Consider the following 60,948-nt stretch of genomic DNA (forward strand, 5'->3'; position numbering starts at 1 on the left):
TAAAAATTAATAATATATATATATTATATTTTTTTTTTTTTTTTTTTTTTTTTTTTTTTTAATCATTTGGGTTACAGCTTTTGTTTATTTTGCTTCTTTTACATCTTGTTAGTCAATTTCAATCCTCCATATTAAGTTTTTTGGTCAAAATAGAAGCTTAAAGCATGAAAATGTCAACCACTCTCATGAAATTCTATCGTCCAAAGTCACATAATATCACGATTTTTATATATTCCTTTTCAGAGCACCAGTTGGTATATTGAAAATGTAAAGTAAAACTTTATTAACATTTGAATGTAAAAAAACAAAATATGAAATATTACTCTTTATATACAAATGTATATGTTTGTGTGTGTGTATAAAAAAGATGTGGTATGATTGCCAATGAGACAACTCTCCGCAACAGACCAAATGATACAGAAATTAACAACTATAGGTCACCGTATAGCCTTCAACAATGGGCAAAGCCCATACCGCATAGTCAGCTATAAAAGGCCCGAAATGACAAATGTAAAAAAGTTCAAACGAGAAAACTAACGGCCTAATTTATGTACAAAAATGAACGAAAAACAAATATTTAACACATCTACAAACGAAAACCACTGAATTACAGGCTCCTGACTTTGGACAGGCACATACATACAGAATGTGGTGGGGTTAAACATGTTAGCAGGCGCCCAATCCCCCCCTGACCTGTGACAGTACAACATAAGAACAAACTATAAAAATCAGTTGTACCATGAGAGACAAGAAAAGTTTTGAAATATGTCATCTGTCTTTGTATTGTCATGATAGTTTTAGAATGTTCCCTTTTCATTAACATTTAATGAAATATTTGTATTCTTATATAGTATGTATAGTGAATGCTTATAAATAAAGATAAACAACAACCTTTTAACAATTATGGGAAAATACCTGTTGCACTGAAAAACAATGAAAATAATATTGCATTATTCTTATTCCAGAAATTTCAAACATATAATTATGTCAGATCACTGTATTAAAATACTTGTATGTATAAAAGTAAAGTAAATTCATATCTGTATATCAGTTACAATATTTATACAGTGAAATCTGTAAACCAATCTCATTCAGGACTGAAGTTCAAAATGCATTGAATGTGAATAGCATTCGTTGCCATATCTAGATTCATAGATTGTTTTCTTTATGTCCAGTGGCACCTATTTCATGCATATTGAGGACTAAAAAGAATTTATATATACATTTATGTTGAAATTAATATGTGGCTTACTCACCGGTTACTTCGCGCTGCAAGATTTGGATTTGGATTAAGAATAAATAACATGGTAAATGTTTATTAGCGTATTAAGACAGTTAAACAATTAGATATACCAACTCGCACAAAAAGTATAACCATCTACTCAATTTACAAATATAAATATAAAATAATATCCAAGAAAAGATTGGCAATTTACGCAATGATAGAATTCAAATTCAGTTATAACACCTAAGAAAAAGTTCACGACTATTTAAAGCATTTAACAAAGTTAAAATTATTTAAGAAAGAAAAACAAGATTAACAGTTTAAATTGTTGAGCTATTATTTTTTATAAAATGTTGCTTAATTCTAAAACTAAAAAAGAATACTCATCTTTTCTTCTGTGTTTTAAATTCTATAGCTTTGTTCAAGCTCCGTGTAAGGTTTGAATTCAAATGACCAAACCACACGAGGTAAATTGCACGGACTAACATTTCGCGGGCTAAACTAATTAGCATATTAAAGTGACCAGTATAAAATGAATCGAACACACCGTCAATTTAAATCAATAATAGGCATACCAAGTTATATAATTACAATAACTGAATTTAATTATTATTGAATTAAATTCTATTATTGCTTTCATCCACTACTTCATATTATGATAGTTGCGTTATCAGCAATCAGATCACATCTCTTCGTTTTTATATTATATACCCGACTTTTTCTCTCGTGTTTTCCTGAACATGCATGAAATATTTGTCACTGGGCGTTAAAAATTAGCATCAATTTTGTGTTAAATAAGAAAAAAACATCTGATATTTATTTATTTGTTGGGATGGGGGACAGGAGATTTGCGTTTATGAATATGGTTGCCTGGTAAGAGCAAAACAAAAATAGGCATGATTAGCGACAAATTAAAATGAATAATGATGTCCTCTTTCCTTCTTCATTCCTCATCTATTGATTTAAACTGACTACTAGCCCAATCATGAGTATTGAAATTAGCGTTAATCACTAATGAAAATATAATAAAGAAAATGTAAAAAATTAAAAGTTCAATAAAATTGTAAAGTTTAATAAATAAAAGAAAAATTGAAATGAACTAGCAACCTCAATCAGGCATGCGCCGGAAAGTAATCTTCAAAATGTTGATGGTTTTCTGTACCTAAAGAAGAATCAAAATCCCGTCTCTAGAATTTCAAAGAGTTGTCCCTTAACTGTTACTGTCCGTGTAGTTCTTATATTCATCCAGCTTATCGTCCTACAGATATGTCCTACTAAGGCTGTCATACCATAAAAACGTTTATAACAAAGCTCACATTCTAGTATATCTTCATTAATTAATTTATGAATGTCATTTAGACTAAACGACGCCATGTTTGTTTTGTGCCTCTGCTGTCTAAACCACCTATTTAAAAAGAAGAGGTGGAAGAGAGCCAGAAGATCTTCCCAATGCAAAAAAATATAAATGGACCTCTTCTGGCTCACTACCGAAGAACAAAAAAACACGCCCTAATAGATTATGAGGACTCTAGACGATAGTGTGAGAATTATGTCACGATGACAGTGCTTAATTTGCTAAAATATATCAATTTGCGAGAAATTATATCAAGCTGCCTAATTATAGAATATTTTTTTTCTAATTTGGTAACAAAAATGTAGTTAGTTTACCAAAATTATTAAAACCCATGAATATCGGTTAAATTCCCCATAATGGAAACAACACAATCTTTAGAAAATGACTTGTTCTACTTTCTGTACAAACGGAAGGGTATAGTATGTATTATATTATAAAGTGAGTAATGTATAATTATATATGACATGAGTGGACCGTAGGTTTATTTGAATGTTTAAACTGTTTGAAATAGTGCCTCGATCCCATACACACTTAGTAATTATACTACTTTGTTTGTATTCCTGTGATGAATAAGGGTTATTTAATAGTGTAGGTTGAAAATGCTCTCAAAATGCTTTGTACTTATGATCTTTGTATTTGAACTTGTATAGATGACATACGCATTTCATTGACCAAATATTGTTGCTAAAGATAATATTGATCCTACAAGCACGGTAGAATTTTTATATTTTTACTGTGGATTCACTTATTTTCGTGGGAATTAATTTTCATGAATATTTTGATTTCGTGGTTTCCCAAGTCTGCATACTGGAAAATTTGTGATTGGTTAACCATTTAAATTCGTGTTTTAATCCAGGAAATACAATAAATTTGCTATCCTACGATTGCATTTATTAATGAATCCACAGTTGTGTTCAGAGATTGCATTTCCGTATAGTCCATTTAGGATAAGAGGGGGAAAGTAAAATCACAAAAAAACTGAACCCCAAGGAAAATTCAAAAGGAAAGTCCCTAATGAAGTGGCGAAATCAAAAGCTTAAACACATCAATGGATAACAACTGTCATATTCCTGACTTGGTAAAGACATTTTCTCACGTAGAAAATGGTGGGTTAAATCTGGTTTTAAAGCTAGATGAACCTCTCACTTGTATGACAGTCGCAGGTAAAAATGTCAAAAATAGGGGTACAGCAGTCAACATTGTGTTATAATCTTAATCACTATAACAAAATCCAATACATAACAAAGAAGCATATGATGGCATATAGACTAAGCATATTAGCAAAAATTGAAGACAATAATACACAAATTTACTTTGAAGTACAATATCACAATAGCAGGATGTATGAGTACAGAGCCACGTCATAAATGTACAAAGAAACATAAAAAGCCATAGAGACAATTTGAAAGCACATTAACAAAAATGAAAAACAAAAATACAACAACAACAACGGGATGTATAAGTATAGAGCCACGTCATGTGTATCAAAGAAACACCAAAAGGCATACCATGGTATTTTTCGACAACACAGAATATCTCTCCGATGCACCTCAAATGAAATTGATGATGAAAAACACTTTTTTTTATTTTCATGTACATCCTCTTCAACTAGTAGAAACTGTAAGTACTCCATGATCAACTCACTGTGTCCTAACTTTAGGCACTTGATTCCTAGTCAAAAACTAATCTGGCTAACTTTGACATGTCATTTAGCAATGCCCCTTGGTGCCTCTTGCAGTAGGGTCATCTTAAAATATGTATCAACCCCTTCTGCATCAGGCACGAGGATGACATACCAGGTTTGTGTATCTGTTCATAATATCATAACCAATTTATCTATTTTACATTCATGTATACCATGTGAGTCTATCTTCCACCTTGCTATGCAGCACCGTCCCTTGGTAGCTTTTGCAGTTAAACTAAATATCCAATCATTGACTACTTATTTTTGAAAAATGTACATGTCGGGTGTACCTGAGAAGGAGGGAATATATATATGTATGTATTGTGTAGTTTATGACGTTCAAACTGTATACATGTACATATACAGTATGTACTAGACTATAATAATTGTTCTATTGTTGTTTTGTTATTGTCTTATTTATGTCCTATATTGTACTATGCTCCTTGTGATATAAAAAAGATGTGGCCGGTATGATTGCCAATGAGACAACTCTCCACAAGAGACCAAAATGACACAGAAATTAACAACTATAGGTCACAGTACGGCCTTGTGAGCCCATTTAATGGAAACATAACCATCTGTTTCTTCTGCAAAGGAGAAGATTGGCAATTAAAGAGTACTTTGTCGCTTAATGCTAAGTCTCTAAAGACGGACGCTTAATAAGATAAAGGCCACTCATACTTATAATTATTAATCCTTTAAAAAAATGAAATTTGCAAGGGTCCTTGGTATATTAATGTTTTAATTAAAGCGATACAGATTTGTTGTAGCTTCCTGAGCTCTGTTCTAACGACATGCATATGCTACTACAAAATACCAAACTGCATGTTACTGTATTTATTTTAAACGAACACAGTCAAACTACAAATTTATAAATTTTAAAGTATATAATACTAGAACACCACAATTATGTGAACAATAAGAAAAGGCATTTATGAAATATGAGAATATAGCTTTCATCAAAAACTTTGATATAAGATTAATTACTAGGGTCATAGATCTTGTTTAAATACCCTCTTCTCAAGACTAAACCGCCTAGGGTATCCATTACTTAATCACTTTTTTCTGTATAGAAAAGTTTTGAATACATTACAATAATATCTGTATATGTGTTAAAGGCTTGATAATGTAATGAAAATAATATAAATGCTTTCCTAACAAATTCTGTTAATAAATTAAAGTTTGCACGTTACATGCAACCTTCTTATTGGTCATTTTTTTATTTTAGATGACCGTCATTTATGTAGAGCCTGCGACTTTTGTTCCTACATTCGTCGTCGGCGGTGGCGGCGGCGTCATCAAATATTCATTCTGTGGTTAAAGTTTTTGAAACTCTAATAACTTTCTTAAACTATCCTGGATTTCTACAAAACTTGGACAGAGGCTTGTTTATGATCATAAGATAGTATCAAAAAGTGAATTTAAAAAAAAACGTCCTGTTTGTTCGTATTTTACTTCTAAATGGACTTCATTTTTCTACCAGTTCACAATACATTCACTCTGTGGTTAAAGTTCAAAAAATAACTTTCTTAAATTATGCTGGATTTGTACCAACTAAATGGACAGAAGCTACTGATCATAAGCTTTTATCTAGAAGTATATTTTTTTTTAATATGAACGTCAGAGCAAACTTGGACTGGTAATTCAGTTGTAGATGGTTAATGTCTGTTATATCTGTATTTCGTTTATCGTTTTGACACAAATCAGTCTGTTACTTTTTTCGTTTGAATTGTTTCAGATTTTGTCAGGGAAGCTGACTATACCATATGGCGTTTTTCTCATTCTTTAAAGCCATATCGTAAACTGTAAATTCTTTAACCTACGCCTAGCACTTAGATTGATAGCTGAATACCTCGTCTCCGTAGTTTATATTGCTGTGAAATAAATTTCGGGGAACTTGCTCCTACCTCTCAAGTTAGGGCGCCCGAAGTACTACTCGGTACTAAAAAATAGTAACCATTTTTTTTTCTATATGGTCAACTTTCGCAACTTTATCTAATAAGTCAGCTTTGTATCACATATACACAGCTATTAACTGTAAGTTTAAATATTAAACATCATATGCAATGTCACAATTTGGATATTAGTAGCATTACTTTATATTATATATCATGTTAATCATTTACGTCGATATTTGAAATGGTTTATTGTTTCTATGTTCATATTATTTATAATGTTACGTACATCATCAAAAATATACAATTAAGTCTTAAAGCCTCGATCACACCTTACGAATAGCTCGAACGGATGCTTAACGGATTACTATTTTTCAATCCGTTCATGTCCGTTAGACGTCCGTTCTAATCCGTTAGACATCCGTTTTAATCCGTTAGACGTCCGTCCATATCCGTTTAGCGTACGTTTTATCCGTCGACGTCCGTTCTGTCCGGTGGACAATTTTGAGCATGTTCAAAACTTTGAACGGACGGATGAAGTGTCCGTTGAACGTCCTGTAGGCGTCTGTTTTGTACGGTATTCGTCCGTTTCGTTTCCGTTTTGTGTCCGTAACTTGTCTGTTATACATCCGTTGGAGGTCTGGCAGACAAACTAACCAACGGACTTCTACCGGACGTTTAACGGATGAAACGGATATGGAACGAATGTGAAACGGATATGGAACGAATGTGAAACGGATATGGAACGAATGTGAAACGGACTTCTACCGGACGTATAATGGATAAAACGGATGATGAACGGATCTGAAAAGGAGAAATGGCAATTCAAAAATTCGCCTCAGGAATGATATGTCAGATTTCTTGAGGTTCATGAATTCTTATTATTCATAATCGATCTTAGAGTAGGGACACGTCTTCACTATCAAGCAGCTCTTATTTAGGCCAGGCACTGCCCTTTGGAGGCATTTTGAAGAACAAACTAAAACCAGTTACACAGAAACATTTTGAATATTTATGCGATTCACATGTATTATCATTGTCGCCTTTAATTTTTCCGTCTATCTTCCTCATCCGTTTTATCCGGTACGCTTGCGTTAGGTGTCTGTTTTATGCGGTACTCGTCCGTTGGATGTACGTTCGACATCCGTTCTGTCCGGTACGTTTCCGTTTCTCGTAAGTTGCACACCGGATATGCAACGTACGAGAAACGGGAACGTACTGGACAGAACGGATGTCGAACGTACATCCAACGGACGAGTACTGCATAAAACGGACACCTAACAGAAGCCTACCGGATAAAACGGATAAACAAGATATACGGAAAAATTAAAGGCGACAATACTTATACATGTAAATCGCATAAATATTCAAAATGTTTCTGTGTAACTGGTTTTGGTTTGTTCTTCAAAATGCCGCCAAAGAGCAGTGTCTGACCTGAATAAGAGCTGCTTGATTGTGAAGACGTTTCTCTACTCTAAGATCGATTATGAATAATAAGAATTCATGAATCTTAAGAAATCTGACATACCAATAATTGGCATTTCTGACGCGAAATTGTAAATTGGCATTTAAGTTATCCGTTTCAGATCCGTTCATCATCCGTTTTATCCGTTATACGTTCGGTAGAAGTCCGTTTCTCATTCGTTCCACATCCGTTTTATCCGTTAAACGTTCGGTAGAAGACCGTGGGTTAGTTTGTCTGCCAGACCTCCAACGGATGTATAACGCACGTAACGGATACAAAACGGAAACGAAACGGACGTCTACCGGACGTTCAACGGACATTTCATCCGTTGGACGTCCGTTCAAAGTTTTGAACATGCTCAGAAATTTCCACCGGACAAAACGGACGTCGACGGATAAAACGTACGATAAACGGACATGCAACGGATATGGACGGACGTCTAACGCATAAGAACGGACGTCTAACGGACATTAACAGATTGAAAAAAAAATTATCCGTTAGGCATCCGTTCGAGTTATCCGTTAAGGTGTGACCGATGCTTTAGGCTTCCGTTCGTGCTATCCGGTAAGGTGTGACCACAGCTGCATAATTTTTTTTAGTAGTTGTTAGTGGCTTTGACTAAGCTGTCAGTAACTGCGAGTACTCTCAGATCTGTACTTAGTGTTTTTGTTGTTGTTGGGATAGACAAGTACATGGCCACGTCTACTCTATGTAGTATTTCTATGCCCATCTGATGAATTGAGCCTTTTTCAATTGAGTTTTATAGTTATTTCTTATGTTGTGATGTTACACCACTGTCACAGGTTATGGGAGGGTTGGGATCTCGCTTACATGGTTAACCCTGTCACATTCTGTAAGTATGTGCCTGTCCCAAGTCAGAAGCCTGCAATTTCGTGGTTGTGTTTTTTTTATAAGCTAGTTTTCTCGATTGAATTGTCTTACATTTTTCATTTCAGGACCATTAATTTAAATTGATGACTATGCGTTATGGGCTTTGCTCATTGTTGGAGGCCGTACGGTGACCTATAGCTGTTAATGTCTGTGTCAATTGAGCTCTTGCGGAGAGTTGTCTCATTGGCAATTATACCACATATTTTTTTTATACAAACTAAAAATTAGTTGCTATCAAGTTTTATTCAAATTCTTTTTTAATTTCTGAAAGAAAGCAGAGTTGTGCAGTAATTATTATGTAATATCTTCATTTTGTCGTCTTTAGTTTCTATGATAACTTGTGTTGTATGTTCTGTCGTTTGTCGTCTATAGTTTCTATGATAACTTGTGTTGTATGTTCTGTCGTTTGTCGTCTTTAGTTTCTATGATAACTTGTGTTGTATGTTCTGTCGTTTGTCGTCTTTAGTTTCTATGATAACTTGTGTTGTATGTTCTGTCGTTTGTCGTCTATAGTTTCTATGGTAACTTGTGTTGTATGTTCTGTCGTTTGTCGTCTATAGTTTCTATGATAACTTGTGTTGTATGTTCTGTCGTTTGTCGTCTTTAGTTTCTATGATAACTTGTGTTGTATGTTCTGTCGTTTGTCGTCTTTAGTTTCTATGATAACTTGTGTTGTATGTTCTGTCGTTTGTCGTCTATAGTTTCTATGATAACTTGTGTTGTATGTTCTGTCGTGTGTCGTCTATAGTTTCTATGATAACTTGTGTTGTATGTTCTGTCGTGTGTCGTCTTTAGTTTCTATGATAACTTGTGTTGTATGTTCTGTCGTTTGTCGTCTTTAGTTTCTATGATAACTTGTGTTGTATGTTCTGTCGTTTGTCGTCTATAGTTTCTATGATAACTTGTGTTGTATGTTCTGTCGTTTGTCGTCTTTAGTTTCTATGATAACTTGTGTTGTATGTTCTGTCGTTTGTCGTCTTTAGTTTCTATGATAACTTGTGTTGTATGTTCTGTCGTTTGTCGTCTATAGTTTCTATGATAACTTGTGTTGTATGTTCTGTCGTTTGTCGTCTATAGTTTCTATGATAACTTGTGTTGTATGTTCTGTCGTTTGTCGTCTATAGTTTCTATGATATCTTGTGTTGTATGTTCTGTCGTTTGTCGTCTTTAGTTTCTATGATAACTTGTGTTGTATGTTCTGTCGTTTGTCGTCTTTAGTTTCTATGATAACTTGTGTTGTATGTTCTGTCGTTTGTCGTCTATAGTTTCTATGATAACTTGTGTTGTATGTTCTGTCGTGTGTCGTCTATAGTTTCTATGATAACTTGTGTTGTATGTTCTGTCGTGTGTCGTCTTTAGTTTCTATGATAACTTGTGTTGTATGTTCTGTCGTTTGTCGTCTTTAGTTTCTATGATAACTTGTGTTGTATGTTCTGTCGTTTGTCGTCTATAGTTTCTATGATAACTTGTGTTGTATGTTCTGTCGTTTGTCGTCTTTAGTTTCTATGATAACTTGTGTTGTATGTTCTGTCGTTTGTCGTCTTTAGTTTCTATGATAACTTGTGTTGTATGTTCTGTCGTTTGTCGTCTATAGTTTCTATGATAACTTGTGTTGTATGTTCTGTCGTTTGTCGTCTATAGTTTCTATGATAACTTGTGTTGTATGTTCTGTCGTTTGTCGTCTATAGTTTCTATGATAACTTGTGTTGTATGTTCTGTCGTTTGTCGTCTTTAGTTTCTATGATAACTTGTGTTGTATGTTCTGTCGTTTGTCGTCTATAGTTTCTATGATAACTTGTGTTGTATGTTCTGTCGTTTGTCGTCTATAGTTTCTATGATAACTTGTGTTGTATGTTCTGTCGTTTGTCGTCTATAGTTTCTATGATAACTTGTGTTGTATGTTCTGTCGTGTGTCGTCTATAGTTTCTATGATAACTTGTGTTGTATGTTCTGTCGTTTGTCGTCTATAGTTTCTATGATAACTTGTGTTGTATGTTCTGTCGTTTGTCGTCTATAGTTTCTATGATAACTTGTGTTGTATGTTCTGTCGTTTGTCGTCTATAGTTTCTATGATAACTTGTGTTGTATGTTCTGTCGTTTGTCGTCTATAGTTTCTATGATAACTTGTGTTGTATGTTCTGTCGTTTGTCGTCTATAGTTTCTATGATAACTTGTGTTGTATGTTCTGTCGTTTGTCGTCTATAGTTTCTATGATAACTTGTGTTGTATGTTCTGTCGTTTGTCGTCTATAGTTTCTATGATAACTTGTGTTGTATGTTCTGTCGTTTGTCGTCTATAGTTTCTATGATAACTTGTGTTGTATGTTCTGTCGTTTGTCGTCTTTAGTTTCTATGATAACTTGTGTTGTATGTTCTGTCGTTTGTCGTCTTTAGTTTCTATGATAACTTGTGTTGTATGTTCTGTCGTTTGTCGTCTTTAGTTTCTATGATAACTTGTGTTGTATGTTCTGTCGTTTGTCGTCTTTAGTTTCTATGATAACTTGTGTTGTATGTTCTGTCGTTTGTCGTCTTTAGTTTCTATGATAACTTGTGTTGTATGTTCTGTCGTTTGTCGTCTTTAGTTTCTATGATAACTTGTGTTGTATGTTCTGTCGTTTGTCGTCTATAGTTTCTATGATAACTTGTGTTGTATGTTCTGTCGTTTGTCGTCTATAGTTTCTATGATAACTTGTGTTGTATGTTCTGTCGTTTGTCGTCTATAGTTTCTATGATAACTTGTGTTGTATGTTCTGTCGTTTGTCGTCTTTAGTTTCTATGATAACTTGTGTTGTATGTTCTGTCGTTTGTCGTCTATAGTTTCTATGATAACTTGTGTTGTATGTTCTGTCGTTTGTCGTCTATAGTTTCTATGATAACTTGTGTTGTATGTTCTGTCGTTTGTCGTCTATAGTTTCTATGATAACTTGTGTTGTATGTTCTGTCGTTTGTCGTCTATAGTTTCTATGATAACTTGTGTTGTATGTTCTGTCGTTTGTCGTCTTTAGTTTCTATGATAACTTGTGTTGTATGTTCTGTCGTTTGTCGTCTTTAGTTTCCTTTAGTTTCTATGATAACTTGTGCTGTATGTTCTGTCGTTTGTCGTCTTTAGTTTCTATGATAACTTGTGCTGTATGTTCTGTCGTTTGTCGTCTATAGTTTCTATGATTACTTGTGTTGTATGTTCTGTCGTTTGTTTTTTTTGTTTGTGTTTTTCTTTTCTTTTTAAGTCATACCGTTGTCATTTTATTTTGATCGACTGAAGTTTGAATGTCCCTTAATGTTTTTCCACCTCTCTTTTTCGACAAACTGACTATATCTGATCTGAAATGCACATCATCTTCTTACCACTATACATCATCCTAGATAAAGCCGACGAGGAATTAAGGGAAAATACTCAACTGATGAAAGCTTCATTTTGAGCGCATTTGTTTCTAACCTAAACGATGTAAACGACTACGCGCGTAGTCGTTTAATCCATTTGTTTCTTACATTTTTTGGTCAACGTTGACATCGTTCACATATTAAAACGATGTACGCGCAAAATAGTCGCGTAGTCGTTGATCGTTTATCGTTGAGACGTGTAAACGATAAATTTGTGGGCGGGCGGGCTATCGGGCGGCAATCAAATGTTGTCCGTGCATTAACTCATGAACTGTTCAACCAAAGCTTTTAAAAATTGTAATATGTTGTTACTAACAACTAAATGAAGGTCAAGTTCAATAATGGCGATTTTGACTTTTACCGTTCAGGAGTTATGGTTCTTGAAAGATTGAAAATGGAGTTTCCAGTCGTGTCCGTGCATTTACGCATGCACTGTTCTACCTAAGCTTCCCAAATTTTAATATGTTTTTACTGATGACAAAATGGAGGTCAAGTTCAATAATGGCGATTTTGACTTTTACCGTTCAGGAGTTATGGTTCTTGAAAGATTGAAAAATGGAGTTTCCATTCGAGTCCGTGCATTTACGCATGAAATGTTCTACCTAAGCTTCCCAAATTTTAATATGTTGTTACTGATGATAAAATGGAGGTTAAGTTCAATAATGACGATTTTGACTTTTACCGTTCAGGAGTTATGGTTCTTGAAAGATTGTGAAATGGCGTTTCCATTCACGTTGTTGCATTTACTCATGAACCATTCAATCTAAGCTTTTCAAATTTTAAGATGTTGATACTAATGACAAAATGGAGGTCAAATTTGATATTGACGATTTTCACTTTCACCATTCATCAGTAATGGTTCTTGTGATATTGCCAGGACACAAATAAATATTAATAAATCCGGTTTGCTGTCGTTGTGACAGCCTCTTGTTTTGAACTATAATATAATTGGCCATATTTAGGATTTATAACAATGATAGTAAATTGCATATTTCTCGTAAACAATGAAATATTTATTGATATCGACGTTAAAATTTTAACACAAATTGACAGCGATACGACGAAAATTTCAAGAAACATGAATGTGTCCCTAGTACACGGATGCCTCATCTACACTATCATTTTCTATGTTTAGTGGACTATGAAAATGGGATAAAACTGTAATTTGGCTTTATAATTTAAAAGATCATACCATAGGGAAAATGTGTACTAAGTTTCAATTTTATTTAACTTGAAGCTGGACAAACGGACAAACAAACAGACGAACGGACGAACGTACGCACAGACCAGCAAAACATAATGCCAATAAATGGAGCATTAAAAACATTAATAATACATACGAATATTTGGTAATCGAGCCCATGTGTATGGTTCTAAAGGAAGCAGATTAAAATCTTAATTTGTCTTGATATATGCAGGCGGAAACACTTTTGAAATAGAACAAAAGAATCGAAGCTCTGTGTTTATCGAGAAAGCGATAAATGTTAACTGTAATGTTTGATATAGTAACAAAATTTTTAAAAGTTAATAGAAACAAATAAAACGACAATTTTCTTATTTTAAAAACACCATTTGCATAAGTTTTCAATGTATCTATTACATAGTAATGCAAAACAATAAGATATCAAGTCGACGACATGGTTCTTATCGGGGCCTTTTATAGCTGACTATGCGGTATGGGCTTTGCTCATTGTTGAAGGCGTTACGGTTACCTATAGTTGTTAATGTTTGTGTCATTTTGGTCTTTTCTGGATAGTTGTCTCATTGGGAATAATACCACATCTTCTTTTTTATATATAGTATCTAAAGATGGATGTAGAAAATGCATAACCTCCGATTTTTTTTTATCACGGACGGAGAACATATCAATCTTTTAGTCCGAAATTTTCGTGTCTGCCCTTCCATTATGTGAATCAAGAAAAAATTCCCCAAAACAGGTAACGAGTGTATCAAAAAGAGAAAAATTGAGTGCACCTTTTTATGTTAGGGCATGTTTGGGGTGTATATTTTGTCTTTAAAACGTACAAAGCAAGAGTATTTTTTATAGCATCTCGCTTCAGATTCTATCATTATTGTACATCAAAGCTACAGGTTGACTTTATAACGTTAAAAAATGACAGTACGAAAAGATGAAATATATTGGTCAAGTGAGATACCTATCTAATGAATCACAAAAACAGAGTAGGTGTGTTCGAATAGCTATTTTTTCTAAAAGTACTTGACGACAGTCTTTTAATTTGGATGATGAAAATGGATATCTTCGAAAAAATATGATTTTCTTGTGTGTGATAACTAGGGTTTACAATCTTCAACCACTGAAAATGTTTAGTCTGCCCTTCCACGAAATATTTAATGAGAATTTTTTTAAATGCTTAAGAATTTTCAAAAATTCCATCTGACATCCGAACAGAATATATTTTTAAGTTGAATCAATGCAGACAAGATCATTAACTAATGCTCATTAGCTAGTAGATACATTTGTCTTTTAAAATATAACTGACATATAACGATCGATCGTAATGGTGCTATGTGGACAAATTTATCAGTTTTCAAGAGCAAAATTGGCAGAGCGTCATCCCTACAATGGCTTCCATTTCTACGATTGTGAGCATGAACTGGCGTAATGGGGAGATAATTTTGAAGAAGTAGAATCCTGACTGTATGAATAATATTTCTGTATATATACAAATTGACAACGTTCCGCCTTGTGATACGCTTTTCGTACAATACTATTTTAAGGATCTACTTTGCTGGAGCTCACCTTCACTAGTTTATTCGAATGATATTTTCAAAATATTTCTGTTATTTTATTTGCACGACAAAATAAGACGATATAATATCAATGGGTGTACATGCAATTTTTTGGCATTTTTAAAAATGTGTATTTATTATATGTCATTAAAAGGAATCCCAGAAACAAACACAAATCTTTTGTCGAGCAGTTGAAGGCTGTGCACCCCATTTTTTTTATTATGCTTGTAAGGTGTCATTTTATCGCGCTTTTGTGGCATGTTTTCCCTTCCTGTTCATTTGCATGTCTTTTGGCAATCATTTGATACAAAAAGATAGTTATATAATTACGGATATTTCTTAGAATTGAGGGTCATCCTTTAAAAGTTACGGTCATCATTTACAAATTACGGTCATCTTAATAGCAGTTACGGTCAGCCTTGTTTTGAATCGCTGATTCTGTTACGGCCATCTCGATTGTGATTTACGGTCATCTTGGCGATTTTTTCAAATCGAATTTCCCGTTTTATGCACATTTCTCAGAAGTAATTAGTGATTTCCGAGTGATTCTTTTATAAATTTACATCGTTTCAATGTATGATTTGTAAAGAAAATGATATAGAAACACTTTAACAGACAATACAGATACTGACCTAATTTTTCATCCGACATCTTGGGATGACCGTGAATGCAGTTGCGGTCATCAGCTTTACCCCAGTGAAACTATAGGTAGTTGGTTGAGTGGTTTAGGGTGCTGGACATATATGCAGCGTTGCTTAAAAAAAGCAGGGGTTCGAATTCCGCTGAGAGAAGAACATAAATCGGTAAAGCTAATGCAAATTGGAGGATCTAATATTGTTGGGATATATAAATATACAAACAGTCAATTATTTGAACTCCAGTACAAACTTGTATAATTCTACAACCTGCATGCGCACTAATATATATTATACTGTTCATACAATAACAACTCAACTGTCAATTAATAACGCCTACACTTTCGCAACTATGTACTTTGACCCAGTATATAAGTTCAAGTATTGAGTAATACAGTTTTAAGTTTGTTTTTGTTACTACAAATTGATTGTCGTGATTGAATTGTGAAAGACCTGTGAAAGACCAGTTAATAATATAAAATTATTGAATTATGTAATAATTTAGGTTTGTTTACACAAAATAAAGAAAGTATTTTACAACTTATTCAAGGTCACAAATATTATTTTTTAAAGTATTTGCATAGCTTAAAACTCAAAAGAGTACACTAGTATATAATACATCATACCAGAAAACAAAGATAATACAAGCGATTGCTTTTCTTCATTTTTCAAAAGCAAAACTTACTTGAGAAACAATTCTTGCCTCCCCCTCCCTCCATAAAAAAATCTGGTCGAAAAGGTTGCTTCTGTACACTATTGTTTCTAACATTGGTTTCAGTTTAAACTTTTTATTCTATGATTTCTTACATTAATCAAGGATGGATCGAAGAGAAGGAGATGGAAGACTTAGTGTCATTTTTGGTTAATATCTTTTTGTGCAAAAAAAGAATGGTTTTTCTTCTCTCGATCAAATGGGGGGATAACGACCTTTATACCCTCTTGCCTCCGCCACTGATTACAAATTAAGCATCCGGAGCACCTGACATCATCCCCAGTTTTTTGGTGGGTTCTTGTTATTTAGTCTTTATTTTTCTAAGTTGTGTGTTGTTGAGTACTATTGTGTGTCTGTTTGGGTGTTTTCCTATTTTTAGCCATGACGTTGTAACTTTATTTTCGATTAATGAGTTTGAATGTCCTTCTGGTATCATTTGTCTCTCTATTCGAATTTCGAAATGGTTCTGTACCTTTAGTCTAGTGATAAGTGTAGTCTATTATTTCTTCAGCAAAGTTGACATAGTTACAGTAAGCTGACAGCCTTTTTAAATTTGATTTTGCTATAATTCACAACAATTTATAATTTTCGTTAAAAATCTTGCATCAATTTGTATCATGATAATAACAAACATATACCATTCGTATTTATATGCCCTACGGCAGTTTGTATTCATCAGCTTTAGACTAAACACGGAAGTATTTTCAGCCAGTCAGAATATTTTTTTATAGTTATAAAATGGTTTCTAAATAAACTTTTTTTTATCATTATTATAATTCCCGAGGGTAAACTACAGCTATTAGTAGTAACACCAAATCAAAGACTAGCGTGAAAAATATCCCAAGGACCAATGATTTGTGTAGTATAGAAATATAAAAATCCTTGTATGGACCAAGGCCACATCTCCAATCGACATAGTTATAAAAGAGGTGAGAAGTTTAGCTAGCTATAAAACCAGGTTTAATCCACTATTTTCTACATGAAATGCCTGTACCTAGTCAGGAATATGACAGTTGATATCAATTCGTTTGATTAGATTGAGCTTTTTATTTTGCTACTTGATTACGGACTTTCCGTTTGGAATTTTCCTCGGAATTCGGTATTTTTGTTATTTTACTTTTTTCGTAAGACGTGACCTCTTTAGTTATCGTTAACCGAAGATAACGTCAAAAAGTCCCTGTTTAAATAATGATGTTTCCTGCTTTTCAAATATTTTCTTGATGTACCTATCTTTCTTTTCATGCTTGCTTGTTGAGAAGAATTGGAACTTTGTGCATAATATGTTGCACAACATTTGTTTTAGGTAACGAGGAAGCACAATGATGAACTTGAAATCATAAATAGAAAATAAGCGATATAAAGAACGGTTACAGTCCGGGATGCGGTTGGATATACTTGCTTCCCTTGTGTATTTCGCTTCCGGTCGAATCATGACATTTCGCGGTCTCCAATGGTAGACGCAACAACCATGAGTGTCGTCAGGACAGGTACAATTAAAGGCATCAGTTAGGAACTATATATATGTAGGAGAAACAATATTTATGAATAAAATTATCACACAATAGGAAATGTCTTTTTTTTTCATGCAGAATTTGTCAAACGTATCCATAACAGAACATTCTCCTTCATACATTTGTAATACTGATGGTATTTGCAGATGAAGGCACATAAGCTTTGATATTTTGTGATTTAATTGCCGAGATGAAATAGCAGTGCCATTGTTCTCCCCTTTCTCTTTGTTTAAAAAACTTGATCATCATAACTCTGGGGTTTTTGTGTATTAGAGCACTGTTCAAGAACTTTGTATTTATTTTTTGTTATCTTTTTAAGACCAGCATCAAAATAAATTTAAAATAAAGCAAGGTTGTACACTCTTCAAATTATGCCAGTCCATCGGAAATGTTAACACAAAAGAAAGCTCTTAACTATATTATTTTTCCAACTTACAAACTATGTGATTTTTTCAACTTACAAACTATGTGAAAGGTCTTATCATACCCAATTGAACAATTACATGTTTTGTACCATGTATGTGACTTAAATTTCGATCGATATTTTCCAAAACATGAAAATAGTTCCCTTTTTCTGGTTAACAACAAAAGACTAACAATTGTATACATGAAACTGTATGATTAAAGTACTTATTCTTGTATAAATGAAATTGTATTATTTATTCCAATATTCTGATCCCGAATTCGTTGAAAACAAATATTGTTGTCAATCAAATGATATTTTTTTTTATTATGAATCCAGATATTCTCCGTACCTTATTTTATAGTGTTGAATTAAAAACAAATGATTGATAAGAGTCGGGGGAAACATGTTCGATCTCCGACAAGAAACCCATTTTGTGAAGTTGAATAGTTGTTGAACCTAACTGAGGTATTGTTTCCTGACGAGCTTTGATGGAGTATTGTTGCATGTTTTACATATGAAGCTTTCTTTTGGAAAGTAAAACGTGATTGCCAAGGAGGAAATAATTAAGTATAACTTCAAAAGTCGGGAATTTGATGGAGATCGAGCGGGCAATTTCCCTCAGAGCAATGTGGCATACTATATGTTGTTGACACGAAATGTCTCGTGTCCCGCGATTCGCAAAGACAAACATACGTGGGATCAGTTGGCGACTCAATAATATGTTCCTCCATAACTGCAAAAAACTTGGACATATCCTGTATTTTAAGGTTATGTTGTCCGGTGTTTTACACACAGCTGACATCTCTACATATATAGTGGCTTTCGTGAAAATAAATTCGCAATTTTTATACTGCACGCATTGTACATACAATCATCCGACCGTATGTTAAATATTTTGTTCAACCACTGAAGATAATATGAGGTTTTGCATGTGTTATGGTACCACCGCCAATAATTGGTTGAACATTGTAGGTATTGATGTTTAAATTTTAAGCCCATCCATACATTTGGTCAATACGTAAAAGGTTTTGGTTGGTGTCTTCATGAACCACAAATACAATTAAGCTTTAAATTAATATCATTAAAATAACACTAGCAAAACAACCCTAATTATGGTGAACTAGTATGATCTATTATCGACATTGTTAGCTCTACATTAGTCCTATAATATAAGACTCTGTAGGTTCATATCAATTACATTCAACGATTTTTATCGGATTTTTTTTTACTATCAATGTTAAAACTCAACATTGATAGTAAAAAAAAATATCCGATACAAAACGTTGAATGTAAATGATATGAACCTGCAGAGTCTTATGTTACAGGACTAGCTCTAAATAGGACCCAAAAGGTTCAAAGAAATATGAAAACACACTTAATAGCGTCCTTGCTAAAATGGGACAAACATTGCGAAGATCTAGTTTTCAGTGTTTACAGGGGAGGTAATATTTTGTCACTAGATTTCCCTCTGGGAAGGGCTCGGTATCATAAATTTGACCATTGCAACCATATGGTGTCGCAGTTTCCTTTAGTCTACGGACGAGGATTATTAGTTAATCAGAAACTGACCTGAGCGATCATTGAACCGTGACTCCTGTCAGATGAGATGAATACCTTGCTTAAGAATAATATAGATCAAATATAGATATATATATATATATAGTGTTTAGTAAAAAGACAGATCAAGTAACTTATCTATGTAAAGTCAAAAACATTTGGACCCATACAAAAATGTTTTAACCATGGATACGTTAAATAAAGAGAAATTAGCTACGAATTCCTCAAAATAGGATATTTTGTTTGAAACAATTTTTTTAAGCGGAATAAAGACATAATATTGGTTCATTTTCAAAATAAGCTAAAAATATCTCTAGTTTTATATTGCCTTGCAAATCAATAATTCAATGCGTTTACATGCAACCGTTCTAATTTGAACTTGAAAGTAGATGATTGTGCGTGTTTTTATTCATTAAAAAGGAAAGAGTACCACCATTGAAAAGTGAACCAATTGAGCTATCAGGAATCATTTCATTGAATGGACCGGACCGGGCCACAATAAGAATCATTCTAATATGTAAAACTCTGAGATGTAAAACGACGATTAACATATTTATTAAGCCTATCACATGAAAACAAACAGACATGGAAAGGTCCACTTGCAAGCGCTCGCTAACTATTTATATATGTTTATATTGAATTATTTGACGGTCGACTGTCATCTCGATGGATAATTAGATGACATCTGGCCTAAAATACCTACGCAATTCGGATATATTATAGGGAACCCTTGTTTCTTTCGGACTTTTTGTAATTTGAATATTTGTTTTAGTATGTTATAAATGAAATATAAAAATTTGGGTCAAATCGATGAACAACAATTTGACAGCTTTAAATGCCCCCTTTAATGAAGATACTAGATAACATTTTATAGATGACAGTTTCATGAGTTTATATGAGAGGTTTTGGTGTTAAATTAAATAATCAAAACTATGGTATCATATATCGCTTTGAATAATATATTTGGCGTGGAAGAATTATAAGAATGAGAAAAAATACTTCTCTGTAAATGCTTTGATATGATTTTTTGTGTGTTTTAACGCCACTTTTAAACACCGCTTTTGGGCTATTTCCTGGCGCCAGTTTAAAAACATTTTATTTGTGGAGGAAGCCGGAGTGCGCAGCGAAAACCACCGACCTTCGATAAGAAAACTAACAATCCTAGTCAATTAATTATAAGATTGGAGTCGAGTGCACCTGCACAAGCGGGGTTCGAACTCACAACCTCAGTTTGCATGTAATGTATTATCAATCTTTATACTTGCAATTGCCGAAGTCTTAAACTCCCAAAAAAAGGATAATTGGGGAAAATATGAACACTTTCCTGATCTTCAAGTATAGTCAACCCCAAATAAGTTTAATCGGAAATACACATCTAATCGACTCAATGGGATATTTAACGGTTATCAATTAAGATACATGTATATAATATAAGGTTCATTACACATGTGTTTAACAAATTAAGATATATGTAAAGAAGATAAGGTTCATTGCAAGTGTGTTAAACATAAAACCTAAAACTAAACATAATTGACCCATTTCATAGAGATATCTGATTTCGTGTATATGCCCATGCTTCGACGATCAGGCGATGGTTTGATCAGATTGAGAATTGACCCAATGGCCTCAGCTCTTTAAATTATAAGACACTCAAACTGTATTAAAAGATGCGAGAACAAAGTTAATTGTGCCTCGTTATGTATATAATATATACTAGTACTAGTATATGGTATAGTATTTCAGATCAGAAATGATCGAACATATTTTTTTCATGTGAAAATTGATTTTATATTTTGATAAATGACTGCATGTTGTTATAGCGTCGTGAACACTTATGAGCCTACATCTACATCAAATAGTTCAGTTACTCAGTTTACTATTGCCGGGTTGTCCCTTTGAAAAAAGCAATGCGTTCGTCCATCCTACGGGTCTTGTTAGTGCTCTCAAATGTACACATCTTGCTAAATTTTCATAAAACAGTTAATTTGTAATTAGGACCTCTGAATTAAACACACCACAAACGTTCAACAAATTTAAACGCACTCGATAGAAAGAACACGCCTATGTAAAGCCTCGGCTACTTTGTTATACTTTAGCTTTTTTACTAGTAGTTACTGAACCTTGAAAAAAAGGTCAGGGACAACGGATAGAGGCAAATTGAAAATATTGTAACAAGATGCATATGAAAGAATGGGCCTTTAAGACCATGTAATGATCCCATAAACCAAATGTAGTTATCATATGCATATTACTGATCAATCTGATTAAAAACCGATCTCTCAGCGATGAGAGATCGATTTTTAATTAGATTGATTACTGATAATGTCTGAGAAATTTACATGAAATCAAAACTTAATTTTAATCCCTGGCTTAACCATAAAATGATGTCAAATATAAGACGCATGATGGACGGAATATTCGTCACATAAAAAAGTAAAATATCAAAAATACCGAACTCCCAGAAAAATTCAAAACGGAAAGTCCGTAATGAAATGTCAAAGTCAAAAGCTCAAACACACTAAACGAATAGTTAACAACTGTCATATTCCTGACTTTGTACACACATTTTCTTATGTAGAAAATGTTAGATTAAAACCTTGCTCTATAGCTAGCTAAACCTTTCATTTTTATGACAGCCGCATAAAGTTCCATTATATTGACAACGATGTGTGAACAAAACAAAGTAGGTAGATACAATTTAAGTCAATGTAAGAGACAGAAGTATCTAGGAATAATTAAAGACCTGTAATGGTACGAGATAAAACAAAAAGAAAAAAAGAAGAGATTATTTAAAGGATGTGCTTGCTTTTCCTTCATAATCCCAATTCCAAGTCGGACTCTGTATTTGAGCAGTAATTGCATGGCTTGAGTACATCAATGGCGTACAAGGGCAGTAAATAAGTAAGTAAGTTCATATGTGCCTCTTGATTGTATGAGTATTTATAACTATGTCGACAACTGTAGATGTGGCTTGGTCCATACAAGGGTTTTTATAGTACTATACAAATTATTGGTCCATGGGATATTGTTCATACTGGTCTTTGATCTGGTGTTACAACCACAGGGGAGCGTATCATAGATGTATTGTGGCAGAAATATATGCCAGTCGACTGGTATGCGTATACATTTTATAACGCATACCAGCCGACTGGCATATTTTTCCCGCCCCAAATCATCTTTGATACGCGCCTCGTATAACGCATACCATTCGACTGGCATATTTTTTCCGCCCCAAAACATCTTTGATACACGCCTTGTATAACGCTCACCAGTCGACAGTCATATATTTCCAACCCAAAAATCTTTAATACGCGCCTTGTAAAATGCATAAAAGTAGACTGGCATATATTTCTGCCCAAAAGCATCTATAATACGCGCCTTGTATAACGCATACCAGTCGATAGTCATATATTTCCGCCCCAAAACATCTTTGATACGCGCCTTGTAAAACGCATACAAGTCGACTGGCATATATTTCCGCCCAAAGCATCTATAATACGCACCTTGTATAACGCATACAATGCGACTTTATCTCTTGCACGTAAAAGACACCCTCGTAGATTTCGAAAAAGAGCAGGTTAATGCCGCTACAAGGCATCACTCGCACCCACAAAGTGGAAAGGAATTAATATAAGTTGCAAAATTCCCAATCCACTATGAATAAATATGTTTAAACTAAGTCGACTGGCATATTTTTCCGCCCCAAAGCTTCTATGATACATGCCCCTGTGTTACAACTAATACCAGTAGTTAACCATCGACAACAATAAAAAAAATAGTTTATTTAGATACCATGATACAATCTTCAAATATATTTATAACAACACTTTTGAAGATTTGTAACGAAAAATATAGATTGTTTTGAAAACAAAAACCTATTTATAAGGGCTATCACCTGAATGTAACTGTCAATTATGCTGAAGAAATAACAGACGGCACTAATCACTAGACTGAATACTAGTATACAGACTCATTTCGAAAAAAGGTGGCGAAAGATACTAGAGAGACAGTCAAACTCACAAATCAAAAATTAAACTGACAACTCCAAGGCTAAAAAACAAAAAGACAAATAAAAACAAACAGACAAACAAAAGTACACAAAACACAACATAGAAAAATAAAGACTAAGCAACATGAACCCCACTAAATTTGGGGTGATCTCAGGTGCTCCGGAAGGGTAAGTAGATCCTGATCCACACATAGAGATTCGTGTCTCGTCACATTTAAATTGCTTCATTTTAAATCAGTGGTGGAGGCAAGAGGGTATAACGTCGTATCCCCCCATTTGATGGAGAGAAAAAAACGCATAATGTTTTCGCAAAAAGAATATTAACAAAACAATGACACTAAGTCTTCCATCCCCTTTTCTTCGAACCCTTGATCCAACATATTTGTGACCTTGAATTATTTGTTAGATACTTTCTTTATTTTATGTAAACATATCATGATTATTACACAATTCAATATTTTTGTACTATTAACAGATCTTTCACAATTCAATCACAACAATCTATTCGAAGTAATACAAACAAATTTAAACTGTATTACTCAATATTCAAATTGGTACTTATATACATATTGACATTAAATTCGTATGGGTCAGTCCGACTAAAAGAGCATTACGTGTATTGCTGAGTAGGACGTTGAACCCGTTTAAAGAATCCATACTTGGTCAAAGTACTGTGGAAAGTGTAGGCGTGGCTCCTATCGACTTTATTGTATGTACAGTCTATGCAAGTTTGGGCTTGTATTATATTTTACCTCCAGTTTATATAATCCTATTTCGACTCTTCAAAATTCAAGAGTCTATCCTATATTGAGGTAAATTCTAAAACCTGCCAAATACAGTTCGATCCCTATCATCACTGAAGAGACATTAATTGTCGAAATCCGGATATGTTGTACAAATTTTAGCACTTCATATTTGAGGTTTACCATCTTTGCCGCAAGTTTATTGTTTACTGTTTGGTATGAAATTAATATATAGATCCATTTTGTTACATCTTGTGATCAATATATTTGGCAATCGTCAATGGCAGTCAGCAGAGTTTAAGAACATCAGTTGTTTGACCTGCTAATCAAATGCGTTTTGTAAAAATATACTTATTCACTTTTTTGGTCTTTAGGAAAATGTGTGTGCTGTATGTAGACCCCTCTAAGGGCATACGATACAGTTACCGGGGAGGTAATGACGTTGCTAACGTAAAATGTTATTTTCGCGACGTAAAACTATGACATATATCGGGAAAAGATGCATTTTTCGACTATTTTTTATCATTCAAACTGATTTAATTTGAAAACGAGTGCATGGACCCCAATGTTTTAAAACGACATTTTGTTTCATTTTGCAGGGAGATTATGTGGACCAAATTTTATAAAACTGTAAATAGAGGAATTTTTTTAATTTTGATAAATATACAGCAAAAAAATACGATTTTTTCTTAATTCATGACCATTTGATAAATATGAGTTATTTCTGAATAAAAAATGCTTATTTTTTTAGGATACTTATAAAATACAAAAATTATCTAACAAAAAACAATTTATGTTTATCTTTTAAAACAAAAAAGTTATGGCTTTCTTTCGAAAGAGAAAATACCGCCACAAATCCGAATTTTGAGCAAATATACAAAATTTCGACCTTCATTTAACTCAAAAAGTAGCACATAAAGGTATATTTTTTATTACACATTTGATTTAAGCAGGCAAAAACTAGCCTATATGGAAATTTTCATCAAACTGTAAATACAGGATCAAAACTGTATCGTGTGCCCTTAACATGCACACGTATAAAAATTGCGTTTTTTTTGTCCAACACAATCATAGGTTTGAACGTTGTTTTCAATTTAGACTTGTTTATAGATTTTCGTTTGGGCTTGTATTATATTTGCCATCGGGTTTATATAATCCGTTCATCCTATTTCGACTCTTTCAAAATTCAAGTCTATCCTAAATTGAGGTAAATTATATGGCCTTCGATACCGTTTCGATTTCTAACATCACTGAAGAGACATTAATTGTCGAAATCCGGATATAGTGTACAAATGTTTGCATCTCATGTTTGCGGTATGCCCTCTTTTCCTCAAGTTTATTGTTTTCTGTTTCGTAATAAATTAATAATAAGATCTATTTTGTTGTATATGATGATCCGTTTATTTGGCAATCGCCAATGGCGGTCAGCAGTGTTTAAGAACATCAGTTGTTCGACCTAGCTGCTAGTCAAATGAATTTTGTTAAAATATGCAACTAAAAACGTCTACTTCTGCTTGCAGGAACAGATTTTGGTTCGGTTCTTTCCGTGCAATATATTATTTGGTAAAAACAATTCACAAAAAAGTAATTTTGATAGCATCAAAACAGCCACCCCATGCCAAGCATGGCCGACACCCTGTGCCAAGAATGGCCGACATCCCGTGCCAAGCATGACCGACACCCCGTGCCAAGCATGGCCGACACCCCGTGCCAAGCATGGCCTACACCCCGTGCCAAGCATGGCTGACACCCCGTGCCAATCATGGCCGACACCCCGTGCCAAGCATGGCTGACATCCCGTGCCAAGCATGGACGACACCCCGTGCCAAGCATGGCCGACATCCCGTGCCAAACATGGCCGACACCCTGTGCCAAGCATGGCCGACACCCCGTGTCAAGCATGGCCGACACCCCGTGTCAAGCATGGCCGACACCCCGTGCCAAGCATGGCCGACACCCCGTGCCAAGCATGGCTGAAACCCCGCATGGAGCATTCGTCTCGATGATTATTAAAGTAAACTTTCTAGCGGTTACTGTAACCAATCAATAAACTATACCATCATTAAGGGAAACTTTCTAGCGGTTACTGTAATCAATCATTCTAATGCAACAAATTTGTAACGTTCATTTTGATTGGATAACGTCACATATTTACATGGCATCAATTGACAATTGATGATATGGGACGTACGCGCAAGCGCAGACGGTATATGGCAAACTTTAAATACATGTTTTAACGTTGTTTTCAGTCAGTTTCATTAGAATGGGGATAACAATATTGTATTTTAAGCTCCGACGGCATCAATTGGGGATTTGATGGTCGCAAATACCCGTTTACTGTCTCCGCTAACGCGTCGCCAGTAAACTTAATTTGCGACCATCAAATCCACAATTGATGCCGTCGGAGCTTAAAATACAATACAGTTATCTCCTAAATAACCTATACCGTCATTAAGGTAAACTTTCTAGCGGTTACTGTAATCAATCAATAACCTATACCATCATTAAGGGAAACTTTCTAGCGGTTACTGTAACCAATCAATAACCAATACCGTCATTAAGGGAAACTTTCTAGCGGTTACTGTAACCAATCAATAACCTATACCATCATTAAGGGAAACTTTCTAGCGGTTACTGTAACCAATCAATAACCTATACCGTAATTAAGGGAAACTTTCTAGCGGTTACTGTAATCCAACATTACCATTTACCATTAGCTTTAGAATCGCGATTTAATAGCGATGAAAACAATGAGGAGTCGACTGACAATTTATGAAATTGAGGCGGACTTCATACAGGAACTTCTTAGGAAGAAAGATAAGAAGTTAGCAATATCCTTTAAGTCTACTTAATTATTTAGATGACGTTCTTTCACTAAATAATTAAAAAGGATACAACAGATACAGTTTAAAATCGGCCTCATATCTTAACTTACATCTAGAAATTGACAATGAGGTTCGGTTGAAAACAAAACTTTACGACAAAAGCGATGATTTCAGCTTTCCAATTGTAAAGCAGCACCTGCATACGGGGTATATATATACCAATGATACGATATTCCCGTGATTGCATTTCCTATCATGATTTTTTTGATAGAGGGTTGCTGTTCACAAGGAAGCTATTGAACCAAGAGTTTCAAATGGTGAAGTTGAAATCATCCCTTCTTAAATTTTACGGACGCCATCACGAGTTTGTTGACAGTTATGGAATAACCGTTTCACAAATGCCAGGCGTTGTCAGTTTATTTTCGATTTATGAGTTTGACCGTCCCTCTGGTATCTTTCTTCCCTCTTTTAATATAATTTTTGTAGATCTTGTCCATCAGTTTTGCTGTTTAAAGATTATATCTATATATCTAATGTAGTTAAGATACAAGACCAAAGTACAAATAAAGGTTAAAAGTCAAGATAAAAGGCAATAGTTCCAATAATGAGTTATTCGACGATTTGGTTCTTGTTGTGGTTTTTTTTTTAACTTACTAGTCTTGCTGATCATTTTTGCTATATAAAGTGTTATATCAGGTTTCAAAATAATAGTCTATAATGAAATAAATCGTCATAGATATTGTCTCGCCTTTTTAAAAGCAATACTTTTAACATGCAAGTTTGGAAAATATTCAAAGTCAATGAACCATAGAAGTTGGGTACAAGGCTAAACATTTTTCATGGAAACGAGATGTGCAATGCTAATATAACTGCATACCAAATACCGTTCCCTTAACACCAACCTAAACAAACATTAACGTGTAATCTATGTAAAAGTTTCAAAGTCAATGAACCAGGAATAGGCAGTGAGCTATTTAATCTACATGGAAATGAAATTTTGAAATTCCAACACATTTTTCTATCAAATATCATTGAATTAATATTAGTGGTTCATCTTTAACTGATCTAATCACAAACTGATAAAAAATAAAGATTCAAAGTCAATTTACAATGACTGATGGGACAGGGCCAAATAATCTCCATGGAAATAAAATATGACAATGTTTATGCAACTACATACCAAATATCATTTACATACCACTAGTGGGCCCCAAAGACTGACCTAATCAACCTAATTCATGTTAACTAATGACAAAAAATTTCAGTCAATAAATCATGACAGAGGGTAGGGTCAAATATCTATGGAATCGAGATATGCCAATCATAATACAACTTCATATCAAAAATCATTCACTAATGGTTCACCATGAACTAGACCTAATGACAAACTAATACATTTTTAACCACGCCGACACCGACTTCAGAAACCGGACTTATTCCTCGCATTTTGACTCCGTCAAGGCAACACAAAATAGTAGTGAAATTCACTACTCTTACAAGTCATCTTGCACTGTTGATTTTAAAAGGCAGATCAAACCTTTAGAGCATATCCACCCCGGTCCGACTGGTTCTAAGACTGTGCAAGACGAAACAAAACTTGCAATGTACTTCATGTCAGTCTGTTTGTAGCCACGGTGGCCATTTTGGTTGGCAAGCGGCAGCATCGTTCACTTTTAGTAAATCAGGAAAGGTGAACAAATACCTCAAATATATTTGTAGACATGTTTTGTTAAATGTGTCCCTTTCATTAAAAATTTATGAACGTTGCAATTGACAGACGACGGACGCCAATTGATGACAAAAGCTTGCTATCTTGCAATACCTGAACAGTGTAATTTAATTTTGATTTATTCAACTTTAATACAAATTTTTCACAGGAAATTGGACATCAACTTGTAAGTGAACGCACTGGAAAAATATTTGATCCATAAAAGTGCTTTTATATGTGTTATTTGACAAACCATGAAAGAGGTAGCTACTATTTGAAGTGACATGATTTTTATTGTAGATTATATTGAATTGCCTTGAAGTGAGATATGAAACTACAGGGGATTCGTATGACCAAGATGTTTGTGCTACTCGTTTTAGTCTTTACAGCATACGAATACGCATCTAGTTTTAACCCTCACGGTGGTCGACTGTTGCCGGTAACTTTTATAAATTGTAAAAACCCTTTGGTTAATAGGGTGGAAACATCATCCTAACAGTTCTATGTGGTTTGTCCGTCACAGCTGGATTATATATAATGAGGAGTTAATTAGCAGGTTTGTCAATCTAAATTGTGAATGTGCTTAATGAAGTCTATCACACCTTCTCCAAAATGAATGTCTAATCGACAGATGACCAGAACACAATTTCTCATCTGCTCTCCGGCTAGATATATGTGATGTCCACAATTAATGATCAGGAATAGGAGATCTTGTCATTAAAATTATTTACATTTGTAAAAAAGAGGCGAAACATATCAAAGGAGCATTCAAACTCATTGGTCAAAAGTAAACTAACAATGCCTTGGCAAAAAAGAGATTAAAAGACAAACAACAGTACACAAAACACAACATAGAAATTAACCAAACACTTTATAGAAATAATTAATGACCGAGGAGCAACACACAAACTTGTAATATAAACAAACATATCTAAATAAAATTAAGACGAAACTTTCCTTGAGCATTTTATTTTGACAACTTTATAATTTTAAGTTCTCATAATTTCAAAAAAACATAGCACTTTAGAGGATATATAAACTAAAGTTAAAATATTAATCTAACATGTATAAGGAATAGCCTTTAGCTAAAAATATAATTAAATAAATGTCAAATATATGATGCAATGTTTAACAAAAAGTCCATTTTTTCAGTACAATGAGGCATTCACATCAAATGATGGTGACATTTGATTACGAAAGGTTTATGAATGATAGTTGCTGGTCATCAATGTTTATGTCAAGGTGGTTTTCAATTACAGGTCGGACTTTGATTGAGATTTCTACAGAACGATCTACGACGTCTGAGTACAAATGTGTAGGTCAGTTCTGGGTAGGTTCCATCTCTGCAAGGGTATGTCATTTCACGTCGCACAGCACATCTGCTCACAATTTCGTACTCGTCATGTTCATAGAAGATGGACATATCAATTGATGGTCTTGATGCGAATCCTGGGAAGTATTTGTCTAACATGACCTTGTCGTAAGACCATGACAAAAACTTAAAGTTGCACTCGTATACTTCACCAGACTTTTCTTGACAATTAGTTGAAATGAGTGGTCCTTGTGGACAATATGTTACGTCACCATTTTTCATTACAATCACTTTGGTATGGAAGTCGGATTCATATTTTCTGTAAAAGAAAAAAAATTAAAATTATAAAGCTTTGTAATGCTTCTAAGATTTATGATCACAAAACATGTAAAATTATATTTTAGAATTCCTCTTTCCTTAAATATTGGAAGGACGTGGTGAACTTAAAAGTTATAAGCTGAACTAAATAGCAACATTTGTATTTTTCAAATAACGATACTGTGGCGTTTAATTACTGATAAACCTGTATCTTATTTTAAATTCTTAGTGTGAACATAAGACTGATTACTGGGATACAATGAAGAGAAAACTAGCAGTTTGCTATGACGGAATATGAAAAGGTCACGAACTACGTACTGTAAATTAAAAAACTATAGGGTCCATTTTTTGCACAATGTTTGAAGAATGTTGAAAATGTTAGATTACGCCGGGTTTGCAATTCAGGAAATTCCGTATACAGATATATTTATATTGTAAATATTACCATGTAAAATCTATACTAGTTGTCCAATATAAATTAACATAAATATAAAATCTGAGAAAGATGCTTGTACTATTATAATTATCAAAGGTATCAGGCTTTTAATTTGATACGCCAGAATTGCGTTTCGTCTACATGAGACCCATCAGTGACGCTCAGATTCAGCCTCAGATCAAATTAGTTAAGAGGCCAAACAAGTATAACGTTTAAGAGCATTGAGGACCCAAAATTCCAAAACACTATGCAATCTATGCCTGGTATAAGAAAATCTGAAGTGATTATGAATAAAAATATGCTGAAATATGCCAGTGAGACTGCTACCCGAGGACTCATCGATGGCATCATACAGTATTTTTTCCTGGTAATTATCTCACTGACGACTACCCCACACCTATTTTTATCAATGCCTGCAATGAAACTTACTGTCCGAGAAGAACTATGTCTGGTATCCAGATTTCTGATGATGGTAGACTAATTCTAGGTTGTCCTTTTGGCCAGGTCAGTCTTGGGTCATTCCAGTTCATACACTGCATTGACTGAAGTACAAATCTCTTCTTACCATCCTAAAGAAGAGATAAAAACGTTTTCAATAAATGCAGAATGAGAATTGTTGTCAATGATTTTTTGTTGCTTGTTTGCGTTATTTAAACTCGTTTTATTAATTTTAACATGATGTATTCATACGAAGTACACGATAATATTAAACTTGACATTCAGTTTGTCTAATTTCTTGGAAAAGAAACATTCCTTTTTCCTTCATTTAATTTTAAATCGAGCAATTAAAAACATGCCCATCCCTTATGCAGTTAATGTGAAAGTTTATAAACATAAAATGTATATTTATAAAAATATAATTGAGATTTACTTACAAATTCGAAGATTTGTTGTGGGATTAGAGAGTGTGTGAGGTTGTTGACTGGATCTACTGGACGGACAAGTTTGTTATAGTCTTTAAGAACATAGGTAATGATGTTATATTCCAACCAAGGTTTCTCTGTAATCAAAAGTAATCATTTTATTATCACATTTTAAACATTTACTTTTCTTTTATAGTTTAAATGTTTTAAATCACATAAAGAAAAAAACTGTTATACACTAAAGTAAAATACATTATTTAGCACTCTACTTTATTGGTAGGGTTCTGTTGCTTATTCTTTAGTTTTCTATGTTGTGTCATGTGTACTATTGATTGTCTGTTTGTTCTTTCATTTTTAGCTATGGCGTTGTCAGTTTATTTTCGATTTACGAGCTTGACTGTCCCTCTGGTATCTTCCGTCTCTCTTTGATTGTTGACAGTTTTCGGTTCAATATAAATTGTTGAATGATGTTGGTTTTGCATCGAAAGAAGTCATCATTTACCAACACACATATGACAAATGATAGCTGTACTTGAAAGAAATTACAAGTAAATGTATCTGGTATTTTTTGTTTAGATTCAGAAATACGCAACTATGTGTTTATAACCTCAAAGTACACTTTTCAACATTGCCACTGAATAAAACTGAAACTGGAACTGTAAATATGGTCCTGGCATGAAATATATACCGAATATGCCCACCCTACCTATTTTAAAGAATAAACGTCAAAGCATTATTCTTAAAGAAATACGACAGTCACAGGATTGAATTAACCAGATGTGTATCGTTGAACCAAAAGCAAGCATATGATGTTAGAAAATATATTTTTTTTTTACCTCTAACTGTTACAGTAATTGTATTTGTGCTGACTGTAGCAAATCCATCTGTGGCCTCGCATGTATAACTGCCACCATCAGATAGTACAACATCTGTCATTGTTATGGAAGGAGAGTTTGTTGTAGCACCGGTAATTCTAGTGTTGGCAGCAATATTAATCGGGACTGTATTTTTGTACCATTTAATTCCTGTAGCAGTTCCGGAAGTGACGACACAATTTAGTGTTACAGTTTCATCCTCCATTGGATTATAGAACGTTGTAGGTGCATTGACCGCCAATGGAGCTACAAAAGGAAATTACGTTTCTTATATTTGATCGCAATGCTTTGTTCTACAAATTCCAAACCCTTAAAATTTAAAAAGAAAAGCTGACTTTTTACCATAAAGTGTTGCTCCGTCAAAAGACACAAGTGGAAGACACATTATAGTATGACATTTAAAGAAGAAAAATGATGAATGAATGGAAAAGTTTGAATTAAACGGTATGTGTTTTGGTGTTTAATACACGTGGTGTGTGTATGCTTATTTTAAACACATGATTTGAGTGTATTTTTCAATCAGTTGGTTTAACTATGTATTTTTACAACAGTTGTTTTATGCGATTGTTTAAACATTCATACTTACATCTAACTGTCAATGGAAGGCTGACGGTCTGTGGGCCATTTAGTGTGTCTGGGTGAGTTACATCACAGAAGATTGTCTGCCCATTATTTACCATTGTTGGTGACCAGTTAAGTGTACCCACTGCTGTATATGACCTCGCGTTGGCATTAAACTGGGTATTCACAGACAGTTCCTGGCTGAACACTTGGTTGTTAATTCTCATAGACATAGATTGTGCAGGGAAGGCACCGATAGAAGTACATGTCCAGGTACCAGGTGTTCCGGCGGTCAGTGCCGTTGGACCAGTCAGTGTTGGCTGTGTTGGGGTGGCTGTAAAATGTGTTGTAGTTATTAAAGTTCATGTTACTTTCAATATTATATCAATCATTTCATTTAATATGTCAATTGTTTGTGAGATTTAAATAAATCAAAATTTTAGTATAGGAATATTAAATCACGATAAACAAGAATGTGTCCAAAGTACACGGATACCCCACTTGCACTATCCTTTTCCATGTTCCGTGGACCGTGAAATTGGGTAATAATCTAATTTGGTATTAAAATTAGAAAGATTATACTATAGGGAACATATGTACTAAGTTTCAAGTTGATTGGACTTAATTTTATCAAAAACTACCTTGAACAAAAACTTTTACCTGAAACTCCCACTTTCATTTTCTATGTTTAGTGAACTGTGAAATTGGGTTCAAAAGTCTAATTTGGCTTCAAAATTAAAAAGATTATATCATAAGCAAGAAGTTTATTAAGTTTCAAGTTGATTGGACTTCAGCTTCACCAAAAACTACCTTGACCAAAAACTTTAACCTGAAACTCCCACTTTTATTTTCTATGTTCAGTGGACCGTGAAATTGGGGTCAAAAGTCTAATTTGGCTTTAAAATTAGAAAGATCATATCATAAGCAACAAGTCTACTAAGTTTCAAGTTGATTGGACTTCAGCTTCATCAAAAACTACCTTGACCAAAAACTTTAACCTGAACGGACGGACGCACGGAGCCACAGACCTGAAAACATAATGCCCGTCTTCTATCGTAGGTGGGGCATAAAAATAATAATGATGGGACATGTTGAGGAAAAGCCAATGAGAAAACCAAACTACGTAAATAATACCAACCAGTTGAAAATTTCTGATGTTACAAAACATATATATATTGATTGTCGCTTGAATTATGACCAGTTGAAACATATGCCGCTATATGCTAAATGTTTTGGTGAATATAAATAGAGTGCATATATCAACAAAAAAAACTTGAGTAAAAAGATTTAGTGCTCTTTTTCTCTTTCTAAATAGAAGTTTAAAAAAAGAATCTATATTTATAAACACACCTTTGGCAGTAACAGTGATGGTACTTGTGTTTCTAGTAACGCTGCCGTCTGTTGCTGAACAGATGTAATTGCCAGTGTCAGTTAAGCGTACGTTACTGATGGTTAATGAGGGAGAACTAGCAAGTGCACCAGATAACCGGAAGTCAGAAGCCTTATTAACCATCTGCCCGTTCTTGTACCATGTGATTCCTGTAGCTGTTCCGGCTGTGATACGACATTCCAGTATGACGGTTTGGCCAGTTGTTGGTTCGTATAGGTTCTGTGGTGCATTTACTGCCAGTGGAGCTGGGAATAAAAATTAACATCATAAAACACTGAAAAACATCTAAGATAGGTAAATCTAGTTGAAAAAAATGGGTGAATTGTTGACCAATTGTTTTTTAACTGAAAATATTTGATTAAAGGAATAAAATGCAATAAAAAGGACAAATTTAACTTTAAAAAAAAATAGAATTTGATATTTTATCATTTGATTTAGATGGTTATTATCTTCCAAAGCTATAACAATATTTAAGAATTTCCGTAAATGATTGTATTGCATAGACTATGCAACAGGATAGAATCCATAAACAAACTGACAATGGAGACCATTTATTTATTGTATAACCAGCACCAAAACAAACTAACTAAAATTATAATATGTTACCTTATGTAAAAACAAAATACTAATACTATTACTAATACTAATAATCAATGCAAAAACAATTTCTCATGCAAATACCTAAAATACTCGTGCGCTTCATTCTGATCAAAAATTACCTATACCTTCAATGAGGCTACACTTACATCTAAGCTAGCGATCATATGCTTTTTCTTTTGGTATAGATTTTTCGTTTTTGCAATGGCATTTCAGATCGTTTTCGACTTTGGTTCGAGTTTTATTATCACTATTGTTTGGCTATTGGCAGTATGTTTTTAAATAAGACCTATAAAATCATTTTGTTACTTAAAACATTTCCTGATTAATACGTCATGTTATGACATTGTGGGTAGCAAAACAAGAAAGGGTAATAATGTTTGGGTAACTGACAATTCGTTTGAAAGTGTATGTCATATTTGATAAAAACTGCATCTACAAATTATATAAAAGTCCAAAAGATATTTATCAACTCATAACAATAATGAATAGTTGAAAATAAATCATAAGTCTAATGGCTAACAAACTAGTCGCTATTTGCGCAGGATATAGAAATAACAAAGACAATAACAACATAAAAAGCGAGTACTAGATGATTCTAAACAAACAAAAAGTAACTAAACAGTATGATTAATAAATTTTATTGAAATAAAGATATATGTAAAGCAACACTTTAAGGCTAAAATAAGTATGTATATTGTATTACTTTATTTTACACTTCTAGAATCAAAATCATGAAAACCCAGTATCAACAAAACTACCAATTGATTAGGGTTTTCGTTTGATGTGCTCCTAGTTGAGTCAGCGTTAGAAATTTCGTTTGATGTGCTACTAGTTGAGTCAGTGTTAGAAATATTAAACCATTCACAAGTGAATTAATTTACAATTAATTTTATTGTATCAATAGGTAGTGAGTTCAAGTTCTGATTATTTTTTTCATACAGGACTGTTCATTTTTAGGACTGTGTCACTACTGGTGTTTACTAATGGCAAATTGATACGCAGAGTCTTTTTTGAACGTGACACTTTTTAAAGAAATTTAATACAAAACAAAATACCAGTTTTAACAAGTTCTCATTTCAGGCAAACGATGGGCATATCGCTTGTTGAAACTACAAACCAGTTGGGAAGACATGAGGACGGATAACAGATTACTGAGGACGGATAACAGATTACTAAGTGTTCAATATAAGACATGAGGACGGATAACAGATTACTAAGTATTCAATATAAACATTTATTTGATTGATTGCTGTTTGATGAACATTGACAAACGTTTCATGCATATTCAGGTAAATAAAAATAAAATCATCACCTAGTATATTTATAAAACATAATACATTCAAAAAACCAACTGACCAACAGACTAAACATAAAAGCTAGTTAGAAAAGGCATGCATATACTTAATTGACAATATAAAAAACACGTTTTTCGTCCCTGCACCAACGTTGTGTGTTCAAGCTGCGGTGACGTCATACTTACATCTTACAGTCAACGGTAAGCTAACAGTTTGGGGACTAGTAAGAGTTTGAGGATGGGTAACATCACAATACATCGTCTGTCCATTATTTCCCATATTTGGCGCCCAGTTTAGTGTGCCTACTACTCTGTAGGACCTCGACGTGGTATCATACTGGGAGTTTATCGACAGAATGTTACTGGCGAAAACCTGGTTATTTATTCTCATAGACATGGTTTGGAGAGGAAAGCCTCCGATAGAAGTACATGTCCAAGTACCAGTTGTTCCCGATAGCAGTGATTGTGGACCAGTCAGTGTTGGTTGTGTTGGGGTTGCTGTAAAATGGGAATCCTTTGTGATATTAACACTACATTGCTGTTTACGCAAAAAAGTTTATGAATTAAGTAAGACATCAGTGAAAGAGTAAAAAACATGAAATTATCTTACTTCGTTTGATATGATGTTGATATGTTCTATTGGTTGTGATGTTTTTAAAAAGTGGCCAAGAAACTCATGTAGATATATAGAAAAACTGAACAAAAATGATATCTAGAAAGGTTTATGTTGTAATATCTGGGTTTCTCTTAGTAATAGTGGTTATCTTTCTGAGAAATCAAAATCACATACTGCAGAAAGAAAACACCGTGAAGTTGTATGCTCATCTAATGGTTGTGATTTGGTGTTTAAAATAATTGCAACATTAGCATCAATTGTAGTCTTTTGGAAAACAGACCAAACGTTGATAATGACTAAAAAGCTGTTTGTCTACTGGAATGGTGTTTTGCCTGTGCAGGGAAAGTTAAGCAAGGGAAAATCGAATACAACAAACCTTTGACCGATACAGTGATGCTACTTGTGTTTCTAGTAACACTGCCATCTGTTGCTGAACATACGTAATTGCCGGCATCACTTAGTTGTACGTTGCTGATGGTCAATGTTGGAGTGTTGACACTTCCACCAGAATATTGATTATTGAAAGATATTACTACAGGTTGATTGTTCTTGTACCAAGTTATCCCAGTGGCAGTACCGGAAGTGACTACACATGTAAGTCCAATGGTCTGTCCAGTTGAAGGATCGTATAAGGTCTTTGGTGCGTTTACAGCCAGGGGAGCTGATAACAAATGTAAAGCCTTAAAGAATGTATCTCGTAAACACAAACGTCACTACTATTTGACGATTGGTTATTCAAAGCCTTAAAGAATGTATCTCGTGAACACAAACGTCACTACTATTTGACGATTGGTTATTCAAAGACTTGAAGAATGTATCTCGTGAACACAAACGTCACTACTATTTGACGATTGGTTAGGTACATAGAAATTTGAAACGAGATGTTGTATGAATGTGACGAATTCACAAGTTATGAAAGAAAGTTATAAAAACAGTAACATTTGAGAAAACAGCTTATGCCAAAAAGCAGCCGCTAATTCAAAATAGAATGATAAAAATACGTTTAAAATAGACAGTATTAATCTTTATAAAATGTTTTGCTAGGCAGATAGTAAACGACAAAACAAAAACGCTAAAAAAATATAAATAAGTTCATTTGAATAATACAACAATAAAGTAAACTAGCATGAAACATCAAAATGCATAGAGCACAAATACCATTATCTAATATTGATAGCTTAAATTTCAAGCGAACATTAGTGTCATGCAGACCGAAATAGGAAACCGGCAAGCTTTTCAAATTTGTGTTTGTTAAATATGATAAAAAGTTAATAAATTTTTATAAGGTATGGACTATTCAAGAAATGTCTACAAGTAAGAATCAACTATAACAGCCAGGTTATTTGTTTCATATATTGCCTCAGAAATTACTTAGGCAACGATGAAATGTATTCAGTAGCTGTTTAAATATACCATAATAAGATATACAAACAAACAAACCAAAACATAAAGCGAAGCAAAAAATAAAGCTAAATACATGCAGTATGAAACTGGAGAAATCAGATAATGAAACATAGCATGCACCTTAAACACAGCAACAGACAAAACTCACAATAAAATATAAGTATAACTAGTTCTAAGAGCAAGAGTCAGCATGCAAATTCGTCATCTAGAATGAACCTCTCAAAGTTCTGCTTTATATAACATGCCAATTCATCATCTGGAATATAACCTCTGAAAGACATGCTATACTTATTTGATATGACATGCGCTACAACCACTTTAGACCAAACACCAACGATATATGTTTAAAGCTGAGTCCCATACTTACATCTTACAGTCAACGGTAAGCTAACAGTCTGGGGACTAGTAAGAGTTTGAGGATGGGTAACATCACAATACATCGTCTGCCCATTATGAACCATATTTGGCGCCCAATTTAGTGTTCCTACTACTCTGTAGGACCTCGAGGTGGTATCATACTGGGAGTTTATCGACAGAAAATTACTGGCGAAAACCTGGTTATTTACTCTCATAGACATGGTTTGGAGAGGAAAGCCTCCGATAGAAGTACATGTCCAGGTACCAGTTGTTCCCGATAGCAATGATGTTGACCCGGTCAGTGTTGGCTGTGATGGGGTGGCTGTAAAATTTGGAATCTTTTATGTCAGATTTTATGATTTTCATGCAAATAAAATGTATTGAAAAGATTTCGTAAAGGCAACCGTAGTATACCGCTGTTTGAAAGTCAGAAATCAAATGAGAAGAAAGACGTTAAAAAATGTATGCGAAATACTATGCTTAATCAAAATATTACAATTTCACCAACTAGAGATATGAAATGAGAGTTGACATTTGATGTGATTTAAAGTTTGCATAGCACAGAATAAGGTCAAGGTCATATAAACGATCCATTTGAAAGTCTACAGATTGCAAATCAAACACGACATTGAAATAGGCCGTTCATTTAAAGCAGGGAATATCTTTAGCAAGGGCCATACAAACAGAATACAACAAACCTTTGGGAGCTACAGTGATAGTATTTGTGTTGACAGTAACACTGCCATCTGTTGCTGAACATACGTAATTTCCGGCATCAATAAGTTGTACGTTGCTGATGGTCAAGGAAGGAGTCTGAACACTTCCACCAGAATATCGATTATTAAAAGATATTATTACAGGTTGATTGTTCTTGTACCAAGTTATCCCAGTTGCAGTACCGGAAGTGACTACACATGTAAGTTCAATGGTCTGTCCAGTGGAAGGATCGTATAAGGTTTTTGGTGCGTTTACAGCCAGGGGAGCTGATAACAAATGTTTTTCTTAATGAGAGCATCTATTGTATATACAGATTTTTTTTCACTTTCATTTGTTAAAATGTTTCGAGCTTTCACTTGTCCTTATAATGGGACACATTCACAAATTAGCTATGAATTGGGTGACACGCCAAAACGACGACAATTAAAATAGTATATATATAACGTCTGAAAGGCCGTTATTGTAGACAACATGATTCTTTAAAGTTTAAAATCAATTATTTCTCTCAAATGATTTTACCCCTAAACAACGTTTAAAATCTAATCTCTATGCAGCTAATAATTAACAAAATAAGTATAACCATTTTTTTAAAAGAAAAAATCAAATTTTATAACGCTGAATCAGTATACTAGCAATGCAAACTAATCATTTTAAGAATATATATGTTCCTGTCTAAGAATAATAGTTTCTATTTTGCTTAAAAATTAGCATGCAGGAAAATATTATAAACATGCATGCCTTTCATTTCTTTTCACTTAAGAGAGGCTGAAGTTAACATATACGTTTACTTATTAAATAAGGTTGAGTATTTGAACTGCAGAAAAAAGATGGGTTTAAACTTCTGAAATTTAATCGAAAACGATTAAAACGAAGGAATTTCAATCAAACATATGCCAATTGTGACAAAATGTTATACAGGACTCTTCTATAATTATTTTCGAAAATTTCACAACTGGTAAATTTAATCTGCCACCTAGCTAAAAGAGTAATAAACTGCACAGTCGGTCGTAAAATGTCGTAAATGAAGCAGCAGGTACTTAAACATGTCATCGTATGCATTGATATTTTAATGTTGTTGATATAGACGAATGAAGACTTATCACATTCGAAAGAGTCATTTTAATGCCAACGAGACAGAAACGGATAACATCAAGTCCAATGACGGTCATGTAAGTGTAAATGCCGAGACCTGATAAATTTCTCACAAAAAAAAAAAAAAAAAAAAAATCGGAGACACGATAAATTTCTCTAATCTTTTAGATGAACTCAATTGAATATATGTGATCACTAAAGAATCAACAAAAAAAGATAAATATTTAATTTACACTGTTGCCCTACGTTGGTCTAACATAAATCGACAGGACCTTATCAATAAGCTGTTGAAATATAACACGACAAAAACACTTTAAACTTGGATTATATACAACTAGTAGCAAGCAGTTAAAATTAACAGAAGCACAAAACCCAGTAAATATATGCATGGCTAATATACGCAACACAGCAGAACACACGATAAATACGATACATTGCTAACATAGACAACAAAGCAGAACACAAAATAAAAGCAGAGGTAAAACTAGTTCAGGTAGACTAAAAGTTAACATGCAAATTCATTATGAAAAATCTTTAACTCATGCAAAAGTTGTTTTTATTTGTCATGCACTAAATTATGTTTTAATGCAAACATTAGTTATTTGAAGGCCTTCCCCATGCGACACCAACTGTGATTGCTCTATCTAAAGTGACGTCATACTTACATCTTACAGTCAACGGTAAGCTAACAGTCTGGGGACTAGTAAGAGTTTCAGGATGGGCAACATCACAATACATCGTCTGCCCATTATTTCCCATATTCGGCGCCCAGTTTAATGTCCCTACTACTCTGTAGGACCTAGTGTTGGAATCATACTGGGAGTTTATCGACAGAACGTTACTGGCGAAAACCTGGTTATTTATTCTCATAGACATGGTTTGGAGAGGAAAGCCTCCGATAGAAGTACATGTCCAGGTACCAGTTGTTCCCGATAGCAGTGATTGTGGACCAGTCAGTGTTGGCTGTGTTGGGGTTGCTGTAAATATTGGAATTCTTAATGACTGTCAGAGCATAAGGGTTTTTTTAAGAGCTTATATTTAGAAATATCTAATTGTAACTACTACAGAATCTACCACCGGTATATCAAAAGGCGACAGAATTTTAAGTCAAACGTTTTGAACTTCGTACCAACTTAATGTTAAGATTGGCGGGAATTCTGCTCTATTGGATGCAGTTTGTAATTCAAAGAAAACAAGCAGGATGCTAGAAAACTTTACAAAAATAGATAAAATTATAGAATGTATTTAAATGCGACATTAGCTGGGTGTGTTGTTATCTTCAAATTTCGAGTACAAGTTTTGATTGCAGATAAATATTCGGGAGAAGCATGCATTGAAATATTTACAGAATACAGACAGTAGGTGAAAATTATATCAGTTCCTAATGTTCCTGATCCTTTGAAAATCTACAGATTGCAAATCAAACATTGACAGTGACCAAGCAGTTCATCTACAGGTTGTGATCCTTATGTTAAGCAGGGACAATAGAATACAACAAACCTTTGGGCGCTACAGTGATGGTGCTTGTGTTTCTAGTAACACTGCCATCTGTTGCTGAACATACGTAATTGCCGGCATCGCTTAGTTGTACGTTGCTGATGGTCAAGGAAGGAGACTGGGGACTTCCACCAGAATATCGATTATTAAAAGCTAGTACTAATAGCTGGTTATTTCTGTACCAACTAATCCCAGTAGCTGTACCGGAAGTAACCACACATGTTAGTTCAATGGTCTGTCCAGTGGAAGGATCGTATAAGGTCTTTGGTGCGTTAACCGCTAATGGAGCTGAGAATAAATTAGCAAACATAGTAATTGACAGGGCAAGGATTATTTTCGATATAGTTACCTTGTTGCTGTCAAGGAACTATGCATTCCTTTTTTCGGTCATTTACAAACAATTATTTGCGACAAATACAAATGCCTTCAAAAGTAGGAAATCTTAAATAAACTAAAATCGGCGTTGTTAACATACCTCGTAAAATGAATAAAATGAATAGTTTTAGCTCGATTTTCTCGAGGCCAATTATTTAAATCTGAAATGGTCAAATGGATTTTTTAAAGTTAGAATGATATACTAGTAGGTTAATATGATATATGTAAATGTTCCATTTAGATCGAACTGAAGATAAGTTTTGATAAGTACGTGAATAAGAGAACGAACGGTTATTCAAACTATTAAATAACAGTCGTAGCATTAAGATTACATCACGTTATTGTAATTATAAACGTTTAGCAAATAACAATAAATCATAATGATTATGTGATTAACCAGAACAAAAAGAAACACAACTCTTAAGATGACACGAAGTGTATGTGTGGGAAAGATATATCTGTGTGCAACGATTAAACTTTGATATACTTGTTTACCATTGATTTAAATTAACCGAATCATCTATTTCTTTTGAATTGGTAGTGTATTAGTAGATATTAAGTAAACAATCATAGATGGTAGGACATCTCTATTAACAGGCATGAAGAAAATATTAATCACAGATATAGATATATGACCTAACACCATAACAACAATTTCAAAAGACCTCAAAATAAAATTATTATTCAGAAGAAAGTGTCCCAAAATAAACGTTCAGTCCATGTATAAATAAAGATGGACGTTGCCTGTCGACCTAAATCGGGTAAATGCTCAAGTGGACATGGTTCGAAAGATAACATAAACCCAAACGTATTTCTCCTTTACATTTTACTTATTGTGTAGTCTTTGAAATAATTCGCAAAATCGAAAGGAATATTTGTCTTTTCATAAATGCCTTATCAAATCGATAAGTTCAAAAGTTAAATTTCATTATTACAAAAGGCTTAAACATAACGACCCCAAAATCAACGTCTACCTCGTATAGGTTCAATTTTTAACATATTCAAATATTTGGATTTTAATATCAAAATGATTATTAATTCAGCATTATTGATTATATCTAGCCCATTATAAAGAGTGTTTGTTGATGAATATTTAGGTAAATATCCCAACTAATTGACACAGTCAAGTCGGTCAACTGGCAAGTTTGGACGTTTCTTGAACAAATTAAATCCATCGCTTTACAACACTGAGAAATTATATATATGTTAATCATTTTGGTATACACATTTTTTAACATAGTTAAGAGAATATACAACTATTTCGTTCATGACAGAGATTTTCAATGAACAGTGTTGTTTTCGAGTCTCTCAGTTAGTTTAAAATACCAAAAGTGTGCTGTAATTGGGAACACATTTTATTTGTTTCCGAGTGTTGCAAAGGGTTCTATTTCAGAAAAGGGACTTTAAAATGTCGAAATTACAGAACAAGCACCAAATAATTTTTGACGCAAATATAATACTTTATTATTCGGGTTAATCTTTTTATAGGACTTCGGACGTGCGTTATAATTAAAATAATAAAATAGAAGTATAAACTTAAACAGTGATGATAACATCTGAATGCTATTAAAGGTAAATATTCACAATATACGTTCTAAGCCAACTAAATACAAGGTAGGAAGCTCGCCGGATCTCATTTAAATCGTCAAATACAAGTCATTTTAACATATGTGCAATACATTGGTATTTACCATATTGTAAAATTCTGCAATGAATGATCACGATGTTTAACACAGTATGGCAAATTTGATTTCAAAGATTAAATATTTTAAATATGAAGTATAGCTATTTCCTTATTAAATCACAGATGAACAATTTTGACGCCTTGGATAGAATTTAATCAACCAAACTGATGGATGGCGTGATTATATTGTCATGCAATAGACTTGGTTAACTAGTCTACTATGTGTATTAAATGTATGTCATTTAAAAATCATTATTGCAAAATTACACCCACAAGGATCAAGCAATACAAACAGATGTACATCTTAAATATGTCAGATTTTGAAATAACTATATCGGGACAAACGTTTCATTTAGGATCATATTTGATGAGAACTCGCTCCTCTCCCAAATCTGTGACCACTAATGTCATTTCTTGTAACGTCAATCGTTTATTGTGTCCAGTTCCGTTAATGGTTTAAGGGAAGTAATGACGAAATACTAACAGATATGAAAGATAGTAAAACTGTCGTTGGTTCTTACTTAGTCAACAATATAAGTGTAAAAGATAAGTGAGAAAAAAAAACCAATATAAAGTAAAAATGTCAGTTTCAATAAACCCCAACTTCTTTTGGACTGACAACTTATGTCAAGAAGAATAGATATGTTCCCATTCAGACGAAAAATTTGACCTGCGATGTAAATAAGCTCTTTTTTAACGGCTAGAAACAAACGAAATAAGTTGAATAGAAACAAATTTTATCAGGAGTATCATTTAATAGCGGAATGATATACTTCTACATGATACAACAATAAATTAAATATATAATGAAAATGCAAGTTAGCAAATATAGAAATATATTCCGAATAAACATAACATATAAATATAGTATGTATAAATGTAACAATTGAATTATTTGCTCCTTAATGCTGGAAATCTGCACTTTTGATTTTGTTGATCAATTCGAAATACTTGATAATTATTAATTTTTGATATATATTATAATGGTAACCAATATAAAGACATTAAGCATTATGTTTCTCTTGTAAATGTCAATATAAAGTAAATAAATTGTTGTGAGAATCCATATGTACTGGAGACCGAGCTTAAACGTTGAATCTATTTATATGTAATGGAGACAAGCTTAAACGTTGAATCCATTTATATGTACTTGGAGACCGAGCTTAAACGTTTCATTGAATGTCAATGTTTTAAACACAAGTTGGACTTTGATTGAGATTTCTGCAAAATGATCTTCGTCGTCGCAGAACAAATGTATATTTAAGTTCTGGGTAGGTTCCATCTCGGCAGGGATAGGTCATCTCACGTCTTACAGCACATCTGCTGACAATTTCATAATGATCGTGCTCAAGGTATATAGACATGTCAATTGATGGATCCGATATTAAGCCAGGAAAATGCTTGTCCAGCATGACTTTGTCGTAAGACCAAGACAGGAAGCGGAAGTCGCATTCATACACTTCTCCTGATTTCTCCTCGCAATTTGTTGCTGTGATTGGTCCTTGAGGGCAGTACACAACAGTCCCGTCTTTAGTAACGATTACTTTGGCTTCGAAGTCCGGTACGTATTTCCTGTAATAAATGATGAGTTTTAGATATCTGCATATAAGGCAAGGTGGTAGCCACTGAGTCAATGTTAACCCGTGACAGACCAGGACCACGTAAGAGTTGCATTCTTAAATATACTAATGTGGCCTTTATTAGTCTTGCTCCGAATCAGAAAATTTCTGTTACAACTCCTCAATAAAATTTGAATAAATATAAATTCCGCCAATCCTTCTGTTAATTTTAGAACCTAAAACTTGTATTTATTCTTATTTTGCCTCTATCTTAGTAAAAATTAATTCATAAACGTGAAGGAAGCCATTTTTTATGTGTTTTTCAATACACATATTTAAACAGTAATTTTAAGTAGAAATGCAATTAATTTAATCAAGAACAAATCAATAATGGGTTTCCAATCCGTACGAGTAACTCATCTCAATCAAATGCCCATCAATGTCAGATTTGTTACATTTCTTGTCAATCTAACAATCTCATTGGAATTCAAATACCTCCGACCTTAAACATTTCTAAAAAAACTTACTGTCCAAACAGTACAACGTCTGGTAACCAGATGACCGATGAAGGGAGACTGATTCTAGGTTGTCCCTTAGGCCAGGTCAATCGTGGGTCATTCCAACTCATACATTGCATTGCTTGTAGAACGAACTTCTTGCCACCCTCCTGAAAATGGTTAAAACACTTTACTCTCATTATTCACAAATACATCAGTATAATACTCATCATTAAAACAACCTGGTCAAATGACAACAAAACATTATAACACCTTAAAAGAAGAGACTAAATTAGGGCACTGTACATTTTTTAAACAGACAGAAGCATGCGATATGAATTCGTGGAATTTTAGTGTTAATGGGAAATGTGTACTAAATGATGCAACTAATGGACAAGTAATAGCCGGATAGTTACATGGCAACGTATTGTGCACACAATTTTTCAAGAACAATTTTAAACCATCATATACACTTCAAATAAAGCATTTTTCAAGACTAATGTTTTTTTTTAATATTGATTTAGATTGCTCTAAATAGCGATAAGGCATACTAAGCCAGGCGATATGCGTCAGGAAATGTTATTTAACAAAAACTTTAAAATTTTAATTTCAAACATCAAACAAGGAAAAGGAACTTATTAAGATATTTCATACAATCTTATTTTTATGATCGCCCAAAAATGTCAAATACGAAAATTTACATATAGCTTATAATTTCATTTTGCTTTTTATATAACAGGACGTCGTTAAACTAGCGTAAAGTCTAAACCAATTTACGGAAAAAAATATATTTTGAAAGATAAAAAAATGATCGAAAGTAAATATTTAACATAAAAAGATGTGGCATGATTACCAATGAGACATCTCTCCACTAGATACCCAATGAAAAAAGTATTGTAAGCGGTAGGCGTTGGTTGGTGAAAGCTTAACTCTGTCAGTGACGATTTTACATAAATCTATGCAGTCTATGCATTTTGTCTGCTTAAATAGAAACTTTCCCACTGTAAATTTCGGTAGACGAACAGGTACAAATGTACCTTTAAAAATGTTGAATCAACTTGCATCGGGATAAAACGAAATTTAAGTTTTTTAAAGACGTAAAAATTGAAGTCTGTAGAGAGATTGGTATCATAAAAAGCACAAGGCCGTGAAGAGTTATAAATGGAATTTATGTCTCGCTCAATAATTAAATATTAATTGTAAATGCCTAAATGGTCTTTATCGGAATTTTATTAGAAGTATTATATCAAACATTTGCACCAATCGGTCTTTTACACACTTTCAAAGTTTTCATTGTGAGCAAACAAGTACATTTTCCAATATAAATTTAATATCAAATGAATGGGGAGAATTAGGCCAGTCTTTTCACAACTCTTGTGCAAGCTATTTTTTCCACAACTATGTTATGCGATATGGTAAAACTGACCATTAGACAAATATCAAACAGTACATAATGCGATGCGGTATAAGTGACCACAAGACAACGATCATACAGACATCAAAAGGACAAAAAGTACGTATCGACAAACCTCCAAAATACGCATCAAGGCCAGCAGCGAAGGATGTTCAATACACACCGACAGTCCATCGAAAAGCCTTTAACACAGTTTGTGCAGCCCAACACAATCCTTAAACAATTCACACTTACAACCACAGCCTTTCACAATGAAATCTGCAAACCATCGTATGGGCTTCACGTTATGCCACCAAGACCACCGTTCAGCTTTCCAAAATCAACATAACTACATGCCATCATCTAGTTTTCCACATTATATAACATCAAACAAGCCATTGTAGACCTTTCCACATTACATGACAACATAGACGTTTGACTATACTATCAACGACTCATACTATTCAAGTTTACAAAGGACTTCTTAATTATTTAAAAAGAAACATAACGCCTAAAAATGAAATAAATTAAGGCAACAATAGTATACCGGTGTTCAAAGTTCATGAATTGATTGACAAAACAAATCCCAGTTACAAAATAAAACCCAAGGAAACCCATAAACTATAAGATTAAACAAACAAACAGGAACACTGAAGTGAACTTAAAAATTAACACCCAAAACAGCTAACTTACATAGAAATGAACTATTTGATAACAACTGCTATACTCCTGACTTGAACCAGACTTAATGGCTAGCTAAACCTCCCGCTTTATGCATTGTTTAACAATATCGGTGAAATGTCCACACTACGTGACAGAAATACAGCACAAACACACTATCATTCACACAGAGGAACGCACATAAAAATAATACAATCGTCGCACAATTTATGCAAACTGCAGAACAACGAATAAAAGTGACTGAGCGAATAAAAGTGACTGAGAAATAAGATGACGACGAAAACTAGTTGACTCATAACTAAGACTGACACTGCCAATAAAGTGCAAGATGTCAACAGGTTTTAGGATAAAATGTGAAGTTTAAAAGAATTGATCTTCAACGAAAAATTTTATAATTCGCTGCTTACTAAACATAATTTTACTTACAAATTCAAATATCTCTCTAGGGATTAGAGAATGTGTTACGTTGATAACTGGATCTCTGGGTCGGATAAGTTTGTTGTAGCCATCAAGGACATAGGTAATGATGTCATATTCCAACCAAGGTCTTTCTGTAAGGGGTAAAACATCAAATACAATATACAGAATGCATTTTGAAAATGTTTTTTAAATAAACTAATACTGAAATTGAGTTATTTTGACTAATGCGTGCGTATTTTTCGAAATTTGTAAAAAGAAAATTCAATACTGAAATTAAGGAGAATTAACATCGTGAACAAAATAATTTTCTTAAATAATATAATTGACTTATTTGAAAGATTTAAAAGAATTGTGCAACAATAAACAATTTATTTTTTTAAATACAAAAGTTTTACGTTACAAACAACATAAATAGTTGGATTATCTTACCTCTAACAGTAACCTGTATTGAATTTGTTCTGACTGTAGCAGATCCATCTGTGGCTTCACATATATAATTACCACCATCAGCAATTTCTACGTCAGTGATTGTCAATGATGGGGAGTTAGGTAAACCTCCAGAAAACCGTTGATTGGCGCCCACAGTAAAGCGATTATTGTTTTTGTACCAGTTTATTCCTGTGGCTGTTCCTGTGGTAACTATACAGTTCAATGTGACATCTTCTTCCTCCTCGGGATTGTAGAATGTTGTAGGTGCGGTTACTGCCAAGGGAGCTGTAAATAAGCGCGTCGAACATCAAGATCAATATTCTGACAATTGGTGTTCGATTTAAATCTTAATGCAGTTCAATCCAAAATTATTTTTTAAAAGATAACAAAATTTAAAACTGGGAACTTCTCGTTATCAATGACAGCTGTTGCATGCGTTTTTCCATTTTGTGGACAAGGACGGGAACGCGGATCATTCTTTGTTAAATAAGTCACGTAAGCCGTATCGCGTTGACCTGGATATGTTCTTCGGACTTTGTTTTGGTTTTACAAATATCACCAGTATCGAAGTGATTCGGAGGTCAAGAAATATAATCAGAATGATGGACACGAAGTCTGGAATTCCCCTCTATTTATAATGGTATAAACGCAGCAACAAACAAATATATGTACTGACAAGACATGTTTATTGGGGGTTATAGTTTTTTTACTATAAATGTTTACACTATTCTACATTAGTAGATATTTAAGTACAAACAGCCAATTTATTACTATGTGCTGAAATTGTCTATTGAAACTCCGGCGCTAGGTTAGGACAAGACTGGGAAACCATTTGTGCAATGTCCAAGTTACTCTTGAAAAAATCCAAAATATTTCAAACCTCGTGTTATATCAGAAGGCATTTATTTGAGAAGTTTAAGTCAGTAATGAACGAAAATAGAAACAATATGTTAGATTCAGTTATTAATTACGGAAGCCATGTCCGATGTTTGGATTACACATAGGTTAATAGATTGGTGTGGACAACCACTAAAGGTTCAAACTATTGTTCAAAAATGTAAAAGACCTAATGAAGATCAAAATTAGTTATTTTAGTTGGATTCTCGTACACAGCAAATCAGCAACCACTGTGTGCCTCAGCAGCTTTAAGTAACACAAACGGCATAGATGTTGATATTTGAAAGCCACATCTTTTTATGTAAAAGTTGCATTCCTTTTTATATTAATTTGTCATAAAATGATTGTTCAAGGAGTTCGTAAAAAGCATAAAAATTACTTCTTCATAAAACAAAGTGCCTTTTTAGAATGAAATTCAAAACAGTGTGGCACATTAAAAGGTTCTCAACACCTTAATAAAGTAATTCGAAAAATTAATCAGAAATAACACGATGTTTGATTTCTACCAATTATATAAATCAAAACATAAAGGTTGTTCCTGATTAATTTTTCGAATTATTTTATAATTAAAGGCGTTAAGAAACCTTTGGTGACCCCACAGTTTAAATATCTATCGTAGGTACGTCGTTAACAGTGGTCGTTACAGACAAACACGTAAATTGTCCCAGTCAATGGATGAATTTAATGTGTCAATCAATGGCCACAGCCACACTGTTTTGAATTTCATTCTATATGCAAGATTTCGTGAACGAACGAAAGAAAAATGACTAAATAGAGTAAATGGTGATAAATAGTACACAATAGTGAAACAAGTGCTGGGTACTCACATCTAACTGTTAATGGTAAGCTGACTGTCTGTGGTGACGTCAGTGTTTGTGGGTGGGTTACGTCACAGAAGAGCGTCTGTCCATTGTGTCCCATGTTGAGTGCCTTGTTCAATGTTCCCACTACTGTGTAGGTCCTCAAGTTTGAATTATACTGGGAGTTTATGGAGAGTTCATTACTGTTGACGACCACATTGTTAATTCTCATAGACATGGTTTGGAGAGGAAAGCCTCCGATAGAAGTACAGGTCCAGGTACCAGAAGAACCAGCTGTCATCGAGGTTGGACCAACCAGGGTTGGCTGTGTTGGAGATGCTATTAAAACAAATTGCACAAGTGAAGTTTGCAGTAAAACATGTCATAACTTGTAACATCTATTTTGAACTAAGAGTTTTTCTACGGGCACTCAACAAAATGGAGTTAGAAAAATAAAACACAATAAACATGATAATAAATATACAAGTGTATTAGAAGATGTACTGCGAGTTCTTCTCACAAATAATACCACCGCTACATTTATTCAGTAAACATGATGTTGGTTGACAATGAACTTGAAAACTTCTCACATTGTAATGCAGCATCAGTAACTAGATACCAAATTTTATAGTAAGACCAAATCCGAAAAATTGCAACGAAATTTTCATTCTTGAGAAAAAATTGCAACGAAATTTTCATTCTTGAGAAAAAATTGCAACGAAATTTTCATTCATGATCATTTAAGTGTCAGAATAAATAAGAGTCTTAGAGTTTGGTTAAACTGGAAGTTGATGGCCCATGAATATGAAAATTTAGTCAAGAATGCGATTATGAAAATCGATACGTAATCAGGAAGCTCATGAGTGTGGGTCATGTGAAAAATATCATGCTGAACGATCCGAGGTAATCAGACATCTAGTCAGCTGTGAATGGATGTATACCAGCGTGTACGATCCGAGGTAATCAGACATCTAGTCAGCTGTGAATGGGTGTATACCAGTAATGATGTATGAAGGAATAATCAAGGCAGAAAGTCTAACTTGTGTAAGTGAAAAGATGGAAGCGAATTTTAGAATAATCGAAAAAATAGCCTTCTATTTTTTTTTATAAGAATTGGACTTTCCTGCAAAAGACATCTGTATGATGTTGGACAAGTGGTACTGAAAAGATTATAAATAGATTATCCGACATAAAAATATACCATTGATTTAATGTTCAAATACTTTCAATGGACGAGGAAAACAGTAACTTTAAATTAAATTACTGTACAAACCTCTTGGTGTTACAGTAATGGTACTTGTATTTCTCGTTGCAGATCCATCGGAAGCTGAACATATGTAATTGCCAACATCACTGGTTTGTACGTTGCTGATGGTCATTGAAGGTGCTCCAGGACTGGCACCAGATAATCTTGAATTAGCATTCAGGTTTAACAGTTGGCCGTCCTTGTACCAGGTGATCGACGTGGCCGTTCCAGATGTCACCTGACATGTCAAGGTTATAGTCTGGCCTGTTGTAGGTTCGTACAGTGTTCTTGGTGCATTGACTGCCAGTGGTGCTGAAACGATAACATACAAAAAAGATGTTCAATCTGCACACATAAGTAAAATGAAGTCAACATCAATAACTTAAGGCATATTCTAATGTCATGCAAGAACATAACAATGAATAGGACAATTTTAATCGTGCAAGGTATTCCCGAAAGCAATATTATAGTCATAACAAGATATTCCAGAATGTAATAGAATCGTATTCCCGAATATAATAGAATCAGTACAAGGTATTCCCGAATGCAACAGAATCAGTACAAGGTATTCCCGATTGCAACAGAATCAGTACAAGGTATTCCCGAATGCAACAGAATCAGTACAAGGTATTCCCGAATGCAACAGAATCAGTACAAGGTATTCCGGAATACAATAGAATAAGTACAAGGTATTCCCGAATGCAACAGAATCAGTACAAGGTATTCCCGATTGCAACAGAATCAGTACAAGGTATTCCCGAATGCAACAGAATCAGTACAAGGTATTCCCGAATGCAACAGAATCAGTACAAGGAATTCCCGAATACAATATAATCAGTAAAAGAAATTCCCGAATACAATATAATCAGTACAAGGAATTCCCGAATACAATATAATCAGTACAAGAAATTCCCGAATACAATATAATCAGTACAAGGTTACAATTCCCTAATACAATAGAATCAGTACAAGGTATTCCCGAATACAATAGAATCAGTACAAGGTATTCCCGAATACAATAGAATCAGTACAAAGTATTCCCGAACACATTTATATTCATAGTAAATAGAAAATGCAAAAAAAAAGTCCCGTCCTTAAGTTTCAATGACTTTTGATAACTTTCCTGAAATTCTCCAGTCATTAAATATTTTACCAAAAAAAATCCCACAACAGTTTACATACTTTAAAGAGGGGGCAATACCTGGTTATATTAACAACATAAAACAGGTTAACTGTTATCCGAGATAAATTTAAACTTAACAGTTTTCAACCCACTGTGCTAACTGTTATCAGCATTTTTGCATTTGTTGTTAACTGTTTTTGCCCAAATCGAGGCGTTGTTAACATGTTATCGGACCTCCCTATTGTTCCTCTTTAAACTACGCCCTAAAAGCCCGCGATGTCGCGGTTGTACTCTAGTTGTCATAATAAAAAAAACATGAGTCATAATTCAAAGAAGCCATGAAGTTTTAAAGTCTTAATTGAGAACGATTGTTTTAAAACTTATGTATTTCGTTTTTTACGGTACAAATAATATAAAAACAAGTTCATACTTACATCTTACGGTAAGTACTTTGCTGACTGTCTGTGGGGTGCTTAATGTTTCAGCGTGGGTCACATCACAAAACAATGTCTGTTGATTGTTCGCTGTTGTTGGGGCCCATAAAAGGGTTCCAGTTACGGTGTAAGACTCGGTAGCAGCCACATATGCCGTGTTTGTGGTAAGTTCGTTAGTAAATACATTATTTCCAATTCTCATCGACATTTTTTGTGCAGGGTATCCTCCCATTGAAGTACAAGTCCATGTTGTCTGTGCTCCTGGTAATACCTCGTTTGGACCTACTAAAACGGGCATCGTAGGGGGTCCTGAAATAAAGTAAAATACACTCAACTGATCCGTTTAAATTATGCGAAAAAAATCGAGGTTTAAAAAAACTCATCATCGATACCAGGATTAAGTTATGTATTTACGCCAGACGCGCGTTTAGTCTACAAATGACTTATTAAAAAGGCCAAATAAAGTACAAAGTTGAAGAGCATTGAGGACCAAAATTCCTAAAAGTTTTGCCAAATACAGCTAAGGTAATCTATTCCTGAGGTAGAAAAGCCTTAGTATTTTAAAAATTCAAATTTTTTGTAATTAGTTAATGACCATATCAATGATAATTCATGTCAGCAGCACAGAAATGCTGACTACTGGGCTGGTGATACCCTCGTATGTGATGGTAAAGGTCAAATTAAAACAAATTCTATAAGTGCAGTCCTCAGGGAACGTAAATTTACAGTAAAATGCATTGGATTCATTTTACAGACCAAAACCTCTGCCTCAGGCTTACAGTAAAATACCTCAGAAAAATGAAACAAATCAGAACCTCTTTTGACCTTTGATACAATTCATTGTACCAAAGTAAAGATTAGAACCTCGGCCTCAGGCCTACAGTACAATACCTCAGACCCACGATACAATTCATTGTATCCTTGTTAAGATTAAAACCTCTGCCTCAGGCCTACAGTAAAATACATCAGACCCATGATACGATTCATTATACCCATGTAAACATTAGAACCTCCCACTCAGTCCTCCAGTAAAAAAACCTCAGACCAATGAAACAAATCAAAACCTCTCCTTTATACCTTGGATACAATTCATTAATCTCTGCCTCGTGCCTACAGTATATTACATTGGACCCATTATACCAATCAGAACCTCTCCTTTATACCTTGGATACAATTCATTGAATCTCTGCCTCGGGCCTACAGTAAAATACATTGGACTCATTATATCAAACAGAACCCCTCCTTTATACCTTGGTTACAATTAATTGAATCGCTGCTTCGGGGCCCACAGTAAAATACATTGGACCCATTATACCAATCAGAACCTCTCCTTTATACCTTGGTTACAATTGAATCTCTGCCTCGGGCCTACAGTAAAATACATTGGACCCATTATACCAATCCGAACCTCTCCTTTATACCTTTGATACAATTCATTGAATCTCTGCCTCGGGCCTATAGTAAAATACATTGGACCCACGATACCAATCCGAACCTATTGCGTAATTTTACATTGAGACTTATAATAGAAAAACAAATCTGATGTACTCATGTTCACGCATGTTAAATGTTTTACTGCATACTTACTCCACACTTCGACGAATATAGTTCTGGATAGAGGATTCTGTAAAACACCATTGTCAGACTGACATTCGAACACTTCCAAATGTTCCTCGTCATCTGCCACGAATGAATACGTGTTAACTACTATAGGTCCATCGGCGCTTTGTGTGGTGGTAAACGTTTCATCGATGACAATGTCGTCCCTCAACCATTTAACTGATGGGGGTGGGGAACCTCCTTTAACAGTACAGGTCAGAGTAATCTGGTCATTTCTTTTAATTGTTTGTGGAGCGGTAATAATAGGCGCACCTGGTGGACCTGAAATAAAATTAAATTGGTCATAAATTACTCAAAAAGCACCTGGTGGGGCTAAAATGAAATGGAAAATAGTAATGAATTGCTCCTTCGCACTATATATAATAAACATGGTGTGCAAAGTCTACACAAATTTCGCGTTTGAGGTCTTGCCTACTTTGCTCAAGCAACATTAAATACCTGAAACTTTGAAGTGACGTCATCTGAACTGTGATTTTATTTGGATAATGAAAAGATTTGAGTAATAAAAGTGTTCACAAACTAAGGTGCCATATTTCAGTGGAATGTGATGCTTGTTTCTGTATCATATTGATCAATTGAAATAAATTGTGTTTTGTTTTTGTTTTTCAGGAGCTTATATATTGCAATTTATACAAAGATAACAGGTGACCGATATATTCGCCTATAGTAATTTTTATTTTATTGTTTATTTGCTCAAAGTTAATTCGATAATTTGTACATTGTCCCTGCATACTTCAGGTTTAAATTTTAGTAGTAAGTGTAGTCAAGTACAAATGTTGGGTAACAATTTAACCTCGACCTAAAACCAATCATTCCCCATTCATGATGATTGTATCGTATTTTCAAATATAAATGTACTATGGTCATTTAAATACATTTGAAATGGGTTTATATCAATACTTACTTTGAGCTGCTGCTTGTATAATGAATATTGCGAGTAGGATGAAAAAGCGGCTAGCCCGAGGGGCAAATCCGGATACTGTGGAATCCATCGGTGATAAGTCAGTGACCCTGAAAAATTCAGTTACAACTAATTCAGTAACTAACTATTTAAATCGATATTTATTATTTTTTTTAGTATAATTTTCATTTTTAAAGTAGTTCAAATTTTACCCGTATATATATCTCGGTAATCATAAATGCTACGCTCTGTCAATATAAAAAAACATTGTCATCTTTTGAAAAAGGGAACAACCTTTTAACTTTAACAAAAAAAGAGGGGGTATTATGAATCCATATTTCATGTACCTTATATAGGATTGCTGCTCACAAGGAAGCTATTAAACCAAGAGTTTCGAATGGTGAAGTTGAAATCATCCTTTCGTAAATTTTACGTACGCCATCACGAGTTGGTTGACCGTTATGGAATTACCGTTTCACAGATGATATCGGATATGTTCCTTATGTCGTAACTACAATACCCTTCCCTTTTCACGAATGTGACCTACTACCAAATTGGACCTTTTTTTTTAAACTTTGTTAATATATTTCATATGTGCATGTTCCTGTAATGGCAAATCGATATTGCATAATCATTTTTACACATAACTTCAATTACATGGTTTTCGCTTCTTTTGTTGTTTTTCAGAGGGACAGTGGTGAAATTTGATTTTGTTATGTCTAGTTATTTTTGCCAAAAGGTGCGAACATAAAATCAATATAGCCCTTTTGGATAACTGCAAACAGCTATTTTTATTAAGGCGATTATTTTGAATCCCCCCCCCCCCCAAGTTAAAAACAAAATTTCGATTGACGTTATTCTCTTCACACAAAAAAAACCATTTCATTTACTCTGATATCTTGTGAAAAATGAAAAATGATTATGTGCGACTAAGACATCATCTGTGTGTGATTGAGTTGTCTCGGTGTGTAAACTACATATTACTTTATTCATGGAGATTTTCATCGCTATGTACAAGGCGTTTGAACTTTTAAAGAAGAAAAAAACGCCCCGGGTATTTAATAGTTTACTTAAAATAAATACAGACCGATTGGGTATTTAAATGTGCTAAATGGGTTTAGAATATTGAAAATCACGTACTGTAACTCGTTTAAAATATTGTTAATACACTCCTTGCTGCTATAGAGAAGTATACTTATTTCATAAAATCTGAATTTGCATCAAACTTCAATTACATATCTAAGTGCTAGGGCATTACAACGGTCATGGTTGCAGTTTTGACTGTATTCAGAGCGATTTGATTTAAGATCATTTAATAAATCAGCAAAGCATAGACACAGAATTTGTATTACAGCGTATATTTTGTAAAACAGTATTTTTTTCCAAATTGTTTTAATGAAGCTCAGAGTAGAACACACACCTAAGCTGTATTCATATCAGATTGTACAGTTAGGTATAATCAGCTACTTCTTTCCAATTATTATTTTGAACTTTTAACTACGTTGCCTTAAACTTTTGATGAAAATAAGCAGAAATAATTTGTTATTTATGAAATGTTACAAGTTGAAACCATGTGAGAGAAGATGAATTTGTATAGTTGAGCGACAGTTCCGAGTCGGCCAGATATGTAAAGATGTAAAAGACATTTTCCATACTAACTGGAAATATTATTTCATGAAACAGTTGCCACTGGATGTATTAGCAAACACAAATCAACCGTCCTTAGCATGAGTTTCAACGAGTATCGTGTAATGCCCTTTTCGATGATGAAATCTCATTAATCAAGTTGGAACTAGCCTCCAAAGACAAGTTTTATGTCGATCATTTGGCTAAATTGGCTGTCAGACAAACCTTTTGCATCGGGGTACATTTTACACATATAATGCCAGAGATAAATAAACGCATTTTAAGTTTTAAATTTCCTGAAACATGAAAGTCATTTGTTTGCCAACGCCAAACCCTCAAGTTTTTGTTTACAAATTTTGTGAATACCTAGATTGTTTATTAGACTGATTCCCAATAAGATGTTTGTTGTTTGTTTGGGGTTGTTTTTTTGTTGTTTTTTTTTTTTTTTTTTGGGGGGGGGGGGGTATTCCAGAAACTTATTCGGTCTCTTGAAAAGTAACTTGATACCCAAAGTGCAGTTATTAAGTTTCATAAAAAATGAGATTTGTGAATTTATTACCATTTCGGCCAAAATATCCAAATTGGGATTGTTATGTTAGCGCGAATGGCTCAAACCTGTAAACTTGGTCGCATGAAGGTGTAACTGTTTATAGATTTGTAAACTTGTTTTGCAATAATTACAAGAGAGATAGAGGTTTCATCGGTAAATTTGCGTTAATTTGATTGGGTGACAATAATCACGCGGTTTAATACACAAATTTCCAAATAAAATTCAACATCTATGACTGCACGTGCTCTCCGTGCCGTAATAAGGAGATTGAATAACGATTTTAATTTGAGGGTAAATAATTCTTTTCTATCATATAATAAGACTGTAACAGCGTTTATGCACATTTTTAAGCGCTAAATTCGAAATGAGATTCAATCAATGTTTTACTCTCAAATAAGGATAGAAACATCAAACAACAAACTTTTGTACATGAAATTTATAAACAAAAAACGTAAAATTCTGACCAAATATGAAGTTATAATAACCACATTTTTTAAAAGAATATAACACCGACATGTACCGGCATTTAAAAAAAATTGCACGAAGGTAAATGTTCTCAATTATAAACCCATAACATATATCTATACTTAACATTATAAAGGAACAGCTTATAAAATAATTAAAAAAAAATCAAATATTATCCTACCTTTTCAGCAGAGAGAGAACCTTCCAGTTGACGAGACCGTGTAAAAGTGAGGTTCTGTGATGTGGAACACCCGAGTATATGGTGACATGTAAGTGACTACCCACTCACTGTAAAAACAGGTTCTGCTTCTTTTGTGATGTCACACACTAACGAGTGTTAATTGCTCCACCTTTGGCGATTTTACACACATACTAGTATTGGTCACTTTGGATTTTGCATGAAAAAATAAACAGCAAAGGTGACAAAATTTTAAAACGTTGAATGTAATATAAGTAGTAATCAGATTGGGATAAATATCTTGTAAGAGATTATCCTTTATTTGTTAAGCTATTTAAATCTGCAAAAAAATCTACTTAATTAACTGCTTCAATGTTGACATTTTAAAAGATATTTTGATAATTTTATAATTGTTATTAATTGAAAACTGAGGTGTCTACGTTAACTTAGAGAAAAGCCAAATATGTGGTTTATCCATATATGGATTGATTTTAAAAGGGTTTGTTTATAATTGCTAAGACAACAATTGGAGCTAGTATATAGATATTACAACCGGTTTTATACATATTGGTTTGGAGTAAACGTGGTATTATGTATTTAAAAAATGAATAAATATTTGCTCAAAACAAACAATTATTGTCTCTTTCACACATTCCCCGTTTCCATTCTCAATTTTAATATAAGTGTGTATGAACTTATTTTACACAAACTGTACTAAAAAGTGAGGACGGGTGATTTTGAAAACATGTACATATATTAATTATAAATTAACAAAGATCTAATAAATGTCTGGAAAGCATGAGGCGTATCTAGTATTTTTTTAAAGGATATTTTTCATCCCGTGGTTTAATGACGAATCTGAACTTATTAAGGAAATCAGCATGTCTTATTAATGGATTCTGAGCTCAGTCATGGATCTGCCAGCTCAAAGTCTCTTAATCATAACCTTATAATTGCACTCGGTGAAATCAAAAGGGTCCGTTTATCTTTCTTAATAATTTTTAGCGCAATGGTTTCGTAAGATCGTTTTAACAGTCTTTGAAAAATGTCATATATCCATTTGTCAGAGTATATATGGCAGTGGGTCCATTGTTGTTATGGTAATATATGTCATCATATTTCCTTGTTTTTGATTCAACTGGAATTTCCAAGAACCATTGACAAAGGAGTAGGCCAAACAATATAGCATTTCTTTTCAATTTTTTTTTCAAAATGTTTACTTTTAGATATTATTGAAAAGTAGAATACTTCTATTCTATAAATGTTTTTTTTACAATGCAAGGCATATGCATCAAGTAATAAATCGGTATGAGTCAAAGCTCCGTGTTGAAGACCGTACTTTGACCTATAATGGTTTACTTTTACAAATTGTGACTTGGATGGAGAATTGCCTCATTGGCACTCATAACCACATCTTCTTATATCTACTCAATTTTTACAAAATGTCAAACATCTTTCATTAGACGTACTAGAATACCGGTATTAGGCCAAAGGTAGCCCTTACCGGACCTTATCCTTCAAGGAGAATGTATCTTCGTGTGTGATGTTTTTGCAAACCTATGCTTAAAAGTGTTAATCAGCTGATGTATTTACTGACATTTAGCATTTTGTTGCTAGGAGGCAGGTGCTCAATATATATTTAATGTGTTTCGTGTAGTTAATGAACAAATTGTCTATATTGGAACTTGACATTTGCTGTTTATACAGGATAAACAGTTTTGTGTGGTTCTTTGTCATTATAACTTTTGCAAAATGTTTAAGTTTCATGGAAACTATTGGATTTTCTGAAATTGACCATAACGAGTTTTAAGAAGCGAGTACTTCATGTACATGTATGAACATCAGTTTGAGTTCCTCTCTCTCCCTTTATACGTCATGTGTAGCCAATGACCTGTACCAGTTAATTTGTTAAGACATAGCTACAAATATGCGAATTTTTCACACTAGCCTATATAGCTACCTTTCACGTGTAGTTATTTTGCCCCCA

General features: G+C 33.8%; 1 protein-coding gene across 5 annotated transcripts; it reads right to left on the bottom strand.

Annotated features, from left to right (window-relative positions):
- Positions 1 to 29,704: 29,704 nt before the first annotated feature.
- LOC139511287 (basement membrane-specific heparan sulfate proteoglycan core protein-like) lies at positions 29,705 to 59,104 on the bottom strand. 5 transcript variants are annotated; one of them, XM_071297903.1, is made up of 18 exons: positions 58,965 to 59,104; positions 56,146 to 56,252; positions 55,209 to 55,502; positions 53,622 to 53,930; positions 52,092 to 52,376; positions 50,846 to 51,157; positions 42,087 to 42,371; positions 41,252 to 41,563; positions 39,476 to 39,760; positions 38,788 to 39,099; positions 37,393 to 37,677; positions 36,587 to 36,898; positions 34,467 to 34,751; positions 33,142 to 33,450; positions 32,517 to 32,801; positions 31,693 to 31,817; positions 31,247 to 31,386; positions 29,705 to 30,382 (listed from the first exon to the last, which is right to left on the bottom strand). In XM_071297903.1, the coding sequence occupies exons 2-18, from the start codon at positions 56,231 to 56,233 to the stop codon at positions 30,001 to 30,003; spliced, it is 4,605 nt and encodes a 1,534-aa protein (XP_071154004.1). In that variant the 5' UTR covers positions 56,234 to 56,252; positions 58,965 to 59,104; the 3' UTR covers positions 29,705 to 30,000. The 5 variants fall into 5 exon arrangements, with proteins under 5 accessions (XP_071154004.1, XP_071154006.1, XP_071154005.1 ...); XM_071297905.1 differs by lacking the exon at positions 42,087 to 42,371; XM_071297904.1 differs by lacking the exon at positions 39,476 to 39,760.
- Between the last annotated feature and the right edge of the window lie 1,844 nt (positions 59,105 to 60,948).

The sequence above is a fragment of the Mytilus edulis genome, chromosome 2 (assembly GCF_963676685.1).
Source record: "Mytilus edulis chromosome 2, xbMytEdul2.2, whole genome shotgun sequence".
Lineage (NCBI taxonomy): Eukaryota > Metazoa > Mollusca > Bivalvia > Mytilida > Mytilidae > Mytilus > Mytilus edulis.

What these genes read in the sequence shown, in the direction of transcription:
- LOC139511287 (XM_071297903.1), bottom strand. Translation starts at nt 56,233, where the DNA reads ATGGATTCCACAGTATCCGGATTTGCCCCTCGGGCTAGCCGCTTTTTC. An exon ending in CATCACTGTAGCGCCCAAAG is followed by an intron (nt 41,564 to 42,086) that starts GTTTGTTGTATT and finishes CAATATTTACAG; the next exon opens with CAACCCCAACACAGCCAACA. An exon ending in CACAACAAATCTTCGAATTT is followed by an intron (nt 31,387 to 31,692) that starts GTAAGTAAATCT and finishes TCTCTTCTTTAG; the next exon opens with GATGGTAAGAAGAGATTTGT.